Source organism: Gymnoscopelus braueri (genome assembly GCF_963280865.1).
Source record: "Gymnoscopelus braueri genome assembly, chromosome: 9".
NCBI classification, from domain to species: domain Eukaryota; kingdom Metazoa; phylum Chordata; class Actinopteri; order Myctophiformes; family Myctophidae; genus Gymnoscopelus; species Gymnoscopelus braueri.
This window is the reverse complement of record NC_137610.1, coordinates 33,288,503-33,360,591: the sequence shown is the minus strand read 5'-3', so window position 1 is coordinate 33,360,591 and position 72,089 is coordinate 33,288,503. Positions and strand designations below refer to the sequence as shown.

General features: G+C 40.7%; 1 protein-coding gene across 1 annotated transcript; it reads right to left on the bottom strand.

Moving 5' to 3' along the window:
• Positions 1-30,185: 30,185 nt before the first annotated feature.
• kitlga (kit ligand a) lies at positions 30,186-71,368 on the bottom strand. Its single transcript, XM_080437453.1, has 10 exons — positions 71,097-71,368; positions 38,283-38,393; positions 36,459-36,515; positions 35,989-36,141; positions 35,473-35,680; positions 33,832-33,906; positions 32,178-32,278; positions 31,428-31,537; positions 31,045-31,108; positions 30,186-30,930 (listed from the first exon to the last, which is right to left on the bottom strand). Exons 1-9 carry the CDS (start codon positions 71,109-71,111, stop codon positions 31,078-31,080), a joined length of 861 nt encoding a protein of 286 aa, XP_080293579.1. The 5' UTR covers positions 71,112-71,368; the 3' UTR covers positions 30,186-30,930; positions 31,045-31,077.
• Between the last annotated feature and the right edge of the window lie 721 nt (positions 71,369-72,089).

Here is a 72,089-nt window from a genome sequence, read left to right as displayed (position 1 = left end):
ATATCCCAAATATTTCACATTTTCTTCTAAGATTTTTTGAAAATAGCAGATCTACAATCCACAACACATTGTGAGCTTGTTGATTTGGCTATTTTCAAATACATATATTGTGTGTGCTCATGTGGCCTAGTCGCTTCTTTTGGGCTTGTTTTCATACGGTTGCTTGGCACCTACCTTCAGGACATGACCCATGATCCATGATCATTTAGATCAGCTAACACAGGAAGACTGTTCAAACCCACCAAATGCGGGGGGAGAACGGGGTAAGATGAACCACTTTTTACTTATGTTGACCTCTAGGCAAGGAAAAATTAGATGGAAGTAAAATCGAAACATCTACTAAAACTTCAAGATGTCTTCTATCAATTGAAATAATGAGTGTGCATCTATGACAAATGGTTGTAAAAATATGGGTTCTCAAAAAAAAGTGGTCATGTGGTTCAATTTGCCCCAGGTAAGGGGTAAGTTGATCCTAGTCAAGGGGTAAATTTACCCATATAATATTTTGCATTTTCAAGTTTAAACTTGAACAAATAATGTATTCATGTATCAACAATAATTTGATAACGCATTTCCCTTTTGCAAATAGTCTTATTTATTTTCTTAATGGTATTTAAACAATATAAAACCAATTAAATAATGTTTGTTATTCAGAACCTTTTAATATTTGCAATTGTTAATACAATATTGAAAACTTCTCTTAAATGAGTGTATTCATCCAAATGAAAGGTCATACAGCATAATTTGAGAAGAAAATACATAATAAAAAATATGAATGGTGATTAATATTAGGATTATTGGTTCAATTTACCCCAAGGCATTTGGTTCATCTTGCCCCATGGCCACCATTTTGACCTAACCTGGCTAGCTTAATGCTTCAGGCTAATCTTTAGCTAAATGATTCACATGGTTTTATACATTGGAATATCACCAACATGCATGATATATAAGTTTCAACCTGGGTACATTTGCTTTAAAATAAAAATCATTATACCATAAAAGTAAAAAATTAACTTTGACCAGCAAAAAACACTTTTTTTGTGTAGAAATATGCTTATCACTTTGCCCATGTGTCTCTCAACTTCACAGCCAGGTGGAAATGATGGGTGTGTCCTGATTTTAAGGTCACATGACAACTCATGTGTATAGTTTTAAAGATACAGGGGGTGGTTCAACTTACCCAGAGGTTCATCTTACCCCGTTCTCCCCTAAATGTAATCTTTGGTGTGTAAATGTGGAGACAGTCCGCCGCTCTGCCGGTAGAAAATATTTATGTCCTAATCTACTGTAGCTCTGCAATTCTGCTTGTCGTCATGCGAATTAATTGCCTCAGTCATCACACTGCATGATTTTTGATTAAAGTCATGATTCTGATCATAATTTCATTGTAAAACACTGTGTAATGTGAAAAGACATTGTTTTGAAATTAACCCATTAAGACCGGGAACGCCTATACGTTGTTGTACCTTTAAAACCGGGGAAACATCTGTGTCATTTTAGTGCTATGCAGAAACAGGAATTTAGTTAAATTTTCGAATAAAAAATTGAAGATTTTCTGAAAACTTTATTGATTTAGAAGGCGTTTTTAAAATGAGAGCTGCAAATGAGAGCTGCAAATGAGAGCTGCAGTTCATCGTTCTAAATGACCTCGAGTAGCGGCGCTGTCTCAAAAGTGGGCGTGAATTTGTAGGCCTTCCGCTTCCGGCCGTGTGTCTCTATGACCCAGAGGGACGATTGATCTGTGATTGGCTAGTTAGTTAATGTTAATTTTTAGACCAACCAAGGATATAATTCATCCCATAGCTTGTAGGGATGATTGCTCTATTATTGGCTTGTCTGTTTTTACTCTATGTCAGGGCAGACAAACATTTCATCAGTCAGTCAGTCAATCAATCACCATCATGTCCGTCCACTTGAGTTGGCCCAGCTGTTCCAGCCAAAAATGTTGTGGCAGCGCTGTTCCAAGCTACATTTTCTCTTTATATCTGACATAACATGCTGCGCTACTTGGACTTCTATGGTTTCTTCCAATCTGCTCTAATTTCTCTTTTACTGTTTGCTCTAATTTCTCTTTTACTGTTTGTGGTCTACAAGTGGCTCAGTCTAACCTTAGTGGGGGAACATAGGGATGACCCCGCTCAGTCTAGTACTGTATGTGTGTATTTAGCACTGTGTGTGGCGCTGCAGTAATATTATTTCCAAATTTTTACCTGGGTTAATGTTACATTTATGAAGCACATATGCACCAGATATAGCAATGTTTTTGTGTATTCTAGGGCTACTGGCTTGTTCCTCTTCTTCCCTTCATCACACACTGCACGCACGCACGCACACGCACGCACACAGCACCTCTATTGAAGTAGCATAAATAGGATACTATTAGAAAGCCCAGACCGATCACATTCCCATAGTTCCTCTGCTGAATGTGTTGGTTTCAAAGTGCTGTATATCCCTTTGAAGCGGACTGATTTCATTTCAGTTTTCAAGCCATGTGACTTCCTGTTACTGAAGCCCCATGGCATTAGAAAGATGTAATCTACATGACCCTAAGCTTCATTTGAGCCCATGAAAGCCCATGCAGGAGTACACAGAGCAGGAGATTTGGGGCGTTGGAAGAAAACAGTGTTCATATCTAAGGGCCTGTCCACACTAGCATGGATATTTTTCAAAATGCACAAAAATATCCATGCTAGTGTGGACACAGCGAACCCCCAGCCTCCGCCGGTGGTGCAGGCACTTTACCGCTGTGCCAGCTGAGCACAGTGGAAATATGTTTTAAAATTACTGATACTCCTGCTTTGAGGCGTAGCTTTATTTTTTAATTTTTTTGTTTCCTTCTTAGTGTATTTTCTCTGTTGTTTTTCATTCTTTTAATTTCACCCACTCATTGGAGTTATTGTGGTAGTCAGTCAGTGAGTTTTTTGGCTGTGATCTGCATTGTACTGTCCAAGCTGTGTAGTCTCTCTGCTTCTTGGCCCGTTCTTACTTGAAAAGGATACCTTTGGTCTCCATATAAATGTAATGGTTAAATAAAAGTTATTATATAGTGTATGGATGTTGAGTGGGTGAGTTAAGGCATATGCTAAATCCCTTTCTGTGATTTGAAGCAACAAAAAAAATCACTGTTTAAATGTTGTGCATTTAAAGACAACCCCATTCATCATAATTTAATCTTTATGTTCAACTATGCAAATTAAAATCAAGTAAATTTAAACAAATAATTGAAGAGATGGCGAGTTGAGATTGGAGAGTGGCAATTGAGATCTCTGGAGGACTACAGTATGTTGGCTGAATCTGTTTACCCTAAAATCTAATTAGAATCCATGCAGCTGTACAAATACATTTCTGCATCACCACTGTATATCTAACACCTCATACTGTACAAACCAAGACTTATTTCCCCCACACAAAGTTATTCCTAAAACATTCATCCAACAAGTTCAACGTTGTCCAATTTTGTAAGAGAATGGAGACAATGTTAAATTAATCCTTTGCTCTATTTTCTCAATGTTTCAGTTATTGATTGTCTCCGTATTTTAGTTGGACCTATTGAAGAATGATCTATTCATCTCCCTAAGGTGAAGAGAATAGAACAGAACATCCAAGTACCAAATTATTGTTTTATTCACTTAGAACTGAGGGCCAAACAGTCTGACTTCTCTGCTACCCAGAGATTTACAGTTTTTCTCATTCGCTTGGACGCATTTCTTGAAACTCTAACCTCATTCTCTTATGTAACAGTGCCTCAAAACCCCAGACCATTAAGGCAAATGGACAATGCACTTTTTCACTTCTCATTGTGTTCACACAGAATGCAAAACACTAATCAAATTTGTCATAGTGAGGAAATTCCCATTCCACTTTTTCATTCCAATCTTTTCTACCTCAATTGGCTATGAACATTTCCCTTTCACATCGACAGGATGCAAGTTTATGGCAACACGTACACGTTTCGAGTCATTTCAACTCTTCCTCAGGCAGCAAAGAGTGTCATTGCTGCCTGAGCAAGAGTTGTTGTGAACTTGTGACTCATAATGTGTTGCCAAGTAAGTAATCTGCATGTTAAGCCTTTTGCGTGTTTGTATGGCCGGAAAAATGCAGAAATACGGAAGGAAGCATATCTGAAGGTATTAAAATATATATTTTTTTGCATCATACAGTGGCCTTATTAACCCCAGCTAGACTTGTCTAAGTAGGCTAATTGCATATTAGGCACACAGCATTGTAGGCTAGCTAGACTATATATGACACTACATTGACTTCTATCAACAGGACTATAGCTCAACTTTTACCTTTTCTTTTTGTTAAATTAACCTGGATGAGTCGGGGACTTCAACCAGGGACCTTCTGATTGACAATTCAGAAGGTCCCTTTATGAAGCCATGCCCTCTACGATATTCATTGGCTCATGGAGGCTTCACGTACAAGGGTTCATGGGCTATGCCTGTTAAATGTTTGCATTTGTCAATTGAGTGCTAGCGTGCTACCCTTTGGCCAATGGTTGTGAGTGTCATTTCTCTGTATTTTTTCCTGACCCTCTACTGCCGAGTTTCATAAAAAACTACTCTGTAGATCAGGTGTCTTCAACGTTTTCAGGCCAAGGACCCCCTAGCTGAGAGAGAGTTGAAGCAGGGACCCCCTCTATATTGTATAAAATTGTATTTCAGATTAAACTTTTTTTGTTTACTTGGTCTGCTCTTTTTTCCCTCTACACCTATACTTCTTCGTCAAAGATAGCCGATCTACAAGCTCGCAACGCCTCGCAGCGCGAGGCGTTGTGAGCTTGTAGATCGGCTATTTTGGGCTAAAGTTCTCCTCAGAAAAGGGAAGCTAGCCTTTAAGTGGTTAAGGTAAAAAAAATCATATCACACAAGTATTTCAGGGACCCCCTGTAGTAACTCTGAGGACCCCCTAGGGGTCCCGGACCCCCTGTTGAAGACCCCTGCTGTAGATAGTGAGATAGCGGCGGAAGAAGAAGACTCAGGTAGGATTGTGGGTCAGCAATGTTCGGAATTCGCCAATCAGAATGGAATATGAAAAATCGGACGGACCCGTCTGGCCGTCTTGATCCCATGAATATAGAGATAATGTGTATCGATTTGTGTGATGTTTGGAATAAATTTGTAGGACTAATATCCTGGTGGTAAAAGGGTGCAGAAATGTGCTTGAAATTTGGATAAAATTGTCGGTTGGTTCCCAAGTCAACAACCTTGGGAACCAACCGGTCCCGAGCGATGAGGCCCATAGGTCATCAGCCTATCGCCAGTTTCTGTAGCATGAGGCACCTTGATGTACAAGTACACCCCCGGGACATGATGCTAGTATGTTGCAAGGACTTACCCCCAGTCCAACCCTTGATACTGAGTGCCAAGCAGGGAGGTATTGCCATTTTTATAGTTTACTTTGGTATGTCTCTGCTGGGGATTGAGCCCTTGACCTGCCAATCTCAGGGTACATTCTAACCACAAGGCCACTGAGCTGGTTCCTCCACAGGAGCAACTGATGAAAATGACTGACAGTATTTGGACTTAAGTCATGGTAGTTATGCAACGAAAGGTTCTACCAAAGTTCAACGTCACTTGAAATCAATGTTGGCCATGATCTCATTTATACTGGAGCAAGATTTTTAGCCCTCACAAACCAGACCACATCCTTACTTTTCAAACCATTTTTCATCAGAGCTGAAATCCATAATGGCAGATAGACATGGCTCTTACTGCAATGACTGATGGATTGTAAAAATATTAATTTGATTTAAACCACTGCAGTATTCCTCTTCAATGTCTCTTCCTTCTTTATGGACCTCTGTACATCGGTCAGTGCCCTTTTCAAGCGACCTAAACTCAATTATACTCTACTTGAGTGTATAGAGACAGGAGAGGAGGGAGAGGAGAGACATGCAAGATAAGACAGGCAGTTGGGTTCGAACTCAGGTCCTCACAGTTCACATAACATCTGCGCACTAACTTGGCTGAGGCACCAGGCCTCAAATAACCTCAAATCTTAACCACAAATGAGTGATTATTTTCCCCTGAAGGCTGATGTTTTCACCCTTATATAGCAGCTGACAGTGATGGATAATTGGACCGATGGGATGGAATCATATTGAGTATGATAAAAGTACGGGAGGAGAGATTATCTTATCTTATCACTTGGTTATGTGCCGGTGCGCGGTAGCACTCAGCATTAGTTGATAACCACCTGGAAACCTCTTCACCCCACTTTGATTGATTTTGTATCCCTGATCCACCTCCCATCTTGTCCACTCAAGTCTCAAATAATCACCTCCCTTCTGCTCCCAAAGTTTATCGCAATGAAGAAAAATCAGTTCTTGGTAAAACTGCACTGGCTCCCTGAAAACAAATATAGAAAATATGTTTAGTAGAAATAGCATATGAGAGAAATAATGCATGTGAAACCTCACACAAACTGCACACCGTGCAGTGGAGGGTGTCTGGTAACTGGATAGGTGTGCAGTTTGGGTGCGATTAATTATCTCAATGCTGAATAACTGTGGTTAAGTTGTTGTTAAAATACAACTGGCTTGGGGCCATAGGCAGCTCAGACAGTTAGTACAATTACCTTATAAAAACAGACATGGTAATTGCACACGCAACCAAAACTGTAGAGCATCTCCCTCCCTCTACCTAACAAGTTTCAACATTAAAAATTCATCCTTTTTTTGTTTTACCAAGAATTGTCAAGAACAGCAGTAACTAGAATTTTCGCAATTCTAGGAAATTGCAGTGTGTGGTTGCACCGACGCCGGTCGCGGGTCGCGGCCGCCGGGACTCGAGGAATACGCCAGGAGGAATACCGTCGGAGGCCGCGCAACGCACGATTCGAATTTGGTGGCGATCGCATCCCGCGTTCGTGATATGTGGCATTTAGATTTTTTAAGAAATAGGCCCCTCCCACTAAAGAAATAGGCCCCTCCCACAAATGTAACGGCACAATTAGTTTCAACATTCAAAATTCATCCTTTTTGTGTTTTACCAAGAATTGTCAAGAACAGCAGTAACTAGAATTTTCGCAATTCCGGGAAATTGCAAAGTGTGGTCGCGCCGACGCGGGTCGCGCCCGCCGGGATTCGAGGAATACGCCGGGAGGAATACCGTCGGAGGCCGCGTGACGCACGATTCGAATTCGGTGCCGATCACATCCCGCATTCGTGATACGTGGCGTTTCGTTTTTTTTAAATAGGCCCCTCCCACTAAATAAATAGGCCCCTCCCACAAATGTAACGGCACAATTATATAGTCATGTCACTCCTGAGATCACTTGTGTTTCATTTTGAGTGGATTGATCCCCCCCAAAATCATGTTTTTGCATCAAACGGTTACGTTTTGTGCATTTGTGGTGCCACCTATGGATCAAAGTGGAAATGCTTTTGGAGATTCGTTGAGTAAACCACCCTTGACATGTGATTAAAAAACAGGCCCCTCCCACTAACTTTGGAAGCCAATTACGGACGAACGGTATTGACTATGAAAATTCCGCTTGGATATGTTTATCACATGGGTCCAGAGATCATGTGTACCGATTTTTGTGAGATTTGGACAAAATCTGTAGGAAAAGGTGCAAAAAGTGTGTTTTGAAGAAAATTAAAAATGGCGGAAAATGTATTTAGACTCAAATGGGCGTGGCCTATATGGGGAGCTGCATCATGACCCAAGGAATCCAGGAGAAAAGATGTTTTGATTCTACGACCTACGGTTCAAGAGTTATAAGCCGAAACGTAAAGTGGGCTGTTATAGCGCCACCATGAGGCCGGCTGGTGTAATAATTTTTTATTAAATTTTGCACTGGACTATAAACCTCCCCTCTAAGTCTTGTAACTCTAGTCCTTACGGTTTCTGAGAAAAAAATACTTGAATTTGAGTTTTTTCATTTTGTCATTAAAGAGGATGGGGAAATTTAATGCACTAATAAATCAATATTAATTAAACTATGTAACCAATCTCTTAGCAAAGTACAAGCGCACGATTCCCGATGAAGCCGGTCAATTTGACATATGGCACGAGTAATTAGTGTGATTGCCCTATTCGGGCAACCACACTAATTACCAACACAGTTAACACACACACATAGGCCTACAAGTAACGACAGATCACCTACCTAGACACAGGTTAACACGTGATGCACGAGGCAACACCTGGGGATGCAATAACAGATGATGATTATGATTTTGTACATGTCAACAAATAAAACACTTGACTGTCTATATTATAGTGAAGTGTTTTATTTGATATGTATTTTTGTGTTATTTTTATGTTGATGAATTGAATACATAGGACCACATCTCTAATAATACAAACGCCTTAAAGGGGCGTGCAGAGTTTGGTATATTATCGTTTAGCAGACCACCTGTCCAATTCCTGACACATTTAGCCGAAAAATCAATCATACCTCTAGGCTTTGTATCGCGTACTTTTCATTGTTCAGTATACATTTGTATTCTGTTTGAGCCATATTTTGCCTCAGTAGCGCACCACTCATGTAGTTTCCGCCACAATGGATGCCTTACGGCACTTTGCTGACTCCCACAGGTCGGGAATATAACGCAAATCTAATATAATTATTAATTAATATTGGATAAACCGCTGGGTGAAATAATGCGGGAAATTAATTAATGACAACTATCTATCTATAATTAATGACTCCTGATGATGATATTGGGTATGACAAAAGTGCAGGAGGAGAGATTATCTTATCTTATGTATTGTATACAGTCACTACATCGGTGATCGCGACAGTGGTGTGAGTGACATTGTTTATACAAGTACGTATGTATCCATATAGAATCCCATATGCATCCCTGCGGTGTGGTCGGTGCGGATCTATACATTGGAACGATATAATTAATGCGGTTGGATGACAGATGGATAATGAACGTGTACTCGCGGATTAGGGACGAAAAAGCCCATCCGCGCATCTCTACTGTCTCTGTCTGCGATGTGCGGGCCTGGCTAGTAGAACCCCTAGTTGGAAACAAGTCCCCAGGATTTTTTTGTGTTCCTTTTAGCCTAAATGTCTGACTGTACCTCATGCTGTTTACATTTCTGACTAATAAAGTATTCAATCAATCAATCAATCAATCAATCAATCAATCAATCAATCAATCAATCAATCAATCAATCAATGATCTACACTGTAGGGACCTACAGTACATATAGACACATTCAGTTAACACGTGATGCACGAGGCAACCCCTGGGGATGTAACAATAGATCACCTATATAACCCCCCAGGATATCACAAATAACCTACATATTCTGTGTGTGCATGTGCGCGTACGCGTGTAATATAAAAACCTACATACTGTATACTCAGTATGTAGACACATCACCACATGCTTGCTCCTGCCTCTAACAGGATCATCATTATGTTTCCTTTTGCACCTGGACGTTAAAAGGGGGACACATATTTGGATGTCAGTAATTGACAGATCCTGCAGGGCACAGTCAGGTGTCCAGGGGAACCAACAAACCATGCTTAACACATAATGAAGCCCTCCTGTCCTGGCGAAGTTGCTAACATTAGCCACTGCCTGTAACTGAAGACAAGACAATTTGAAAAAATGAATGAGTAATTCAGCGGTCGAGTAACTTAAAAGCTTGTGATGAACCCCTATGAGTAAAAGTGACAAGCCATAGTAATAATAAAAAAGACAAGAAAAAGTACAAGATAAATCCCCTCAGGTCCCCTGACCAAACCACGTGAAACATGCTGACAAGTTCTTCCTGACCCCTCACTGCAAAACCCAGGATAGATCCAAGGGTCACATGCTTTATTATTTCACTCAATGTACAATACCTGCTTTTGACGGCATCCTATCAACACTCTCTCTCTCTGGCGCACGCACTCTCGCTCTCTAAACTTCTGTTCTTCACATTGGCAGCTCTCATCTGCTTGGCTGCCATTCTGAACCATCCTGTTCAGCAGAGACTCAAAGGGGCCCTCACAGATTCGGCAATGCTTTGACTAGAATTGAACGCCTACAGGCACCGACATATCGTAACTGTTGCTTATCCCCCCCCCCATTACACACACACACACACACACACACACACACACACACACACACACACACACACACACACACACACACACACACACACACACACACACACACACACACACACACACACACTATGGGAGGTTTGAAAGATTCTCTTTCTTCAGTTAGCTTCTCTGTCTCAAGAGCCGAGGGCAATTCATTAATGTCAAAGTCAGTCTGCTATTGAAAAAAAAAACATGCTAGCCTACTTTACAGCACTTTACAGTGTCTCTCTCTGCGTTGTGTGAAACTCTTGGTATGATGATTATAGCTGATGATCATACTGTACTTGACACAACAGGGATAATGTGAATGTAGTGAAACGCAAATATAGAGTATGTATAAGGCCTGATGAAGATCTGATTGATCGAAATGTTGACAGCAATAAATATACAGTGGAGCTCTTGCAGCATAATTTAACCCTGTTCTCCTACATGGAAAGCCAACATCTTATCCACTAGCCTAAAGGGGCATTCCCCCTTGGTTGGAGGAGATATTGGGCAACGTTTCCACTGGAGCTTCTTTTCTCGGCTGAAAACGCCGGGGCTCTTGCCTGGCAGTGCTTCCAGGCGCGCATGTTGAAAATATTTTAGCTCTCTGCAGGCAGAGGAAAGCGCCTCGTGTGCACGTGCGAGTGCAAGGTAAATGCCCAGCGCAATGCCTGGAGTTTCCAAAAACGCAGCGCTCCCATTATAAACAATGAAAAACATGCGCTGCACGCAGGAAAAATCATCTTGGTGGCCTTAGGCTTTTGATCATCAGGCAGAGGATCTGAGCCACTATCTGATTACAGACAGTGAGTGGCCCCAGCAAAGGGGGGATTTATCTTTTAGTCTAGTGGATAGGATGTTGGCTTGCTATGCGGGAGACCGGAGTTCAAATCGCAGGCGCTGCACATGTAAATTATATGCATGTTTGCATACACTTGTCAAACACAAGTGTATGCAAACATGCATATAATTTACATGTGTAGCGGTGTCTAGTGGTATAGGTCTGTGTAGCTGAATTAAATCTTCATCAAGCCATTAGCTGTGTTTACTTCTCAATGTGAAATCAAATGTATATCATTTATAAACTGAAAAAGCACTAATAGACAAGGTCATATGATGTACAGTACAGCACGACAAAAACTCAGCCCTGGCATTTAATGCCTTGACCGGCCCACTTCTGAACGTTATTTATATTGTTATTATATCGTAAATAAATTCATTAATTAACAGGTTAAAAGACTCTAATGCATACTTTAGCACACAGCCTCTCTCACAGCTAATTCAGTACAATGTTGTTGTCACAACTTGCCTACCAAATCAAGTAGATAGAAAGTAGCCTAAACCCAAATCTAGTGGCTTCAATGAATAAGGCTGAAATTGCTGGGCCCGGAATCAAGCCCAGCACCTTGTGGTCCAAAAGCAAGTGCTCTACTGACTGAGCTACCCGAACAACATTATTAGTTTTATTGTTGACTATGAAAATCAAACCGGTGGGCCGATCTCTTTTCACTCTGTGGGCCAGTCAGCCGAGGAAAGCAAAACAAAACATCAACACACTGACCATCTACCGGCCCACAGACAGACTGACCCACGGCGAATTATCCCGGTACTCCTGATGGTCTGCCTGATCACATAATCCCTCTTGACTTCTATGAGTTAAAACACACTCCACAACATTCCGCAACAATTATGTAAAAACATTTGCACACCGTTTTTTACAAGCCTATACAAAGTTCCAGATTGTAGCCTTAAAGAAACCCCTTCAAAATATGTTGCAATACAGTTTTGGTCCTTGATTGTTTAAAAGATTTGGGCCTTTGAGGTCAGAAACACTGCCTAAAACATGTTTGGTAATCACAAACAACATATTTGTACATCAAAGCATTTCCAAGTCTTTGATTAACAGTCAGCTGAATGTAGCAAGACATGCAACAAATGAACTTATTTGGCCTCACATTTTAGGCCCAAGGGATATTTAAATGATCATCGATTACAGTGATTTTCCATGGTGTTTCCAACATCTGATAAAACATACAACAAACAGCTCTGCCTGCCATACACTTTAAGGTGCTGTATATGAAAAGATGCATACTTCTTCAGCCATGGCGTTACTGGATACTGGTAGACATTTTTATTTACATTCACAATCTCACAATTTACAATCTGATGCCAGAGATTTGGGAAGGACTGGTGTTCATGTAACAAATTAAAATAAAAAAAAGAGACACTTTGCGTGCGTGCGTGCGTGCGTGCGTGCGTGCGTGCGTGCGTGCGTGCGTGCATGCGTGCATGCGTGTGCTTGCGGGGTTAATAGTGTTGACATTGCATTGCCTGATTTGGGAAGGACTGGTGTTCATGTAACAAATTAAAATAAAAAAAAGAGACACTTTGCGTGCGTGCGTGCGTGCGTGCGTGCGTGCGTGCGTGCGTGCGTGCGTGCGTGCGTGCATGCATGCGTCCGTGCATGCGTGCGTGCATGCGTGTGCTTACGGGGTTAATAGTGTTGACATTGCATTGCCTGTTCCGGTACCCAGCATTGGCCGGACTATTGTGTGGGTGAAATAGGCCCTTTTTCTCTCACTCTCCCTCTCTTAGGCACTGACATTGTTTCCTCACCCCATAGCACTCTTCTTTCCTTGTATCACTTATTTTGGTGGAATAGATGCTAGTTACAATGTTATCCAGAGATAATTGTTCAAATCTTACTTGTCCATATGCTAAGTCAATCATTTAGATAGTATGCGATGTAGACAGATTCTAGGTTTTATATCTACCTGCTATCCTAGTTACATTGTGGCACTCTTTTTACCCTGCTGTTGATTGACTAGGGTTCATGCCACTACTCTAATCTTGACTTTTGTAAGTCGCTCTTGAAAGGAGCGCCTGATAAATGCAAAAATTGTAAATTGACAAATGATCGTCATTTTGGGATGAAAGTGTCCTTATACGCTTCTCGTGTTTTCGACATTTTCACACAAAACCTGAACAAACCTTTTATGTAAAAGAACGCAAGTGGTTCAGCTGGGTGAAGCAAAGTTTACCCTAAACATGTTGTACTTCCTCTACCTTGCTTTCTCTCAAAGCAAAAGGTTGTCCAATTAACATATTCATGTGAATATTGCTTACTGAGACAATAATATGGTAATATATATTGAAACAGAATTTTTGTGTCAAAGTTTTTGTTGTCGCTTTTTAATAACAGCTGTCTTTTTAGGCTAAAGGCAAGTTAATATTCAATATCCATGAAGTATATACAGTAGCAGGTTGGTGTGACCAGAAAATATGTAAATTTAAATGAGTAAGTTACAGTAGTAAAGACAAGGCAAGCTTTTTTGTAGAGCACATTTAATACACAAAGCCTACAAAAGAGACTTGTAACTGGTCCTCACTATCTCCCTCGTGCAAACAAGCTTTTTGCCGCAGGGCAAGTGAAATCTATAACATTCATAAATGAGATCAGTCATGGAATGAGCAATGTCTTTACAATGTTGCAATGGTCTTTAGCGTGATGGTGAGTCATGCTTGAGAGCATCATGTGCCTTTATGAAAACGACAGTATAGAAGCAATACACCGTTGTGTAACATTTTAGCACTGGCAAATCACTATGCCACTATGTTGTGCTTTATCGCTGTACCGTATTCATTACCTATTTATTGTGTAGCATCTGAGAAAGAACAGGTGTCTTTCATGTCATTATAGTAAAAGATGGAGATAGCTTTTGTTGCCACGCTTTTGTCACCTGGCTTTCAGTCACAGTATTATCAAGTTTCCCCTTTGAAAATCACTCAAAGAGTAAATTGAATGGGGAAGCGGTGCTTTCTACAAGTTGAGATAATACAATATGACAACACCCATCCAACTCCTTTTGTGGATGTGTGTGTGTGGTTATTTCTTTTGTGTTTTTTTTTGTGTTTAAATAAAGCATCTCAAGGGAAACATTTGGTTTTTGCAGCACCATTAAATCTAAAGTTTGGCATGTATTCAAGAAGACATTTTGCTTGATTCTACGATTATTTGATGGTTCTTAAAACCCAGATCCAAGATTTCTGTCCGATCGAACTACAGCAAAGATGGTGGAGCATCTATCTTTTGTTTATTTGCACAAATACAAACAACAAATTTGTAACAACAACAGCATAAAATTGGGTTGTGCAGGTGAGATTTAGAAAACCCTGTGGGATTTATAAAGTTACTCTCACCTCATTTAACAAAAATAATACAAGTAATCATAACAATTAAAAACAAACATACATTATTTGGCAACATAAATAATACAACATACACAGTATGAATGAAAAAGAAAAAAGAAATATTAGTAGAAAAGAGTATGTGCGTGTGGGTGTAAGAGGTATGTGAATTGTTACATTTGATTCATCAAATGGGTTCTAAGCGTATATTTTTAAAATGAGTAGGTGAAGCAGACTTTGATGAGATATTGAAATGGTGCACATCACTGTTGAACTGGAAGAAGGCTTTACAGGGCAAAGAAAATGAAACTGGGTGAAGCAACACTGAAAATATAGTTGCAGGTTTGGTATTTATTTAAATTAATAATTGACAAAATATTATAAGTTGTTTGAAAAGAGGAGCAGAATGAGCAGACCAATCACTACATGTAGCAATCCTGCAGAATCATTTTAGCACCATATGAAGTTTGTGAAGATGTGTAGGATAAATAGCTCCCCAAATGACATTGCAATATACAGTATAAGATACGGTTAAATTAAACAATAATAAAGGGTTAGGAGACACTTAAGATGAACCAAACTACGGAATTTGCCAGTAATACCGATAGATTTTGATATATACTGCTAGCACTCCAGAAAAGGTGCAACTTGACAACCTGGTCAACAGTCAATATCAGAGTATGGTGAGTGTACAACCACGTGCCAATTTTATTGTTATCATTCTCCATTTGGATGGATAAATAACACATTTGATCATTAATTGAAAATTAATTGGAACCTTTTTGTCGAGATAGACGCTAACGTCCCCTACGCTGTGAATTGACCACGTCATCCATAGCAACCGGTTTTGGCATGGCGAGTTCCAGCAGGTCTCTCATATTGACAGACAGTTCAGCGCATGGTGACACTTTTGTTTGGTCAGCTGCCAATATAGATTTTTACTGTGTGTTGATTGAACAGCTACCGTATCAGCCCTATAGGCAGCTGACCAGGTTGTGAGCCTCAACGAGGGCAAAAACGCTGGGTATGCAATAGACTTTATGGAAGATTTGATCACACACCCATAACATATGTGCAATCCCTCCTGCATTTTATTTTTTATCCAGCTCCAATTCAAAATTATGCATTGCAATATACCCACACGAAGGTTGCGTTGGACCTAATGATGCCTTCTTGTGTGGGCGAAGCCTCTGACCAACGTTTCCTTTGGAGCGTTTAGGAAACAAAGTTGCGCGGAAGAAATTGGATCCTCTCCAGAAATAATAGGCTAAAGTTCAGTGATTCATCTCCAGGGGGAGACGTGAACGGGGCTTGAAAGCGTTATTCAGGAGCCACTGACTCACACAGTGCTCCGTCACAGAGGAGGGCTGACCTTGGATCAGATGACAGGGGCTGGAGTTGATGCGCACCCTCGCCATGCACCAAGGCGACACCGAACAAGAGCCCTCAAGGCCCTCCTTGTCTGACAGACTCATCCCAGCCCCTCCGACCCCCCCCCCCCTCCCCTGTCAATACAGACTGGGTCCCTCCAACACAGGTGATGCATCTTTGTCTCTCTCACACAGTCTCTGTCATTCTCCTCTCGCTGTCTGTCTCCATTTATCTCTGTGACTCTCTGCATCTCTCTCTCTGTCTTGCTGTATCTCTCCCATTGCCATATCTCTCTAATCTTTCTCTCTGGTGTGTCCCCCCTGTCTTTCTTTCTCTGTATCTGTATCTTTCTCATTCATTTGCTCCCTGTCTCCCAGCCCCTGCCGTGTTTGTCTTGTCTCTCTCTCCCTCCCCTTCCATTCCTCTGTCTCCATCACTGTCTCTCGTCTTCTCTCAATCCCTCGCCTATCCATCTCTCCTGTCCTGCTGTATCCAGCACCACCACCCCACCCCCACCCACACATACAAATAATCCTCCCACCACCCTGATGCTTCCGAGGGAGGGGAGTGGGAGTCAGGGTGGGAGGGCGTGTGTGTGTGTGTGTGTGTGTGTGTGTGTGTGTGTGTTGGGGGGGGGGGGGGGTAGCCTGTCCGTCTCAGTTTCAGCCCTCCTGCCCAGAAAAATCAATATTGGGAGGTGTCCTGGAAACCCTTTCACAGGAGTATTACAGCACAGCCCTGCGCTCTGATAAGCCTCCTGTTACGTCCTCCCGGGACAGGGCTGGCTTGGGGGGTGGGGGACGGGGGGGCGGCCTGTAGGGGGGTAGAGCCTCATAAAGGGCAAGACGTGGATCACAAGTCTATTGGTGTGGGCTATTAGTAACCTTAGAGCACCTGACCTGTAACTAGGGTCCAGTGCTGATTCCCACGCACGCACGCAAGCACACATGCACGCACACATGCACGTACACACGCACGTACACACGCATGCACGCATGCACACATGCACACACACATGCACACACACATGCACACACACACGCATGCACACACACACACATGCACGCACACACGCATGCACACACTCATGCACACATGCACGCACGCACACACGCACACACGCACTCACACATTCAGGCACACATGCACACACACACACACGCACACGCACACACACACACACACACACACACACACACACACACACACACACACACACACACACACACACACACACACACACACACAGACACTCGAATAGAAAGAGAGACAGAGAGGGAAGAAGTAGGGGACAAACTCACACACACACAAAACAGGACAGTCAGTGACGATAAAGAGCTTTGTCACGCATTCAAGAGAGCAGATAATGCCCCTTTTTTTGTTAATGTATGCGCTGTCATTGGAGAACGGGGAACGGAGCATTCAAGGCCGTGCATTCAGGACGCCCTTTCACTGTCTTTGGCTGTAATGATTATGCTGTTGCCCGCCCACACACGCACCGACACACACACCAAGCACACACACGTACGCATATACTCGAACACCTTAACACCCCCGCAAAACCCACGCCCACATACCTCTGTCGCTGGCTGTTGTGATTCATGGGGACAATGTTGTGGGAAAACAAGCTGCATGTGAACTCAGACCTGCTGGATTGGTACATCAGTGTCACACATGCATGCTACTGAAGTGATTGTGGCGACAATTAGCATGGCTCTTGGTTACATAATTATCACAATTATCATTTAGTTTGATTTGATGCATAAGATTGCATAATTTATTAGTTGTTTTGCCAACGTCAATAAAATGGGTGTTTGATTACAGCTCTTTTATATGTTTATCCTGCTCAATAATAGCTCACCTCTAATTCTTCTTAGGGCACACAGCTTACAAGGATTTTCAGCTTTCCATTTTCTAGTACAGTGAGTTATGACAGGTGGCAAAGGGAAGGTAACACAGTTATCTGATGCGGAGTCGAACCAGAAACATACTATAATATTAGAGAGTATTATGCGTACAACAATTATAAAACAGTATGGGGAAAATGAATTCTACTATGCTGCCATCAAAATGTGGAATGCCCTACCAAAACCCATTAAAGATCTCGTCTCCCTACCCAAAAAACAAAACTAACCTAAAAGAATGGCTGACCTTAAATTACAATTGAGCATAGTTTAACTCCTTGAACACCTTGGTAGTAGCATCCTCTACCCCCCGCCCCCACCCCTGATCCTTTCTCTGTAAACATACCTTTTGATTCTACTGAGTTTTCTACTGATATGTATTGTATTGTATTGTATTGTATTGTATTGTATGTATTATAAGTAGGCTATTACTGATTAATTGGCTACAACTGACCACAATGGAAACAAGCCCCCCAGGGCTTTTTGTGTTATCCTTTTAGCATAACCTTTGACTGTACTACCTATACTGTTAACAAACTTGTTAATAAAGTATTCAATCATCAATCAATCATCAATCAATCATCAATCAAGTGAAGTTTGACTATGGTATAGCCACTCATAGATGTGTTTGATCCTGTTATGTCTGTATAATGGGATAGAATCCTCCAAATCGCGTGACAAGTCATCATCTCAGTGTAAACAATCAACAAATCAGAAAAAGAAGAGCTGAGTCTCGAATACAGTCTGATCAAATGAAAAAAACATGAACTGATTTGATTCATGAGGCTAGAGGCCATGGACATTCATAACTCCATATTGAACTCGTAAGAAAGAGAGAATGTGACTAGGAGTAGGAGTTTCAAAAGGGCGCTCAAAATGTATACAAAGTATGTACATTCATACGGTAGTTAGGTTGAAAGATTATTTTGAGGAAAATGCATTTTTATAGAAAAAAATCCTTTCATAGAAAATGTATATTTGTATAAAAAAGATTTTAAGCAACCACAAGATTTTAAGCAATTATGAGATAGCCTAATGCTAGAGGGGAAGTGTAGTTGTGCTTGACGGTAAGCTTGACGGTAAGCTCTATACAATGTCTATACAATGTCAAAATAAGGGTTTTAAATCCTAATGGTATTGACATCCAGTGATCTTCTCCCTTCAACAGCAAACTAAATCCCACCCTCTTATAGGTGCAGGTATTTTCTCTAAGCCAACGTAAATAAGGGCAGAGGCTGGATAACCCGCCACAATGAGATGTGCTACAACAAGTAGTGTTTTGACATCTTATGGCGCTGCAATGTTCTGCAATGCGTGTCTTTAGGGCATGTTTACTTTTACCTACATAGTATTTGCCACATGGGAAATTGATAATGCATTTAACACCCTTTGTGGTACGAGATAATGGTCCCTTTGATGGGAATTGCTTTTCATGAATGGGAGTGTTTGAAGGCGGTACATTTAAAAGTGCAGTTGTTGTACTGCACTGTAATTACTGGAGGCAGATCAGAATGAACAAAAGTGAGCTCAAGTTTCTACCTCGTGAGAACACTACTCGAGGGAGGTCAATAAAAACATTGTGCAACTGGGGATCTGATTTTTAAATATGCCATAAAACCAGCTTAACCATTTCAGCACACCAAGAATACTTGTGAGATAAACATAGGAGCTTGTTTTTAGTTTTTACTTTTTTACTTTTTGGGATACCTTTGAAGAAATCAGTTCTGGATTCCTCATTCCCGTAGCAACAGTGTTTAGTGAAGTGAGCAGGGTCTTTACAAATATGTTTTAATCTGCAGAACTGACTGTCAGGTAGCCTGTTTTTAGCGGACGAGGGTGTCAACTGTCAGCTCTTAAAAGGCGGGTTTGGTGTACTCAGTACACCAAACTGTATAAAGTACTGTATAAAGTACTGTACTGTATAAAGTACGCAATGCTTTGTCTTTATGGATGATCCAGGTATGAAGGAAACTAATTAAAATCAAAGTTTACGTTGAACTTAAGGTGTTCAAAAGTTGAATTTGTGAACGTACAAAGTACTGTAGTATGTCAGTTAAACGGGTGAATGCCTCCCTCAAGGGAAACATTTGTATACAGTGCTTCTATGTTGAAAGTAGCTAATATGCAATATGTAGGAAGTGGATCTAGCAAATCCAAGATAGAAATCAGTTGTGTCTTTTACAAAAGAAGGAAGCTGTTCAGAAAAAGGTCTATAAAATAGTCAACAAAAGTGGTGGCTTAACGACTTTAACACAGCATCCTTATTTTGGGCAAGTCATTATAGGCGAACGTTTTCAAAATAATTTGAAAATAGGGCTTAAGGGATTAAGACCCAGCTGCCCTCAGGGCTGGGCAAGGTGTTTGTCCACAAAACTATCGTTTGAACTACACTTCGTGGAAGCTTGTATGGACAATAATGTCACCCATTTTTTAAATGCATGTAAACGAGAAAAAAAAGAGATGAAATAAATATGAACAATAAAAAGCACCATCAATAAAAAACAACAACAGTATACAACAGTTATACACCTAAAAATTTCTCATAAAGGTGGTAAAATGTGTCAAATGTGGGAGACATCAGTGGGAGAGGAGAAATTGTGTGTGTTGGAAAAACAGCGTGGTGTTGATGTTTGTAGTGTGAAGCTCTTTTTGTGCGTGCTACATCGTATACTGATCTTCAAAGCAATAGCACTGTGGAGTGACTTGTAGTGAATACAGACTATTAACCTGTTAAAGTAATGCTTGTGGACCAATTACCTTCAAATGAAAGTGTTTACCTTTTTTGTTTGGTGTAGCAACTGGTCCCTAAGGGGTATGTGAGCCTGGTGCCTAAATAGATAAGTGGGCAAAATTACAAGCCTTTTTTCCTGTAAACATGTCAGGGCAACTATTTGAGTCATTTGGCTTAACAACTTAAACATCTATACTTAGTAAACTTGACCAGGGTCGGCTAGGCACGTTCCCCCCCTCTACACCCCTCTTTTGCGACACGTTTTGAGCTTGTAGATCGGTTAGTTTCGGTGAATGTTCCCCCCTGAATAGGGATGCTAGGGGAGGCCCTTCTCAAAATAACTAAGCTTTGACCCTACTCTCTGCCAATCAGGGTCTTGCAGCATTAAACATGTTTGTTTTAATAATATTTGATGAAGTAGCTACATTATAATCAGGAAACATATTAGATCTGGAGGAGGGAAAAAAATCATGAATCATAAAAATAAACTTTTGAGAGTGCTCCCCAAGTTGCTTACACTCATACTTAAGGGACAGATCCATCAAACCACACGTGCGCGCTCACCACCACACACATATCAAGCGCACACACACAGCGCTCCTCACACAACCACCCAGACAGCATACACAGATCTTCACACTCCATTAAGAGGCTAACGCACAGCTTGGTCGGAGTTCATTTGGCTTGCGGTCAAAACACAGAAACAAAAGACGAAAGGGGTCCGGTCACTGAATGCCTTTCCTGCGGCGTGGAGAACAGCTGGGTCCTGTCTCTCTGGAGAGAACCACTCCTGGCTGTGAGGTGCGGTGAAGGGAGGACAGGCTAGCGATGCTGCCAGAGGGTTCTTCAGGCCAAGCTTGCGAAACAGAGAGCGAAGCTACTTCCTCTTAGGGGTGACTGACTACCGCCTGGACTGTCTGCACTGCTCATTTAGCTCTGAGCGTGTACACGTGTAACCAAATGGACTCGTTTGGTTACATTTGCACACTCTCAGAGTTCCAAATGGAGTGAGGATTTCACTGTGTGTGAGCCTCATTTATTGTTTCCTGTGCAAAAGTGACACACTCAACATTTTGGCTGGGGAACCCCTTCAAGGACCCCTGGGGATCCCCAGACCCCACTTTGAGAGTCATAAGATTTAAATGAAAACTCAGGATTTTGCTGTGATCTGCATATATTGCTGTGAGCTGCATATATTCCGGACGGCAGTGGCTCAGGTGGTAGAGCGTCCGTCTTGGAATCTGAAGGTTTGATCCCCGGCTCCTCCTGGCTCCTGACGTGTCGGAGCGTCCTTGAGCAAGACACTGAACCCCTAACTGCTCTCGACGAGCAGGTTGGTTACACACCATCGGTATGTGAATGTGCGTAATACAGATCCCCAGGTTCATGTGTGGTAGGACAACCCTCCATAAACTTTGCTTGCACAAACTTGATATTTTCTGAACATAAGTGTAATATGGTAACCTGTATTTACCCAGGGGAATGTCTTAGCAGTGCACACTCAGTCAGCAAGAATGTGAGTTCAGGGCGGGTGTTAATTGGAAATGCATGCAGTATGCAGCCAGCTTCCATGACAGTACACACGTCCATGTATCCAGCCAAGGCTTGCTGGCTGTTTTGGCACCACACACGTTCATTCAGAATGTACCCGTGAGCCCAGTTACTGCAGTCTTCTATGGGTGAGGACTGCAGTCTCATAATTCTCTCTTTCTTTCTCTCTCTCTCTATCTCTCTCTCTCTCTCTCTCTCTCTCTCTCTCTCTCTCTCTCTCTCTCTCTCTCTCTCTCTCTCTCTCTCTCTCTCTCTCACAGATGTAGCTCTGCATACAGCACAGGAAGCCATGCTGTTCCCATGTGGATTGCGAGATCCACATCATTTGATTTTAATGCTATCTTTTACTGTTTCCATTTCCATTGTTATTTTATTGCTATTTTGTGTGGCCATTATTGTTTAACATGTCTCTGAGCCATATACTTTTTTTGTGTGTGTAAATTCTGTCTTTCCCTCAAAGAAAATACAATATTTGCCAGATAAGGCCCTGTTGTTGCCTCCTCGCAGCACCACAGATCACTTGTGCCAGCAAATTATCAAGTGATTTCTGGAAAGTCCAGGAATCATGTATCTTTGCAGCCAAGGTTCGACTCCTGCAAATTGGCACATCCAAAGCAAAGGACTTTTGTTGAAGCCTTGCTTGATGAAGATAAGGAGTGGTCTCTGGTATGGTTCCTTGCACAGATTTGTTTTGATACTGTTTGATTTATGTAGGCTAACATAAATGTACAGTATGGCCCTGCATGAATCAAACCTAAGAAATCTCTGTTGAGGCTTCACTCGATATCCCATTCCCTACAGCGCTATGCAGCAAATCAAAGATAATTCTTTCCAATGGCTCAAGTTTCAACCGTAAAGTGAACTGCTTATTATACTATATATATATTAGACTCAAACCTTGAGACAGTTTGTCAAGTACAGTGAAAATCTGTGGGATGGATGAACAGCTGAACAGTAACCCTAACCCCAACCCCACTATAACTATGTCAGTTGATCTTCCTACTAGCCTATGTCTGGGCCCACATGTCATGTATCCTTGCAGCCAAGGTTTGACTCCTGCCAGAACAGCCTCTCATACACTTAACAGTCTCATCGTTTTTCTTCGTGTTCAAGGTTCAAGGGTTCAAGGTTCTTCTTTATGGTTACATCTTGTGTACAGGTACACAAGATAAAAAAAACAAAGAATGGTTTGGCTTCCTTCAGACATTTCAGCAGCATAGATAATAATAGTAATTAAAGAAAACAAGGGCAAAAGACAGTAGGCTAATACTAATAAGAGAATAAAATATATACAATGTATATGCACACCATATACTGTGTGTACACCAACATTTTCAGCAGCTGCCATGGTAACATATCTACACAATCGGTTTACGGTGCCAAAAAGTCACCGTAAAGTAATGTTAACTGCTTGTGGGTTAAGTAAGCCTCATTGACTGAAATACAATTTACAATTTAGGCATTTAGCAGATGCTCACACACACACACACACACACACACACACACACACACACACACACACACACACACACACACACACACACACACACACACACACTGCAGACTTTTACCATTATGCTTTATTACCGTTATTTTACCGTTATTTTATTTTCAAAATTAATAGCAAAGGATAGATTAATAAAACAATACAAAGGATTATTGAGACCTTAATTGATTATGAAAATTGTTAGTTGCAGTCCTACATTATGTGTTTGGTTTCGGTTTGATTTCATGTGTGCGTACAGCATGTAGCAGAGCTGTTTCTTACAAAGCGAGGGGCCCAAGCAGCTTTTATCACTGCCAGTATAAAGAAATATTAGCACTCCCAGTTAGATAAGGCTTGTTGTTGCCTCCTCACAGCACCGCAGATCACTTGTGCCTGCAAACGATCAAGAGATTTCTAGTAAGTCCAGCGCAGGGCCGCAGGCTTTGCGGTTTCCTCTAAATGTGAACCCAAACCTTGCTGGGGCTTGACTCCTGCCATTGGCACATCCAAAGCTAAGGACTTTTGAATGTTTCAGTTGATGGCTAGCTTGATTAAGATAAGGAGTGGTCTCTATCCTGGTTCTTGCATAGATTTGCTTTTCATTGAGGCTTCACGGCCATATCCCATTCCCCACTTAGCGCAATGCAATATAAAGATAATTAATTGTCTTACTGTAATGGCTCCTGTTTTGACCTTAAAGTGAAGTATTTAATACCGTATTTATTAAACTCAGACCTTGAGGCAATTTGTCAAGTGCAGTGACTTTATCAGTGTATCTATCAAAACTTGCACTGAGGGATGGATGAACGGTTGAGACCTGTGTCACCAGACCCATTATGGGCGACTGATGACCTAGGACCAATAACTTTCTCTGCTGGACAACCACTAAGCTGTCTTCCCTCCTCAGTTGATCTATCGACAGCATTTAAAGCATTACTGACACTTGAGGTCTGCGAACGTAAGCCTCCGAGATGGCCGGGTCTAATCTCGCAAACCGCTGGAACGATCAGCACCAAATCTCTTGTGCACGCTGCCAGTAGGCCAAGGAAGTACCTCCAAACACATTTTTGCACATACAGTACGTGTATTGTGTATATTTTTGGAAACAGACTCTACAGACCGTAAATGAAGCCTATTTTTCAGCTATTTCAAATCCGCCAACTTTCTATATTGTGTCATATCGCGTCATATCCTAAGCAACCGGAAATGAATGCTATTGGTTGGGACCAGAGCGGAGGTGGGGAATGAATGATATTGGTTGTGTAGCTTATCAATCAAAGCATCACAAGGTAGAAGGTAAAATAAATGGGACCATAATTTACCAAAACGCATATCATGGTGATTGGAAGAAGACTTTTTACTAGCGACTGGAAGCATATAGTATTTATGACAATGTTTATTAAGGTAATAAAATCAAGTCTAAAGTTCGGCAAAAATCCACCCACTTGCATCGAGAGTTATTTCTTCTGACACCAGCAGGGGTAAAACAGCAAAACTACAGGCCATTCATATGAACTGTCACTTCCTATAATAGACTAAATTTCAAAGGCGGATGCTGGGCCCTTGATTGTACTAGAGCTAGAGGTTCGGGCCGCTACGTGGCCCTCAAATCTATGTCGCACCGCCAATCCCCACACTGGACTGAACTTGGAATAGGTTCTAGGTGTATCAGGGGGCACCAGGGGCCACATCGATGTGCAAATCGGTGTTGTGTCTGACATCACTGCATGTTGAAAATCTCCATAAATGCATTTGAAATTATTTCTATTGTGACATCAGTGCATGTTGAAAATCTCCATATATGTGACTTTGACACGGTTTATGTTGTGTCTGACATCAGTGTGTGTTGAAAATCAAATATCTTTCTCTGGCTTTTTCGAGTTGTCCCTTAGAGGCTCATCCTGATCTACCACTAGATCAAAATCACATATGGACTCGCCGTCTGAGAAGGAATTGTCAAACAATAACAAAAGTCAGTATACATCCATCAGATACGTGTACTTTATTCATATCTCATAGTATGCTTGTTTACATTTATACAAAAATACAGAACACAGTGGAGTCTCACCCAGAATATCAACCGGGCAATAATTACATTACTTTTGGCACCCAAGACTTGTTTCCTGCCGAGAGCCTTTCGATTCTCCCACTGATGTGGGTCTATTTCGCTCACTTGTTAAAAGCCTAATAGCACTGGTTAACCACATTAAACCTGCCCCTATTTTGGCATTGTCATTATCGGCGAAAATTCACTAAAATTATGTTCAATTTCTACTCATCGTACAACATTGTCACACAGCAAAAATAGCAGATCTACAAGCTTTTAGATCGGCTATTTTTGCAGCGCAACGCCATCGGACAACTAAGTATAAATCAGGCTTAACCACGTAGGCTAAACCCTATACTTTATTGTACGTCAAACCGTAAAAATAGACAATCTACAAGCTCAAAACACATCCTAAAGTGACGTATTGTGAGCTTGTAGGTCTGCTATCTTCGCCGAATGTTCGCCTATTTTCACCGAATGTTTGGCGATTTTCCCCAAATGTTCGCCTATTATGACATGCCCAGAATAGGGACGCTAGGGTTCATGTGCTTAAGTGGTTAAGAATCACTTAAGAGTCACTTAACTCTGATAACATCATTCCGTGCATCAATTTAATGATATCTACATACTGAATGTTCATAGACTCTCAAACTGACAGGAAAATGGGAGACCTTTTTTTATTTTTATTTTTATTTTTATTCACAGCTTAGACCTGTTGCATCTCATGATATTAATATAGTATATATATGTAAAAAAAACAAAACAAAAAAACAAACAAATAAAAATGATTTTTGTCACGTGTAAACACGCAAAACAGTTTTTTGCTTTGTGACACATTAATGTTAGCCTTATTTTAGGGTATTTTAGTAGAGTTAGTAGAGTTTAGTGAAACCTGTGCATTAACCTCTTTAAAAGTATTGCATCTACACTGTAATACTGTGTAGGTACTTAGTAATGCATTAGGCCTATATGTAATAACAGTAACTAACTGATATTTGACATGAAAAGGATGAAACATTATGCCAGTACATAATGTCCAATATGTAACTTGTACATATTGTAAGTACCTATGTATTAGGTGGATTCTCATTACTATAAGTACTTACACAGTGTCATTGTGATTCCATACTGTAGCTTTAATATACAGGCTCATACACTACCATAAGGTCAATGTTAAGATAAGATACAATAAGATAAGATAAACCTTTATTGATCCCCGTTGGGAAATTCAGGTGGCATAGCAGCAACAGCAGTGAGAAGTTAAGTGTCAACATAAATGTTAAGCTAAAGTTGATGGAGGAGATAGGGTCTGGTCTAAGCATCAATATATACTGTAGCGTGTTCCAAATGTTGCTCAGAATCGCATATTTTAATGAATAAACATTCTCTTGCATGGTTTAACACTACAAACAACACTTAACCACATCAAGCATTTCAGCTATTCATGCTGAAATATACTGTTTCTCTGAACTATATGAACACCAATGTGGTATACATTTTGTTTTTAAACAGACTCAATTTGTTCCACAATAAATACTCTCCTAATAGAAAATTCCCAACAGCGTATTCCCAAAAACACATTAAACACACAGGTGTACTGTACCTGTAGAACTGTTTCCTATAAGGTTACAAAGTCTAAAGAACATAACATGCAGACAGAAATGTGACAGCCACTGCAGTTCATTCTGTCATCACTTGTGATGTTTCACTGCTTTTCTGGAAAACATACAACACGGAAAACCTTGTAATATGAAGACTGTGGGCAACAAAATAACCCAAAATAAAACCAAGTTCCTGTGCTGTCTAGCTACTGTGGATTGTTCTGGTTTACATGTGATCTTTTTATCTACAAAGAAAAATAAAAGAAAGAAAGAATAAAAAAAGGTCTGTGTTCAATCAGTGAGAGGGTCATGGTTGTGAGATCATCCTAATTATCCTGCCTTGTAAAATAACATTTATTTTCTCTCACACTTTTTTTTTCCAACCACAAAGACTAGTGACAGACAAGCTTTGACAGTTCAAACATCAGCAGTCAGTCACATCATTCAAACAAGGCACAAAACCAAGAGTGGAACATGGTACAATGTACAGCAAGACCATAAATAATAGTATACATTCTTGAAATTCTCTAGCAGTCAGTACCCCACCCAACTTAGTGAGATGGAGCATTTTGTCAATCTAGTTTAGGTTTACTGCCTGGCTTTTTGAAGCTGTGGCAGCCAACCCGATTCATATTCATCAAATATGTAGCCTTCTTTGTGTGACAGATCACAGATCTGATTGCACCTAGCTTCTCCCTGACAGGTGGAACATTCTTCTACTCTCCAAGCTTGTTAAATGTGAGATTGCCTATAGGAAGGGAGGTGGTGGGGTGTGGGGCTCATTGTCTTTGTACATCCGAGGGGGCTCGGATATACCGTGGTCGGTCGGATATACTGCTTGAGGAGTTCTTCCATTGCTGTATACTGTGACAGAATTTTAAACATGTAGCATTATTGTAGGAGTCCCCATTTACCTGTGGGAAACTGAATTCTGCTATTATTTTTATGGTTCCAGATCTGTTATGGAAAGTTAGGGGTCATGCAATGGTTGCACATTGCAAAATGTTTGTGAAGAACATTATGGCAATAATATTCGTTTGATTCATGAACAGAATTTCTTAAACAGAAATCATTGTTCTAATTTAGTATGTCCTTTATGATAGCCTGTTTAAAGTTTAAGGAATCCTCTCAAAGCACTTGAATAATCATTATCAAAGGACACCATTTTTAAATTTTTTATTTCAGGTTCCAATATGCCATTTTCTTGACCTGGTAGAATATCTTTGCTTCTGTTTCTACTTTTGACAAACACAGTATGAAAGTCATGTTGTGATCGCCATCCCAACTTTATTTGGTTAAAATAATTTAGAATTGTTAATTGCTGTTAATCATCTGAGAATGGTTTGATATAAAGATTAAAGACTTGCATGGCATTTCCACCTGGCAATGTACTGTACATGCGTGGATGTTTGACATGATTACGGTACCCCTTCCAGCAACTTACAAACTATTGGTCCTGTCCTTTAAGATCTGTTTAGTGTAGTACAGTTAATTCAACACTATCTGGAATATTGTGACGAGTGAACCGACCTTGTCATGAGTGCGTTTACATGCACACTAATACCACTGCAAATAATCAGATTATGGTAATAATTCAATTGAAGCATATACATGTGTAGCATTAGTGTGATTATAACAATAAGCTGGGTTTACATGTTTTACTCAAAAGTTGGGTTTAGCTTGTAAACACTTCTAAATATATTAGTTGAAGTTGTTACATTTTGTGTACCCATATTCAGACCCTAACAAACGCAAACAAAAGCAAACAAAGCATTTACAGTACATGCCCAAAACAATCAAAAGACTGGGTAAAAAACAAGGAGTCGTCTCGTATTAAGACTGTATCCTGATTTAGGAAATCAGATACCGGTGTATTGCCTTAATTAATCAGGGTAAGAATGACACAGTAGAGACGTATTAGCATACAGTACATGTAAACGCACTCGGACATATACGATTTTTTAATGCAGGGTTTTGGTTGTGTACAAGCACAACTGGATACCTGTTGAAGTCAAGCTGGGAAAGGAGAAATGGGTACCTCGCAAATGAACAGGTTTGAGATGAGGACAGATGTTATTGTTGTGGATGTAAAAGGAACATTTGATGGATCATTCAAGGATGTACAGTATATCCTTGATGTACTGTATATACTTGAGGAGCTTGGTGTGAATTTCCAAAAACATTATTTTGTATAGTTTATCTTAGCTTTTCCATTCCTTCAAAGCTTATACAGTAGCTCTCATCCTTCCTAGAACGGCATACTATACCAAATGAATGTTTTGTTTGTCTGGAACTCGCGAAAAAGACTTATGTGTAACACATTTTATTTATTTATGGTATTTTAAAGCTATAATATTATGGGAAATTCCCCTCTGTCTTACATTTGGCCCAAAAACAAAACAAAACATTTTGCTTAAAACTAAAATCCTGGAATTTTCTTCCCTGATATTCATTAGCACAAGGTGAATACAATGATTATTTAAGTTAATGTAAGTTAGTCAATGTACAGTATTTGTTTCTCTACTTTTCCATTCATAACACATTATGTCATATACCAGTAATAACAGCATTATACATTGTACAATGACATTTGTAGAGGAATGTGGTTTTGAGGATATTCCAAAGGTTATCTGCATTAGTATTCAGAGCGAAAAACTATTAACCACTTGAACCCTAGCGTCCTTATTCTGGGCATGTCATAATAGGTGAACATTTGGCGAAATTAGGTGAACATTAGGTGAAAATAGCCAATCTACTATTCCAACCGGCTATTTCAGGTGAAGAGATTTGATGTAGAGGGGGGGAAAGGGAAGGGGGCAGGGTTAAAACCCTGGGGAGCCCTGTCAAAGAAGTATATAGTTTAAGTGGTTAATGAATAAAATGTATGTCCTATGTAATGTACCCTTGAGGAACAACTCCTCCTTAGTGAAATCGTGCTTAGATCACTCCAAACAATTTGCTGTTCATCTCACCGACCGCAACAGCAGCTCAATGCTGTCACCAATAAATAAATATACATCATATAACCTCATCGGATAAAGTATGGATGAAGCAAAAACAATGCGTGCTATGGGAAACGCAGAGATATTAAAGTGTACAGGTAAAGAGTATGGTTAACATAGAGGCCGACTAGAGCAGTGGTTTTAAAACTTTTTGCGCCCAAGACACACCATGGGCAAGTCAAATTATCAAGGCACACCTGTATACATATATACATAGCTGATATACGAGCTGACAACGTGTTGTGATGCGATGTTTTGTAAGTTTGTCGATTAGCTATTTATTCTATTTAAGAAAATGTTTAAAAGCCTCTAATGGCGTACCCAATATAGGGATGTCAGGATGAAAGTGGTTAAAATTAATTTAGGGCAACGAATTTGCCTCTGTAATGGGAAATGAGTGCACACAAAGTAGTCATATAGTACATTAAAAAATAATTCATATGTCTTGAATTAGGCACACCTGGACTTGTCTCTCGGCACACCAGTGTGCCTTGGCACACCGTTTAGGAACCACTGGACTAGAGGTAGTAATTCATGCCTCAGTGCTGTACAAAAGATTGCCAATGTCTCTCTGCTTTTGCTGCTGAAAGAAGGGGGTATACAGCCAGACTCCAGCAATGTTCTGATTGGATTTGTATGCTGGAGAAAAAAGCTTTCCCAAAGAGTTCATCCAGTCAACAGGTTCTGTTCAGAAGCTGGGAGCTGCTATTGGGAAGGACAACATCAATCCTTTCCATTAAGTGTTTTCTGTGATCAGAGAGGATGACAGGGATGGGGGTGGAGGGCGGCCTGGATGGGTCAGCATAGTCTTAAAAGAAAGGCAAACGTATCCATACGGTAGTAGCAAGCATAATTCTAACCGGACGAATCTCGGTAATGGCAGTGCCAATTTGGAGAGCAGTCACTGGACAGGATGCGTCTCGGGTATCACTACGGAATTAAGCTTCGTGTTTAATTGGATCTCCTTTGGGACACAAACCGGAGGACAGGAGTGGAAGCCTGTGAAACAAACACAGAGAGAGTGGTTGTAGGAACAGGGTTTTTTACAAGTTTGCACAGAAAATCTTTGTAGCCTTTTCTCTCTCTCTCCTGTAATTTCTTGTCAAATCTCACCAATGATGCTGAGGGGAATTGAAGAGATGACAGTTACACTGTATCAATGATGTTCAACTTGTCTCTGAAATTCATTTTAGAAGAGAAAGCAGTTAATATCACAACAGGCCCAAAATGAAAAACCCATACACTTCAGGCCCCATTTTTAACCAGTAATAATAATAACTTAACACTTAGTTGTCTTTCCGCTCTGCACTAAATATCTTTGTTGACAATAGCAAGCTAAGAACACACTGCGACGCAACACGTGAGATTGTAGATCTGCTATTTTTAACCTAATTCGCCCCAGAATAGGGACGCTAGGCTGAATCAGCATTAGTCAGATGGCTGTATGCATACAGAGATGCATACAGAGACAATACAATAAAAACAACTTAGCTTACTTTTCAGTTATTTCAACAGTAATGGAAGGTGCAGTCGCTTCTGTCCCTGTGAACAGACCTCCTTCTCCAGAGTTCTGCTCAGGTTCTTCCCGGTTCCGCCTGGATCGGACCTGTGTGAGTAAAATAATACTTTACATCAAAGCCTTCCATTCAGTGTGTGTGTGTGTGTGTGTGTGTGTGTGTGTGTGTGTGTGTGTGTGTGTGTGTGTGTGTGTGTGTGTGTGTGTGTGTGTGTGTGTGTGTGTGTGTCAATTTTAATCAGTTTAAAAGTGTTCAGGGGGAGCCTGGAAATGTAACAACCACATGCTCCTTGTGAGTCATGAGGACCCGAGTTTGAATCCGTCTCCCGTCACGTGTCAAATCTCTCTCTCCCCTCTCTCTGCCTTCAGTTCCCCGTCTCTCTACACTCTCCTGTCTAAATAAACCAAAAACTGCCAAAGAAATGCCAAAAAGAGCACGTTCAGCCTGCACACTGCCGCTAAAATATAGTAAAGCACAATATTAGCAATGGAAATGGAATTTATTTTTATGTATTAAATGATGCATGAACATCTGTTGCTTATTCCTAATCTAAACACATAATAATCCAAGCCAGTGTTTGCTGGACACCATATGAGAACATAAAAGTTCAAACAAGGGAATTAGTGAGACCAACGGAAAGCATCTAGTAGCCATGTCTGAAATCTATATACCTCAAAGGAGACAAGAGGAGAGGTTATGCGGAAGGCTTCAGGCAAAAGTTCAACTCACCTTCCACACGAGCAGGAATACAACGGCTGCCACCGGAATGAACAGTAATAACAGAAGACTTCGCTCTACTGCCTCAGGGAGGAACCTCTGTTGCTCATTCCCTGTGAGAAAATGCCAAATTAAATACAACAAGGTCACTTATATGATCAAACAAAATACAATACTTTGTGATCCAGTAGTCATTTTACGTGGCTTTTACAGACTTGAAAGATAATCTACCTATTGTAGATGTTTATGCCTATACAATTTGTGTTAACATTATTTTTCTTCTTTACACCTAGTACTCCGGGGACGTACTGTAAAGAGTATTAGTTACACATGTTGTCTATATACTGTGACCCATGCTCTCCTCACTGTTGGTCTCTTGTTATTTTGGTCGTCTAGTAATTTTGTCTTACTCTACTGTTGCACTCATTGAAGTCTCTCTGAAAGAGGACGCCATGTCTACTATCTACTGAGTTCAATACAGAGCTATGAAGCCAATATTGTACTTGGTACGGCTCAAGAATGAACATGTGCAATGAGACAGAGCTTCATTGCTTAGACCAGTACTGCGGCATATTTGAACGTGTAACTTTTTATATTGGAACGTCAACTGACAAAGATGAAAAATACCTCAAAAGCAATCCTTAATTAATTGACATGCAGCCTTCAGCTGTTGATTTAATCGTTTTAAATACAGTTGAGATGCCACAATTTCAATAACATTAGATGCCAACTGAGCCTTTGGTGCTACTAATTTGCAACAAGCCTGTAATCCATCAACAATGACAACTACAAGCAATGGATTCCAGCACTAATAGAAAGACAAAATTAAGACATCCATTATATATCATGGCTCGTTAGTGTCTTTTAAGGGATACTGTATTTCGGAAATTATAGTTTGTATGTTAAGCCTCTAAGGGTTCCTTTCACAGGAAAACGGTGGGAGAATTATTATGTCGTTCCTACCCATCTACAAAGTGCTGAATGCACTCCTTCTCGATTTTTTGGTCTGGCGGACTTTTCAACTTGTGTAGGAATGTAAGAAATGGAGAGAACCAAATTACAGAATGTTGTGTACAATTTTGAACATCCTGGATTTTGTAGCAGTAGAATTCCTCCCGATATTTAAGTAAACAGAAATGATGATTTTAATAAAATCATAATCTTAAAAGTGTCAATTGTCTTCCCATGCTTTCAAATACCATGGCAGTATTGGCACCATTTCCTTTCTAACCACTTACACCCTATACTTAGTTGAACGCATTCCAAGGTGGAATCTTCCAATAGGCCCCCTCCTCTTGTACACTAAATATCTTCGCCAAAAATAGGCCGATCTAGATCTAATATTTCAGCAGAATGTTAGCTCCGGAATAGGGATGCTTGGGTTCAAGTGGTTAGCAGGTCGCTGTGTGACATGACAAGGAAAATGTTTGAGCCAAACGAGACAAGACATGAATGTCACGAGTTAAAGCTAGATCTAATGGAGGGTTTACCCTGCGGTGTGTCATTAATCAAGTGACAATAGCTTCAGGGAGATCCACTAATACGCTCGAGAATGCGGCAAGAAATACTGTAGCAGGCAAAAGTTTACTGTTCAACACACCAGCTGGGCTGGTTCAACAACACCTTCCTTAACTCAAGGGGAAGGCATTCCTTTCTATAAACTTACATGATTTGCAGTCTGTTGATGCAGAATCACAGTCTGCTGCTGTACCGGAGGGCAGCGGTGATTCTGCAGAAGAGTCTAAAAAGTAAACGGACAACATATAGTGATGATTTGGTTGAGTTTAAGGGAGATAAAGGACAGAAAAAGATGGAGCAAAAAGTAGAAGAGGGTGGAGTGTTAATGGCCAACGATGAAAACGGCTCATTGTCAGGTGCTAAAAAGTCACCTCACTGCCGCCTTTTCTTCCCTCCCCAGACAAAAGGTCTGATCTGGCCGCTCAAGCAAAGAAAAGCCAAAGCGCTTGGGAAGATTGGAAGATTGCTCTGTAATCAACACTTTTACAATTGAGGTTTCGGTCCTTTTCTTCCTTTCACATGGTCTACCTGGGGACATCTTCCCTTGGTTCCGTGACTCACAAACCACAGCAAAGTTACAATGGGACGTCCGAGCACAGGGGCCATTTTAGATTTTTTTTTATCTCACAACATTCTTCTGAAAAAAAAAGACGTGCCTTGCTGGACAAAAAAGAAGAAGAAGAAAAAAAACTAAAGCAACTGTCACAAGAGATCTGGCCTAAAAAAAGAGGCTATTCACAAAGCAGATGGCACGGTAGTGGTGGACAAAGTACCCAACACCAGTACTTGAGTCAAAGAGTAGATACTCATGGTCATGTTACTCAACTACAAGTGAAAGTTGCTCTGTCAAATTTGTTCTTCAGTTAAAGTACTGGAGTACTTGCTTTTAGAAATACTTAAAAGTATTCAAAAGTGCAAATTAGAACGTGCATTTTCTTTTTAATAACAATGCATTGCTTTAGTACAATTTAGAAATTTCCAAAAAATGTACGAAAAAGATAATAAAGTAATAATCAAATAGAAAATAGTGAAAAAATCTTTTGTCCGCTCGCATTGCCATTGAAATGCATTGTATATATGATGACCAAACGTCCCGCTGTGGCCGGGTTTGGCAAGAACAGTCGCGTGCAAACCTGCACTCTTGCTCTTCCTTACCACAGCAATGACTGTAAGCTACCCTCAAGCTAGGCATTTAATTGCTCACTTCTCCTGTAGGCAACTCTGTGTACCAGGTAAAACATCAACTGTTAGGGCCGTGAATCGTCTGCTATCTCACGATTCGATTCAATTCTGATTCTTGAGGTCACGATTCCGATTTTCCCCGATTTTTTCAAAACAAACGATTCTCGATTCAAAAAAGTTTTTTCCCGATTCAAAATCGTTTTTCCCCCCCAATTCAGCCCAGAAATTGACACTTCTCAAAAATGTCATTATACAAAAATACTGAGTCGTCCAACATGAGAATCGTGATTCGTATTTGAATCGATTTTTTCCCACACCCCTATCAGTGTATTGATGTGTCTATTGTGGGTGATTAAATTATGAAATATCAAAGGGGTAAGGTAATAAATAAGCTCTTAATCAAGCATGAACCCTAGCGTCCCTATTCTGGGCATGTCATAATGCGAACATCCTGCAACAATAGGCTGTCAGTGAGAATAGGAATATTTGGCTGAAATAGCATATTGACAAGCTCACAGCACGTTACATTGCACCACATTGTGAGCTTGTAAATCTTCGGTATTTGACGTACAACGAATATATGGGGTTTAAGTGTTTAAACATTCACCTGGTAGATACTGTTTTGTTGTTGTTGTTTTTGTTGTTGTTGTTGATGATGTGTATGTTGTTGTAGTGGGACATGGAGGGGGATCACATTCATCTGAATCTTCTCTGTACTGTGCAGCTATGAGGAAGTCTTCCACAAAGTCAAAGTACCGTGCTGTCGGCCACCGCTCTTTTCTGTAGTGGCATTCAAAATCGTACATTATGGGTTCCTGTGAATACAAAAACAATACAACAAAATCATTTTTCAAGCTTAATATTTATTTTGTCATATGCAAGAGGTGTCCAACTTAAGAAACAAAGAATGTGAAGATGGGATGTTTATTCAGTCACAACATACAGTAGATGCAGATAAAATCTGTATCTAAAGCATATTCGTTCAACATTGTTCATTCAACTTGTTCAATCTTTGAGCATGCATGCTATTTTTACATCAACAATGTGCATATACTGTAGTCTACTGAAGGCCTACAGCACATCAGTGCAACTAAAAGACAATCCATATTAAAAGTCAACATACCACAGACCCCATGTAGAGACGCATTTCTTGCAACATTTGGATGAAAATGCTAATATCTTTTCTGTTAGATGAAATGTTCCCAAACTTATGCGCTAAATCTTTTAAACTTTCCTCCAAGTAGAAAACATTTAACTTGACCCAACACATTCCACCCTGCAAGGGAAAGAGATAAAAATCAAACGAGGAAAATTATACTCATTTTACACTGTGAAGTAGGACAGAAACGATACCTTTAAATTAATTAATCAATTTAATGATGTAGGCCTACAGTATATGAAAACGTGTGTGTTTGAATGCTGGATAAACATATTAAACTGTTTCAGCTGTTAGTTTGGTTTCAGAAACATATGATGAGCATTTACCGTTATTTTATACTTTATTTTACCATCATTTTATTGTTTAGATAATTGATTAATGGATTAATTCACTAATAATTAAATCATTAACATAATCTAATGTAACCAACTCACCTCTTCTTTAGGAACGTAATGCACAGGAATCTTATAATCTTTAGGAATGTTTTGTCTCTGTAAAATAAAAAAGAATATACAATTAATTTAAGATTCATTGGAAAGGCAAGGCAAGGCATGTTTTATTTGTATAGCACATTTCAACAACCGGGCAATTCTAAATACTTTACACAGAACATTAAAGCAGCACTATGTAGTTTGGGGTATCATTGGCCACTTTGGAGACAAATAACATGGCAGTCAACGTCTTTGACTTCATTACCCAAGAGTCTCTACAAGCATGTCTGGTGCGGACGCGCTGTGATTGGCCAGTCTTTGCGTTGACTGGCAGTTCTGCCTTGGTGCCTTGGCAAATGTCTATACATAGTAATATACAGTCAAGCCCCTAGCAGGGACCCCCCTGAGTCTATACATTTATGGAATAATGATTGTTATTGCTTAAACATGTAACTTTATCATTTTGTGGGACATAATATGTTTTTTAAAAGTTACATAGTGCTGCTTTAAGAGCATTAAGAAAAAGTGCTAAAGAAACACATTATAAAAGAACATTTGAATACAATTGAGTATTAAAGAGTTAAGAGAACAGAAAACAAGAATAAGTTCAAATAAAAACATTACATAATTATACAAATATGAGAATAAAGCTACAGTGCAGGACAAGAACTGTGTCAAAAACGTAAATAAAATTCAGCTGCAAATAGAAAAGTCTTCAGGTTTGATTTAAACAAACTGTAGCAGACCTGTAGTTTTGGGTCCGTAATTTGTTCCAGGTATGTGGAGCATAACAATTCATCTCTGCTTCTACTAGTTTAGTTTTTAGTTTTTCTCTGGGGACAGAAAGCAGATCTGTCCTACAGTAGACGATCTGGGAGGTCTGGATGGTTTGTAAAATACATCAGAAGTTCAGAAATGTATAATTTCTGTAGTGGATTAGTGTGTCATTTGATAATGAAGATGGGTGGTGGCAGTTTTTCTTTTCAAAGAGTAGCAATTACAACACTGCGTTATGGTTGCCATTTTATGCATCGTAACTTGTTAATCTTTACGGTTATTGAATTCAGTCACAATGAAATGGCCATCATTGACCTGGTTCACACTGGATAAGGACAACAGCTAAAAAAGACATGGCTACTATCTACATTTTTGGGGGTCTTTAGGTCAGTAGGTCAAGTTTAAGACAGTGACTGGTCTCTTGAGGTTGCAAACAGCAGCTCAAAGACTTCCCGTGAATGTCAAAAAACAAGACTTTACAGCCTTTCTCCGAAGGATAACCAAGGGGTCTCAATGGAAAATACTGTTTGTTACCCAATGGGGAAACACTAACACTAAACAGTGTTTATGGGGTTCAGGTAGTGCCTCTCAACGGGGGCGTCACTAGCGTGATGCAGACAACGCAGTTGCGTTGGGGCCCAGAGTCATTTGGGGTCATTTAGGTTGGTAAAATAAAACTAGAAACAAAATGTCTAAGAAAAGTGTGCCTGCAGCTGGCTGTAGTTTCACTACAAAGTACCACCAATCCACTCCAAATGGCCTGAAACATGCTAACTGAGGGGGGGGGGGGGGGTTGAGGGCCCACTGTGAACACCCGCGTCGGTTTCACGCCGCTGCCTCTCAACAAGCTTAGAGGAAAACAATAGATGGATAGACATACAGAAACATAGATAGATGGATAGATTGACAGGTGGATGATGAAACAAACAAAAATAATACATGTTCTGATAGAAACTGACAGTATGCATGATAGTATGTCATACCAGAGATAAGAAATCGTCTTAAATTAGTTCAACTCAAACCTACAGTGGTTTGTAGTATAAGGCTTACCAAAACCGAGAGTCTTGAGATGTCATCTGTCACAGGGTTGACGACAAATTCACTGGAATGGACTCCAAGCGTGATGAACAGCAGCAAATGGACACAGACGCGTATCCAAATCTGGAAATTAGAGGGACACCAGATGTTCAGATAAATACAATATAGTGAAAATCTCAACTGTGCACGTTTCTGGGAGGGGGAATACGGTACATCTCCATCTAGGGGGGTAGGGTATAGCCTTACGGATGAGGGTTAAGGGGCAGATTTTAAAGGTGATATTTGAAAAGACCAAAGGGGCGTATACTGTACTGTACACCTCAAAAACAAAGAGAAACGAGAGCATGTGACATATTACTCCTGGCTACATTGACCTTTGAATTTCATAATGAGCCAGTGTGCAACCTGACATCCTCAAATTAAGCTTGTCTGGCTGTTCTAAAATCTAGACTCAAAGTGGCCGTGACATTGCCATCAGGGCCGCCAGGCTTTAAAAATGACCCTTCATCATCAGGGCAGCAGAGGCAGGGTCATCTTTGAGGTCAGTCCTGAAAACTATTACTACTATTCTGATACAAATGTTTTCACTCTAATTGTGTTTTATCTCACTTTCAATCTTTCTGATTTTATTATGTAAGCATTTAGTATTTGGTATTCCTTTCCTTGACAAGACACATGCTTTTCATTTTCCAATGATTACACGCAATAAAATCCGGAGTGTTAGTTTAAACGCAAGATATTTATCCTATCCCTGTGTGTCCCGAGCGCGTGCACTTTGACGCAAAAGCTCTGGACACTGTGGAAAAGCTTTGAGAAGTGTTATGTCAGATTCTCAAATGTCCCCCAATAGGGCAATATGATTCATGTTAAAACTGACATTCTGGATGTTGCTGTGCAGACTGACACTAAAACTGCTTTTATTGATAGTCCACTGCTCAAAGTGGCATCAAAAGCCCTGAGAATCCTCAACCACATGAACCCTAAAGGTCCTTACACACCGGCGAATATGCGAATATACGCAAAATTCGGACTCGTTCCGAATAATTAAAAGACGCTTTTTCGCGAAACTGATGTGGACGCTTGCATTGACTTTATAAGGTTTTAAAAAAAAACGTATTTATTCGCATGAAGAATTCGCCCCGGTGTGTAAGGACCTTAAGGGTCGTTACAGACGGGGAACGGTGGACACGGGCGTTACCGCTCGGATCAGCGGGGGCCGCGATCAGTGCTGTTTTGTCCTCCTGCGCGTAGCGGGGGGAAAAAAAGCCCACCGCAATCCAGCTCTTGCCGCCCGTGCGTGTGTGCACAAACGAGCACGAGCACCAGAATTTCACGGGACCACGCTCGCTCACCTCACCGCCCCTCAACTTCTCCGCGAGTCCCAAATAATCGCCTGCCTCTCATTGAAAATTAATTACATAGGCGCGTCGGACACTCCCCGTCTGAAATGACCCTAATAGATGAACCACATGAACCATAATATGCGAACATTAGAAATATTAGGTGAATATTTGGCGAAAATACGCAAACAGTCAGTGAAAATAGCCGATATACAAGCTCACAATGCGACATGGTGTTGTGAGCTTGTAGATTGGTTATTTCCGCTATGTGGCGTAAAACTAAGTATATAGGGTTCAAGTGGCTGCGGTCTTCTAATTTCAGCCAGTGTGTATACGTGTCTGTTGCAATCGAGTTGGTTGCCCTTCTCTCCAGTAGGCAGCCGTACCCCTGTCTGTTGTATTCAAGTCTGAGCATGTTATGCAACTGCGCCTCCTCTCAGTGGAGGATTAGCGGCATCCTAGATCCCCACTCAAACACAACATAACAATACTGAGAGTAAACCGCCAACGTAATGAACTGAAGAACAGCTCAAGAGTGGATTAAGGGTGGCAGGGAGAAAAACACTGTAGACAAGGCTGTCTGGAAGAGCTGGCAACCCAGTGCAGTTATCAGACTATATTCAGAAGGGGTTTGCTGGACAGTGGACACACAGGATCAATGTGTTGTTTCTTAGTCATGCAATAAGCACAACATCACATACAGTATACTTGGGTTACTGCCACAGACAACTACACAGCCCTACCCTACTGTTCGCCATAGAACAGCTTCACAGAAACAGTTGCAGGGTTAATTGCCTTGCTCAAGGGCATAACCCTGGGGGTCATGGGGAAGAGAGTTACATGTTCACTCCGTGCACCTAGGTCTACCCAAGTTTTGAGGCTTCAACTTGGCAACCTTCCAGTCACCATAATGTCTCTTAACACCTAGTCTAGACCATAAGACCTAATTTAATAATACAATATTCTATCAAAGTTGTTCTTTGTCCGCAATCGTGTTGGGACATCCACCCACTCGCCATCCCGACTCACCAGTTTACAGACACTGCTCGAGGCATTTACATGTTTCAGTGCAACACATCATTCATTCCTGGTATCACTTTCACCACAGGAAGAGAAGAGGACAATAATAATAATATCAGAAGCAGGATACTGCGTCGATCAAAGTAAAACCGGAGGGCATAATTCAATTATGTGTCCCTTCTTCAGCTTATGAAAACAAATCAAACGTTCAACCACTTGAACCCTAGAATCCCATTAATAATAGATACTGCGTCGATCAAAGTAAAACCGGAGGGCATAATTCAATTATGTGTCCCTTCTTCAGCTTATGAAAACAAATCAAACGTTCAACCACTTGAACCCTAGAATCCCATTAATAATAGGTGAAAATAAACATAAACATTTCCCAAAATAGACAAACATTTGGCCAAAATTGGTGAACATTCAGGGGAAAATTGCCGATCTACAAGCTCACAACACATCCCAAAGCGATGCGTTGTAAGCTTGTAGATTAGCAAAGTTTGTTATTGACGTACACCGAAGTATTCAGGGTTTAAGTGGTTAATTGATAATAAGACATAATAAGACCCATTGAAATGAATAGGAAGGGAACATATGTCACTATGGAAGTATTAATAGAATTTTAGGAAAATGTTACTTCACTCAGCTACTGTATACTGTAGATGCGATTCCACATTTAAAAACTATTAATTCATGGTCTAATTTAAATGAGCTTCCATGATGAGTTTAATGTTTGTGTCAGCAGCCTTTTTATCACAATACTAATCGCTTCATTATGTCAGTGTCTGGCACTGTATCCAAATAGTGGTCTGTTGATACACATTGCTGGATATTGCATGAGCATGGCTGTGCTGCCATGTTCTGACCTGTCCACTTCGGTTCACTACTCCACTGGAAGTATGAAAAGTTAACTGGAATTGTATTATGGATGGACATGGGGTTGGTTGTAACATAGGCCATAGGCTATGTGTGTTCCCTCAACCCTGTGGAATTTGACAACTTTTAAATAACTATCTTTGCTTACCTCAATTGCGATGTCATTTGTTTTTCATTTGAACTTGCATCTAGGCTCTAGCAGTATATGCCCCCAGTTTTCTCTGGGGTGTATTCGAGGTAGTCCACTGTCCACCAAGTAATGTTTATGACCATGTTCACTTCTCATTTTCCCTGACTAAGGTTACAGTAACAACAACTATAGTGACCCAGTGACCTTTGGCATGTTGCTCAGGAAAACAGCAAGGCTCCTGGGGGATTGAGGCAGGCACACTTAAACAATCAAATTAATCTTGGTGTCAAGCTATTTAGTATATTTGCAGTTTCCCCGCTTGAAAGGGATGGTACAGTCCATAGGAGGTTTTAACCGGGTTTCACTCGTACAATGACCACAATTTGTTTTCTTTTTAGTTCTTCTTTACTTTAGTTTTTGTTGTTGCAGTACAGCTTATGTAGGTAGTAAGGTATAGTTGCAAGGTGAAAAACCGTAAATGAAAAATTATAAATAATTACTGTAAATACAATGCACATGAAATAATAAATGCAAAAATACATGCTTTACATATATTTTTGAACATTGTTTTTACTTTCTTAGTGTCTTTTTATGAATTAGGTTTTTAACATGCAGTCTCATATGAAATGCAAATATAATAGACTGAATTTTAGCAGCATTCCAACTGTTTTTATCAATCTGTATATCTCAATAAACAAATCACATTAGTTTCTAAATCAACAATCATGTTGCTTTAGCTTGAGGACATCAAACAAACAAATGACAATGAGCTAGAACGCACGTTCTACCGTGCGCCACAAATGGCAAGTTTTATGACTCTTAAACAAACAAACAGTTGTCTCTCACCGGCTGCCTCCAGCTTTTTATGGCTGCACCAGTGTAGCCCTGAAACATGACTGTCATACCATGACAGTCATGGACCCACTTGTTCCTGGTTTTAGATTTTTTCACATTTACAACTCTCACATGTACATAAACGTTCAGATTTCAAATATAAAGTGCTTATCCCCGAGCAACGGATGTAACAAGTTGAGCAGGACCGCGATAAGTACCTGTATCTCCCTTATTGTTCAATAAAAAGCATTTTAATCCGATCGGCGGCCATTTTTTTTAGATTTGAATTAAAAATGTGCTTTAAAATATATATATATATATATTAAAAAATGTGCACACATTTTCACGATTAAAATAAAATAGCAGATCTACAATGTATATCTGCTATATTTGAATAGCCAAAGCTAAATGGTTAAAATGATTGTGACGCTATGTTAACTAATTTAGCTGGGGACCCCCTTGTACCCCCCCAAGGACCACTGGTGGTCCCCGGACCACTGGTTTTGAACCATTTACAGGCTTCTTTCAGGTGCGGTGCTTTAACGTGCAGCGACGCTGATTAGTCACAGGGAATCATTTCAGACATCTGCCACTCTGTCAATCAGCCGACTTTTTAACCCTCTGATCTCCTGTGAGGATTTTCAAAGTTGACTTCACACTTTATTGTGCGGTTGCTGCTCACGTACAATATCCAGTTCAAAGTACACCGTTTAATGTATAGTATTTAGGAGACAGGATGAAAGGCAGCCTCATTCCTAACTTGGTCTGTCTCTGGGGACAAGATTTTACTATCTGCTTCCCACAAAGTTCTAACTAGTAACCTTGTTATGTGAAACTCTGCTTTCCTGTTTTTTTTAGTTTACAACTCTAGAAAGGGGTTTTATTTAAGTTTCACTTAACACAAGCTCCAGAACCAATGAACTCTTGGGTAAAAGGATGACCTAGAATCATGCCATGAAATTATAAAACAATGGACCTTGCAGAGGGAGTAGGATGTTGCTATGTTGAAAAAAATACGCAAATGCTTTTAATGTCATTGGAGATTAGAGTGCCAACCCTCGCAGACTGTCTGGGAAAATCCAAGGCATCCCATGTCTCATTAGCCACATGACGTTTTTGGCCAAATTAGATAAATGAAATAAATATCTATTTGGACTGAGCAAAATCTATTTTAGTGTGTCTCCAGTTAACTTGAAACATCGTCTCGTCATCGTCTCGTCAGTCACTGGCTGGTGTTGTTGATACCACTGTTTCTAGACACAAACACTATGCGTTCATGAAACTTTAATTATGAAGCACATCATCTGTGCACAGTTTTCCTGGTTGATATTTGTAAGTAAGACTCAGGGAAAAGATGTGATGTGAAAAAATTGTACACTTATACTGTACGCTGATACAGTACAGTCATAATTATTGCACACTCTTAAAGGGCAAGACCACTTTGGTAGAGGTTTGGGTTGTGTGGTTACCTTGCCAATGATGTAAATCCAAAGGTGGACAAGAAATAAAAAATAATTGGTCCATTGGTTAGAAATTGATCATTAAAAATATGCTCCTCATTGACTTACAAGTCTTACATTGTACGGTAAAACAGCTCTCTAAAGTCACTCTTTTAGCACATAAACGAACGCAAGCAAAGCTGATTCAGACACAAATAGATTAGAACATCACCATACCCAGTACTGTTTTTTTTTTTAATAACATTTCCTGCTGATTTCACTGTTTGAAGATCCGGATCCACGGATCCAGTCCGGGTTTTCTTCTTAATAAAAATGGCAAAATGAACAGGAAGTTAACATTCTTATAAAATAAAATAAACAGTACTGGGTTTTGTGATGTTCCGTATTGTCTGAATCAACTTTGCTTGCGTTCGTTTATGTGCTTAAGTGACTTTGAGAGCTGTTTCAGCGTACAATGTAAGTCAATGAGGAGCATATTTTGAATTAACAATTTCTAATCAATGGAGCAATTATTTTTGATTTCTTGTTCACCTTTGGAGTTACACCATGGCAAGGTAACTACACAACCCAAACCTCTACCAAAGTGGTCTTGCCCTTTAAGGCCAGTCCACAGACTCCACACCAATTCAACTCCTTGCAACTACTTGCAACCATTATCTCCAAATGGCAGCGCTCTGCAACTGGTCAGTCCACACCGCTGCAACGGTCTCTAAAACGGTTTTGTTGCAAGGAGTTGCGTTGGTGTGGACTGGCCTTTACTGCACTCTCATATAGTATGCAGGGGCAGCAGTGGCTCAGGGGTAGAGTGGCCGGATGGGTTCACAGTTCGATCCCGGGGTCCCCCAGAGTTAGTGTCGAAGTGTCCTTGAGCAAGACGCTGAACCCCTAATTGCTCCCGATGAGCAGGTTGGTGCATTGCATGGTTTCCTCCGCCATCGGTTTGGAATGTGTGTGTGAATGGGTGAATGTAATGCACAATCTATGTGAAGCGCTTTGGATAAAAGCGCTATATAAAAATGCACCATTTAGTATGCTCACACTGCAAACTCATACTGTATCACGATATGTATCACATTATTTGCACATACATACGAAAGGACCGCAATGGAAATAATCCGCTGGCTTTTTTGTGTCTATCCTTTTGATAATGGTGTGACAATGTATGTCATTTTACATATGTTTTATTATCAATAAAGATGCCAAAGTGTGTCAAAGTCAAAGTACTCATACTGTATATTTATACTCCATACCAGGGGTCTTCAACAGGGGTCCGGGATCCCTAGGGGGTCCTCAGAGAGTTACTTCAGGCAGGCCGCCAAATCTTTGTGTGATAGGATCTTTTTTTTTTTTTACATTAACCACTTGAACCCTAGCATCCCTATTCTGAGGAGAACTTTAGCCACAAACAGCAGATATACAAGCTCACAACAGTGTTGTGAGCTTGTAGATCTGCTATTTTCGGCAAAGAGGTTTGGTGTAGAGGGGGGAAAAGAGCAGACCAAGTACAGAGTGAAAGGTTTACTAAGTATTCACGGTTTAAGTGGTTAAATCATGAAAATACACCTCAACATGAATCCAACACAACATGATGAAATCTATGAAAAAGTTTAATCTGCAACACAATATATACCTACACCTGTATAGTGGGGGTCCCTGCTTCCTCTCTCTCTCAGCTAGGGGGTGCTTGGGTTGAAAAACGTTGAAGACCCCTGCTCTATACTCACAATGTACACTCATACTGTACTCATAATGTACACTCATACTGTACACATACTGTATGCTCATACTGTACTCATACTGTCTGCCTACTGTATTCATACTGTATGCTCATACGGTATGCTTATACACCAGCCAGCAAGGTTATACCTGTGTGCCTCCAGTATGCACATTTATGCAGCATGTCTGCCATGCAGCCACGCAAGAATCCACTGTAATAGGAAAATGACTTAACTACCCTTTTGATGTCTGTGGACGCTTCATGCTGAGCGCAGAGCTGCTACATCACTTACTACACAAAATTAAGTGTTTCCATAATGTAAAATACTGATATCTGTCATCATTATATTGATATGGTGTTGAGTGCTACTCTCTCTCTCCTCGTAATTCATGGTCTTCCACGTGACATAGATTGTGACACAAACGGGGTCAAGTGATATCCTCAGCAGGATGCGATGTCGGAGTGATAAACGCCATATGCACTGCTGTTCTTCCCGGGGTCTTTATGAGACAGGTTCACTGCCCCCAGGGGCGCCGTAAGGCGCGCGGGGGGAGACCCTGAATGATTCAGAGGGCCGTGACCTAGACAGGGGCCCTGGAACGCGCCACAGATACCAGGCTAAGATACTTGGCATCGGTTAAGTTCGCCGATGGCAAGAAACCCTTTCTTTCTTGAACGCGTGCCTTCATCCAGTTCCTTGTGCCCATTCTGCCAAACATGTTGGCAATTTTTGAGTATTTTAGTGCACTGTGTAGCATTTCTCTGCTTGTCGGCAGTAAAAACAACTTGCAAAGATTATCGTTCCCATAACCTGAAGTGACGGGTGCATGTTTCTAAAGCCTAGTTTATACTGTAAGAACATCTATGGTACATGGCTCATGGGTCATAACTCTGGGTGATTTATACTCCATACATCGGCTCACTGACAAAGTGTCCATGGTAACGATGTGAGCCACTAGAAATGTCAGGACGTAGCCTACTGTGTGAGCCAAGTGGCTCACAGCCTGTGAGACGTTCCAAATTATATAAATGAACCCAAAAGAAATCTGGCTCACTGGGTCGCCTGACTTACACGGTATAAACTAGAATGGGGCGCTCTGTGGAGCACACACTGTATCTTCGCCAGGTCAGGGGCCTACCCATGGGCTGTGTAAGTCATGGGTCGCAGCCGTCGGGACCAGAGGTTACAGTATGGAGGGGATTTGTGGTGCCACCTACTGTGAGATGCCACCTACTCTGAGAAGACCATGTGATTCCAATTTAGGGTTGATTGGATGTTGTGTTCAGTGGTTATGCTGTTCTTTGCTAAAAATAAGCCCCTCACACACATTTTGAAAGCTAATTAGAAATTACAGGCAAACAGTAGGCCTACATGGAATATCAAAAAGCTGTTTAACGCTCATTTTCACATGACTCCCGAGATCATGTGTATAATTTGGTGAAGATTGATAAAAAGAAATGTTTCTGCAACAAACACTGACATTTGGGGTCAATCGGGCAATGTATTCATGTGTTTTAGCATTTTGTTGTGTATCTCCCTCACACTTTAGAAGACAAGTATAGGCAATAGAATATCAACCCTGTAAGATTCATGTTTATCACCTAATACACACATGCACGCACGCACGCACGCACGCACGCACGCACGCACGCGCACACGCACACGCACACACACACACACACACACACACACACACACACACACACACAACCAGGAGAGACGTGACACTGATCCCATAACCCAGAGGGACAGGCACATAGTAAAAGGCTGTTTGGCTGTTAAACAACTGCGAGGCCATTAGTCGGCTTAATGATTGAGTAGTATAACTTTAGGCTATGTTTATGGTACTTCAAACGCTCAAATCCTGCTCAGTAGACATACAAGTATTTAAGTTAAAATGGTATAAATAAATAAAAATATTATTGAAAATGAGAAAATGCTTGTACTCGGTACTCGGACTACTTAAAAATAAATGACTGGTAGTTGGTCAAGAAAACGTGGTATCGGTGCGCCCCTAACATTTCTTATGTTTCAAATGTTTTTATGATATCCTCAGGGGGGCTGGACCTGGGAGACCAGGTGTCAGGGAGCCGGCCCTGTAACAGGCCAGCAGCAAGAGATTCGCTCCCAGCTAAAAACTAAAATGTCTGGTCAAGCGACAGGAAGGCTGGGGGTCATATCTTCTACCCTGTCTTTGTCAAATCACCCATCGCACTAATGTAGGACAGATGCACGATAGATGTATGAAGTGGGATTTCAATCTTGACTATTGCTGAAACCCTGGATGGTTAATAGCAGACAGTCATAATTTGATTCACTCAGTCATGGATGCTAGGTGGACGGTATGTGATAATTGAAAGTAAACAAATCAAACATGATATATATAATAATATATATAAATAATGCTGCATTTCTTCAACATGAAAATGCTTTAAATTGTGGACCCCTGGAGGATTAGTCAATTGCTATTGTATCAGCTAATGGAGATCCTTATATAAAACTTAATTAATGAACAGAATATATCACTGTTCAACAAGAACGCAATTAAGTGCTGAGCTAATAGAGCTTGAGAATTTTTTTTTAGGTCAAAACAAAAGGACAACATTTGGGTCAAACCAGAAACAGGATCTAAATGTCTCAATAGATGAGCAGGGAGACCAAACATAACCACCCCAATTGTATAAGTTGTATCAACATACTCTACCTTACAGATTGGACAAGATAACATTTTATTTTCTAAAAAAGTTACATAGCTTTAATGCAACTCATCAAAATGCAACATATTACAGCTACACACTTGTACTGTATCTCACTATACAAAGGATCTTGGGAAATGTGCACATTTCACAGTCACAGAATTCATTACAAGTTAATAGTCTTAATCTTGTTTCACCAACGTTCTTAAATTATGCTCTCACACAACTGTGTCGTGCACTGAAAATAGCCGATCTACGTCCATGATGCTTTTTGAGCTTGTAGATCGGCTATTTTCGAGCAGGCGTGGTGTGCAGTGGTGGGGGGCGTATAGTTTGTAATTTTGTATAAGTTGAACATTCAGGAAATAATTTAAGCAGATCTAAAAAATGCAACTTCATTCAAAAATGAAAATGCAAGTGGCTGGCCTAGCTGTCTTCTGCTTCCCCCCAGCAATCATTAATGTTGAACCCCGATTTAAGGAATCAAGGCAGACAACAGAACAGTTTTGCAATGCATTCTATTTTTAGAGGCTTAGCAGTCCAAAGAGGGACACAGCTGTTTCTGTTTAACTAAAGCTCCATTGACCAAATAGAAGACAATGCTGTGTCCATGCATGTCACATCTGCATGGCCACATTCTTCTCATGACCAACTTCAAACCTGTTACACGTATTTAAATATTCATTTCACCATTCAACACTCACACGCACACGCACACGCACACGCACACGCACACACACACACACACACACACACACACACACACACACACACACACACACACGCCATGGGTTTGCACAGGGTTTGTGCAATCTCAGACATTGTAAAACTCACTGTGTAAAACAATTAGTTTCATTGCATGTCCTTTTGCATGTTTTCCTTTGCATTCTTTTGAGTATCAGGTTCAAGAGAGGGAGGGGGGGGGGGGGTGAGTGGGAGGGAGAGAGAGAGGGAGAGTGAAAGTGTGGGGAGGGAGAGAGAGAGAGGGGGAGGGAGTCAGAGGGAGAGAGGAAAGAGAGCACCTATTTCAACCACGCAATAACCCGGCCAATGCTGGGTACAGGAAACTTGGAACACACTGATCCTGTCAGCACAATAACCCCAGCAACATCGTGCAAGCTGATGACATAAGCAGAACACGAGCAGAAAATGTGGCACTTTCGTGACACATTTTCTGCTTGTGTTCTCTATTAAAGAATCAACCATAGTTTAACATAGCATATTCCATTTGAGCACCTTACATTACTATGACTGTATACTACATAGTCAAATCCTCAGTGTTAATTTAGCCCTGACAGTGTACAAATAAGGGTCCATTTGGTTCCATTTTGTACACTCAGAGTTAGATTTGTGTGTATCTGTTCTAGCATGGGTGACCCAGGTGGGAAGAAAACCCCCTCAAACCTGAGCAAAGCTTTACCCAATGAGGTACATAGGGTCAAAATTTATGTTTTTTACTGTAGAGGTAGGCTACTTGCCCAAAACTGGAAAGACACTTTCTCTTACAAAAACCCACTTGTCCATCAGCAAGGTCTCTTGTGCTTGAGCACAACACTGAACTCCCAACTGCTCTCTCATTGGAGGAGGGCATTGGGTACAGTAAATACATCAAATGTTTAGGCTAATAATCTATAGCCTACGTGCATGTCCCTAGACTACTTATGGCACTGGAAATAGGCCTAGGTGGCCTGTCTTTATGAAACCTGGGCTGGGATTTCGTCCCAGCAGTGGCAGAAAGAAGCCTACCTCACGCCTCACTGCTCAGCATCAAAGCAATGGCCTGTCCTTATGGTGTTGCTACTGTACAGGTCATTGGGGTTTAATCTCATGAGGAGTCCTGGAGAGCCACTGACACATGCATGACTGACGTCGTGTTTAGTGTCCTGGACTGAACCCTGCTTTACTGCGTAATGAGGCTCTGTGCACGCACACCAGGCATTAATGGCAATCTGTCATGTTGGTAGGTACCTCTGCAATGATTATATACAGTAGACTACACTACTTTTGTATTTAGTCAAATTTGACACTCTAATACAGGGTTCCCCAATAGGCGGCCCGCGGGCCATTTGCGGCCCACAAGAGGCAAATGTCCGGCCCGCGACGACTCCAGTCACCTTTTTTTTTTTTTTTATAAAATAAATCTGTATTACTGTTCAAGCAGACTAACAAACACATCTGTAATTAAATAGTTGATTCTGGACTTATTTTGATTTTCAGTATGTACAACTGGCTGCTGTTAATCTGTATTACTTTTCAAGCAGACTGTAACAACCAAATATTTTAAGTAAATGGTTGATTCTCAACTTATTTTGTTTCCAGAGTGCATTTTTTTCCTTGTCTGACCCTCAACACAGGATTGAAGAATCCCAGGCCTAAAATAACACAGTGTCAAATTAGCTCGATTAGAGAAAAAAAACGAATAAAAAACAAAAAATTGCCCCTGGCCCTCGGCTTGGTACCCGAGACATAATTTGGCCCATGGGGAAAATGAATTGGGGAACCCTGCTCTAATATAACCGGCTACGGTACAAGCTAATTACTGGGAGTGTTCTTTAATTTCTTTTTTTCTTTGCTGTTGTGTCATGCTATCCAAGACAATGAAAATTACAGCTTAGAAAGAGCTTAAGTTTACCTCTTTCACTGTTAAGGAAAACACAAATCATCCAATCTCTCTTGCACTCCTTAATGAAATATTTGTGACAGGTGCATTGGTGTAGTAGGCACTAGGCACATGCACATCTATACATTCACACACTGACAGCCAAGGAAACCATACAAGGCACCAACCTGCTCATCACGAGCAGTTAGGGTTATCAGTTAAGCAGTGTCTTGCTCAATCAAGGACACTTAGACACTAACCCAGGGGGAGCTGGGGATCGAAACGGGAACCTTCTGATTCCCAAGTGGCTGCTCTACAAATTATATTCATTGATTCATTATTCAGCATGTCAAGACGGTGTGCAAATGTTTTTGATTCCAAGGAAAAAACTGAAGTGAAACCACAACAACCCAATGCAAGATTAACTACCTTTTTTAATATTAATAAATTATTACTATTATGTATTTACTGTATTCTACAGTATATTACTATAAATGTATTAATATTAATTGTACAAGATTATTATATTCACATTTTATGGTCAGAGCCACTACCTCCCATTCTTCAGCACAGAAATGCAGTAATTTCAATGCAAATACAGGTTTTTCAACATGTGTTGGGCAAATGATGGTTATGGGTGTATGTTATACAGTAGCTTAAGATTAGCTTGAGATTCCCTCATAAATAACCGTGGGAGATAATGGCTTATTAAAAGCCACAAGGTTCAAACTTCTCATCCTTTTCTATTCCCACTTAATTGTTGTGCTCTCAGGCTGGAGCTGGTGTAGATGTGACACAGCGCTACTGTAGCAAGCAACTTCCCTTTATACTCTACAGATTAACTTGCGATGAGATGATAATGGGGCTTGCGGTAGCCCAACTCCCTCACAGAACAACTGCCATGATGCCCTAAAGCAATATTGTGGTTGTAGATTGTCTTCCAAGCACCTAGGCGGGACGTTAACTGAACATAATGTCAGGGAGGCTATTTCAGTTAAAAGAGCCTGTGTGCTCAGCAAACCGACTTGGGATAAATACTAGTAGAGTCCAGGATGTAGACAGCTGAAGCATTGTGTAGCGTAGACAGTTTTGGTGTGTAATGCCTTGTCTCGTGCATGATTCAGTTTACCATCCTGTAACGTCTGTAATTCATGTTATTCAAATATTCATATATTCCAATCAACCATGGACTGGTGCCTCTGACCAGTAAGAGGACTGGTTTGTACCAGGTAACTGCACTGAGTGTACAGTATACAATATATCATGACATTATTAATAATGACTTCGGAGACCATTTTCCTATGCAATATATATATATACCTGTGCCAACAATAAGATCCAAAGCACAGGATGTGGATTTTGCCTCTTTATATATCTTCTTCTGGTAGGCTACTTTTGTCATGAGTTTAGCTTGCTTGATGGGTGGCCTTCTCAAGCATTCCTAAAATGAATACTGTGTGCTCTCTTACATACTTTTGTTTTTCATGACTTTAGGTTATGTAATGCTATCAACACATTTTCAAATCAAATTATGGAACACTTTAGAAATGTAGTAAATACAATAATTATAAAACCAGATAGAAAAACATCTTATATAAATGAGGAAGGTGGGAAAATAAACTCGAACGTGTTTCCCACAGAAAGGGGCCAATACATTCATGTTTATTGAATGGAATGCATGACGAGAACCAAACATATCAACAAATAAAGTGAGGACACAGACAGCAACATAAGTTCAGTCAGATGAATGTGGCCAACCTCTCTTCACTGCACTGGATTCTTTCCCTTGTTATTGTCGTCTTTCAACGTATAGTGCAATAGCATGTTGTTATCAGTGATCAATGGGGGTTGAACTTTAAAAGTATTCAAACAAAACAACAATTCTACGCTCAAACAGGTTTTGCGTTGTCTGGCACAAACATGAACCACAACCACAACTGGCAATTCCCTGTAAACACAGGCATACAACCTTGTTTAAAGGGAGCGCCAACTGTAAGTGGAAGTGCAAGTGACTGAGATGACGGTGACACCATGAACCAAAGACGGCAGTAGAGGGAGAAGGTAGCGACCACTTGGTAATTGGAAGGTTCCAGGTTCAATCCCCGGCTCCCCCTTGAGTAAGTGCCAAAGTGTCTGACTTTACTGGTCTGTAACTCTGAGAGTAGATGGAACCAAATGGTTTGTTTGGTTCCTTTTGTACACTCTCAACAACTTAAATTAACACTAAGAATTGTATAGTGTGGGTTGGGGTCCCAAAGATAAAAAAATATTCCATGTGTACACTCTCAGTGTTACAGACCCTTAAGGGTACATTTGGACTCCTGGTGGGCCCCTGACCAGACGTTGAGAAACAGTGTTTTAGCAGGTCACTAAATCCCTAAAGGGATTGTTCACCCCCAAAATGACTTTTTTTCTATCGATTATTCACCCCATGGAGACTTGAATTCATGGATTTTTTAAAATAATTTGATGACCGGCAGCGGTTCCGGTAGGAGACACAAAGAGTCTCCTTTGTGTCTCCTACCCGAACCACTGCCTACCGGTCCGCTGGTCATCAAATTATTGGCTTAGAAATTTGACAAAAAAATATATACATGAATTCAAGGCTCTATGGTGTGACTAATCGATATAATTTTTTATTTATTTTTTGTGTGTGAACTATACCTTAACTGCTCCCAATGCAGGTTGTTGCCTTGCATGGTTTCCTCCACTATCGGTGTGTGAATGGGAGAATATAATGCATATTGTAGTGCTTTGATTAAATGTGCTATAAATGCACCATTTACCATTTTATTAGCCAGATCTGGCATTATACATAGAGATGGCCTATCAAGTCCGTAACTGTAACCTTTATTTTTCCACCAGTAGAAGCACGGAATACAGTAATGGTAGGAAATCCTGTCAGTCCAGACCTGTGTTAACATTTTTCATGTCTTAATTTTGTGCTCTAATTGTTTTGCACATTTACCAGGCATGTGGTGCAAGCACTGCATGCATGAGTTTTGCCCCATTAATTTGCGGATTCTATGAACGTTATCAAACCAAATCAAAATCATGTCATCATCCTGAGCTAACGAGAACACATCTACACTATAATCACATCCTCCACACATTGCGGATTTAACAGGATTCTGGACCAACAAAACCTGCGCAACGCATCATGTGTGCTCTCCAGGGTGGAAAACTTAAAAGCCCTCTCATCCGTCACAGAGGATACATTATGGCTCTCAAATGTCTGCAGAGCCTGCTCTCTGTCACGATGTTGACAATGATTACTCCTGTCTCATTTTGTTTGAGCCGGGGCCACCATTAGTCTAACAGGCCCTCCAGATGCCCAGCCTTGTCGGCCCTCTAGAACCACATAATCTTGTAAAAGAGCAACAGGAGACATTGCACAACATTTGTAGATCACACAGTACCCATTTGTCAGAAGGGACAAAAGTACTCTTCTTTTCTCCCTTAATCTCTTGAGTTTAAAGGATAATACTGGTGTCAGTGGTGGACCGTACTTGAGTACTGTAGGCTACTTAAGTACATTTTTGGAGTATTTGTTTTTTGCAAGCTGATGACTTCCGCTCCGCTACATTTCAAATAGAAATATTGTACTTTTGACTTTTGACTACTTTTGACACTACATTTCTAGGAAAATATATTTCCTCCTATCACAATTTGTATCTTTGAATTCTTGAGTATTTACTACTGTATACTTTGTCCACCACTGCCGGTGGTCTGGCATGTGAACCTTATTGACTACGACTCGACCATTTCCCAAGCATACTTTGGTTTGTTTGGTCTTTGAGGAAGCCAATGTTTTCCATTCAGTTCAGTACGCTATAAAAATCAAATTACAGGGACTTGATACTTGCTTGAGACAGGTAGTCCAACACAGCATATTAACATGGGAGTATTATTCAGTATATGACAGTGTTTTAATTACTTTTGACTTTTGAAAATGTAAACAAACGTAAAACAATTGCAACCTCTAAAAAATAAGCAATTATACAGTATTGAATATTGCAGAACCTATGAGACGAGAGTGGTGTGTTTATACCAGTAGGCCCATGGTCCTTTTAAATAGTTGTTTTGACTGTCCCAAGAAACGTTTCCAGTGTGGCTTTCAGTCACACACCACACATTCTCAGGCCAGGTTAAGACATAGCGGATGCTAGTGCTTGTAGATTGGGCCCAGGCAAAGTTTAGTGCCTTTTTGATATTTGGATGACAAAGGCTGATCTGTATCGAGTGTTCCATAAGCACCTGCAGAATGTTACTTCTGTTACTATCAGGCAAAGTTATCTTGCACGTACTGTAACAATCATGGTTGTTATGTATAGATATGTAATGTTTTTTATTTATTTAAGATATGCATTTTTTATTTTATTAGATAGTATAGTGGAGAATGACAGGAAACAGGGAGAGATAGATGGGAAGTGACAAGCAGCAAAGGTTGTTGGGCTTGGGAATCAAACCCATGACTCACTGTGAGGCCATTAGAGCCGACAGACCGCTCCTGAGAACACAGACCGCTCCTGAGAACACAGACCGCTCGTGAGAACACAGACCGCTCCTGAGCAGAGCAACTGTGGCGGTCGCCTGGCTCCCGAGACCATACCCCCACCCTGAGTCTCGCCCCACCTCGGGCTCCCCAGCAATACACATACATCTCACTTTGTTCAATAAATGCTGTTTAACTTGAGCAGAAGGTGTGGTCTCTTACTACTGAACAACGAGGTATTAGCCTATAGCGTTTAAGGAAGTGGTTAGCATTTCCGTCTTCATCTTGGTGGTGTCTCTGTTCATCATTCCTGGAGTAGAGATTCTGCTTCCAAGGAACAACACAAATTCCTCTTCAACAGATCTACAGTGCCTCTCCCAATTCACAATACACGTAATATCCCTGTGTGTGTGTGTGTGTGTGCGTGTGTGCGTGTGTGTGTGTGTGTGTGTGAGTGAGTGCGCGCGTGTGTGCCTTTCAGTAAACAAAGCAGTAAACACTGCCTCTGAATGTTAATTATGCGTTATACACATAGGATGCATAGCAAGTGCTGCCATTATTTTCTATATAAACAGTATATATATTTTTTCATTTTAAAGGGGGGAAAGAAACGGTAATGTGGCAATCCAAAACAGGAAGTGGGATAGATTTTTACAGCTTAGAAAGCGACCAGTGCCCACTTTATACATATAAAATGTATAAATCAAATTAGCATCTGAAAACATTCTGTCTGCCGCCTTCTGCTCAGGTACACTTATAGAGGGCTTGGGTTTAACAGAATAAAAAGATGTGTAATAGGGCAGGAATTGGAGGAGCCAGACCATTACTCAGTCACCCAAAATAAAACCGAATAGAGGATTGAGAAGCACTTGCAAGTCTTTTAAATCTGAGCTTGGTCTAATCCCAAATGGCCTAGATTTGATTTGTTTGATTTCTCCCGATAGACGAGGTGCATGCAAAGCACAGTGGAAGCATTGAAGCAATACTAAAATAATGTATTTCAAGCAACAGCAACTTGATAAGCTACTGTGTCACTCAATCTTAACAGGGATCCGCATGGACACTGAGAATACAGTAAATGTACACCGTGGAAAGAGCTAATAAGGAAGTTGTGTAAATATATACACAGCAGAGGCCCAGGGTCAATAAACTACCACAACTTGTCAGATTATTTACTTGTTTCATAGATTCTTAAAATAATCACGGGTGAATGTGTCTTTAAACAGTACATAAAAATAAAAGTAAACTACAGGAAAAACCCAATGTGAGGCATTGACAAGTGCAACTCTATAGTTAAGACTCTTGGCTATGATTTTCATCGAATGCGACAAAAGTGTTTGGTGCTCTACTCTACTGTGTCTACATGCTGATTCAAGATTCAAGAGACATATTAGTCACATGAATATACAAAGCACATGAATGAACAGTGAAATGTTGGTGTGGCAGACTCCACCAGACTGTGCAACAAGTAATGTCCAAAATAAAATAGTATAAGATAAAGTTATAATACAAGGTACTACTTGTAGTATTAAGTAATACACAAAGTAATAAAGTGTAAAAACCTAAGTGTGCAAAGACACCATCATACACATCTCAACGGGGTTGTGAGGGGGGCTAGCAAGATTGTGGGGGTACAATTCAGCTGTCTGAGTCATCTATATGACCAGCAGGTGCTTAAGAAAGCATCATCTATTAGAGCGGACAGCTCTCACCCCCTAAATCCTGAATATGAATTCTTGCCTTCCGGCCAAAGGTTAAAGACCCCTGCAGCTAAAAACAATAGGGACAAATTCTCATTTGTACCTACTTCCATTCGTGCCATCAATAATGGAAGCAGGTGGAGGTAGCTATTAGTAGCTATTATTATCTGGATCTTGTGATCATGTCTATGTCTATGTTATGTCTTGTGTATGTATGTTTACTGTGTCTTGGAGTTTCCAATCATCTGCTGTAACATAAATTGCCCAGTTTGGGACAAAATAAACTTGAACTTGAGTGTGTGTGTGTGTGTGTGTGTGTGTGTGTGTGTGTGTGTGTGTGTGTGTGTGTCTGAAGCATAATTGTCAAGCGCATTCAGCGGTTGGAAGATTAGAGGGGGAAAAACACTACATGAACACAATCCATTTAACATTTACTTACACCAATGTTTTAGGTCATGGTGGTTAAAGAACAGTTCAGAGTTGTTCTAAATTGTTAGCTCCATCTCACAAGGAGATAAAGCCTGGAAAATAACTACTGCTGAAAATGTCTAACCGGAAGTAGAGGAAGTGCAAGCAAGCATGCTACAACATGTTGTCCAGACTACTGGAAATTCCTGCATAAGGATAATTCCTTTTAACAGGTCGTTCATGAAAGTCCTTGCGGTCTTGTTTCCAATGAGAACCTGTGAGCAATTAGGGGTTAAGAGTCTTGCTCAGGGACAAATTTCATTTCATCGACACATATGCTGGCCTGGCCTGGAATCGAACCTGGGGCAACCAGGGCCTCTGGCTCCCTAGGCGGGCTCACTAACCACTCAGCTATGGCCGCCCCTGCAGTCATACTTCCTGTACTTCTAGTTTGACACGTTCGGCATGTGCTTATAAGGGACATAGGCAACTGTATATTGAGACACCACCTGTAGGTCACTGCAGTGAGGATGAAGATAAAATACATCCCTAAGGAAGTACGTTGTAAGTCCCCCTTAATGGCCCTTTAAAATAGCTGCATGTTAAATACTATATTTTTTATAGGCAAGGGATGGAGAGCCCAGGGAAGGGGGTGAGCTGAGTAATGCAGCTTTAACAATTCAGGGGTCATATAGGGATTTCTGAGCTGTAACCAATAATCCATAGTATTTATTTTGTGCCCATAAATGCACCCTGTAAAATTTTCACCCACCAAAAGTCGTTCAGTGCTGCCATTTGTCAAGGCCCAAATTTATATTGCAACCAAATATAGTCATTGTTGTATTTTGTCCTGCTATGCTGAGATAGCCTACTCTTAAAAGATTTGGATAACGGTAGGCCTACTGGAAGTAAGTAAAATGATACAGGATACTTTGGTCATACAGTATAATCTGGGAGAAACAACAGATTACAACTGAGGAGTCCTGTATGAACGCTTTACATAAAAAGAGAAATTCAAAGGAAGGACAGATGGTTCAGAAAACAGTCAGTAGTATCGATCAAATCCCCAGACATCAAGATCAGTTTTAAAAGACTCCTCACCACAAGAAACATGTTTTATAGCCTATGCATTGAACTTGGAAAGAAAATGAAAACTTGCTAGGTATCGTATTTAATAAAAGCCCCTCCCCAGGGCTTCAAAAGTTATTTGATAACCTCCCCCATTTTTTTTTAAAAGATCTTTTTTTCTCTGCTTTTGTGCCTTTTTTATATGACAACTAGACTGACAGGAAACGGGGAGAGAGATGGGGAGTGACAAGCAGCAAAGGTAGTCGGGATCGGGACTTGAACCCGCGACACGATGTCAGGCTGGCATTGCAGCCTAGTGTGCCTGGACCGCCACGCTGCGGCTCAGGCCTACCTCCCCCAATTTGAGCCACACACACATAAACACGCACGCACGAGTGCACACACACGCACACGCGCGCACACACACACACACACACACACACACACACACACACACACACACACACACACACACACACACACACACAATAAATTATGATTAGTCCCCTGCATGTCACAGAACATAAAATGCGTTATATTAACATTAATATTAATATTAATATAAATTATTTAGTGATTTACTGAAAATGAAAAGTTGTCCACTGTTTACTCTGACATCACCTCAGGGAGACTCAATCCTCATTAGGAAACAGCCATGGGGTACACCAAACCATCCCATAGGCTGTGTATCTAGTAACTGCATACCTTAATCAATCAATCTTTTGCTGGGCTGTACTGGCATTCTCCCTTACTGTGCTCAACCTGAACCTACGGTATATATTATTTAGGTCAAGTCTCTGATCTTCTGTGTTTTTGCTGGGCTGTAGTACTTAGTCATTGAACACTTGAAAAACATTAAATAAACAGCAACGTTGATTTAACACCCATGTTCAACTTAAGTTTTTATTGTTATAGCCACACGCTCCCCTATCAGTATTTTCACTTGACCCTCCCCTATTATTTGAGAAAACGTTCAACACCCTCTTGCTGGGTTAAGTGGGTGTAAAAGGTCTTCCTCACACATTACTGTGACTAATGGGTCTAATGGCTTGGTTATTCAGCTAGTAGAAGCACATTTTTCATCATTATGATATTTAACACTAATCTCTCAATCGCACATCACAAGCATTATTATCAATGAACACCCATTTCAACTAAATACAAATAAACAAGACAGGGAATAATAACAGCGTGGCTTCCTTGTGGATTTCTGGCATGTTGATTACGTAAGTCCTACTCAACATGAAGGGATGGGGACATATTCACTCCAAAACTTATTTACAATATGTTAAAACATATTATTCACTTGTTACACACACACACACACACACACACACACACACACACACACACACACACACACACACACACACACACACACACACACACACACACACACACACACACACACACACACACACACACACACACACACACACACACACACACACACACACACGCTCTTGTAGATGGGCTCACCCCCTAGGAGCCACATTGTAAAAACTGTGCTGTGTTATGTGTTAAATATTCCATCCTCGTTGCAGTTGTGCACCCGCTTTACACCTACAAATAGTTCCACTTGACTAATACATCTGCTTGACTTATTAGTCAAGTCATCATCTACTGTATAGTACTTGACTGACTAATACATCATCTACTTGAAAGCCGTTAAACGATTTTCTGGTTGTATAGGGACATACCATTAAACTTTCCCAAGGATGGTGAAATATACTGTACAGTAAAACTTGTTGGAGTTTATCCAGGTGCAAAGGAACCAAAATACAAAGTGGAAAACGGTAACCATGGGCCAGATTTGATTATCTCCACCAGGCTGAAGGCCGGGGACAGGGATGTTTTCACCTGTTTTTCGTCCAAAGCTAATCTCGCAAACTGCTGGACTGATCAGCGTCAAACATTTTGTGCACGCTGCCGGTGGGAAGTAAGGAAGTCACTCCACCCCAAATCTTTTCCAATATATGGTATAGCGCCTCATGGTGGCGCTATAACAACCTGCTTTATGTTTCGCCTTATAACTCTTGAACTGTAGGCCGTACAATATGAATTCCCCTTTCCCTGGATTCCTTGGATCATGACGCATCTCCATAGGCTATACTGTAGGTCATACCCCTTTTCACCTAACCAAATGTTCCTACATTTTGCATTTTCTTCAACACACTTGTGTCAAACAGCTTTTTAATATTACATTATGTTTGCCTGTAATTGGCTTCCAAAATTAGAGGGAGAGACATGGCTCTGCAGGAGTCTAGCTGTCTATAAGAGTTTATTTGTATTTTTATGCCAGATAATCATGAACGTAACATCCATCTGGAATCACAGAGGCCTCTATAGAGCACTGCTACCCAGATAAGGCACCACCACATGCCACTGAACCGCATGTTACACATGCTATTTACAATTCCCCATATTAACATCTAAAACATAAATAAACACTGAAAAGTCTTCAAATGCAATGTGCTGAACAATTAGCTAACCACAATGCCTTTCATTTAGTCAACAGGCCTACAAACAAACAAACACAATTCAAATCCACTGTTCAGTGCAGCAAGCAATATCTTAATCTCAACTGCATTATCATGTATTGGCAACAATGATAGTCCTAATGACAGCAGCACAGTGAAAACTGCAATGGTAATATAGCTACCTATTTGAAATATTTTTCATCTCCTTGTGGTGTGAGACTCTTTCAGGGCAGCCTCCATACAGTTTTAAGCTGCAATCGATAACAATTATTGTCAATAAAACTTTATTTTAACCGATCTAAATTATATGATAATTCAAGGAGAGATCAACATGCACACTCTCAACAGCTTGTGTGGTGCTGGGAGTAGATCACTAAATACAATAAAAACGTTCACACAAAACTACATACGGTACTCCCACACACACTTGTCTCTGCTTTATTAATCAACATTTAAGACACATAGGATAGGGACTTTCAGTTTAGGACTGATGAAGGTCCTTTGTGACTGAAACGTTGATTAATACAGCATAAAGTATGTGTGGGAGTATGCATTTTTGTGTGAGCACAGTGTGTTACAACATAACTACTAGCACAACTACGATGGTTGGAGGTGGTCTCTTCTATTTAATCATTTAGATCCTGTGGTTGGCTAGGACAGTTACTTGTTGACATGAGGTATTGCATGAAAGTCAAATGGAAATAACTTGCATTCCCAAATGTGTACTCTGTTATAGCTCAACAGTAAACACTTCAGCGCTCGTGCAGGGGAACAGGTTTCGAATCCTGGTGACATGAAAGTTGCATATTGCAGCTTTAAAATCAATTTAAGTACATCCATTTATGTGTCATTTTATGACTTTGCTGACATGACCTCACAACAAAAAAGTTAAACTGTAGTGTAGATGAAGAAAGCATTGTAAAAAGAAAGGTGTCCTGGTATACACCAGTGTGTACAGGCAGTGTAATGTTCTCAGCCAACTCCATCCTCACACTCAGGAAATCCAAGCAGGACAACCATTCCCATTCACTGGAACGGTTCCTCATTCACAGTTAAAGTGTTGATTGAAGGTTCGCGCTCCAAAGATGTCTAAGGAAGCCAAAAATCTTAAGTTTTGTGACCGACTGACAAAAGTATTAAACATTTCAGCCTGTGGCCATCATCAGTGTACTCATACTGTCTTTCTTGAGTGCAAAAGCTTTAAGTTTACGAATTCTGTTTTCTCATCTTTGGAAATGATAGGCTATAATGGAGGCTATACTGGACTTATGTGATGACGAATTATCACCCAGTATTCATCATTGGCCCTCGTAATCCATGATCGAGCATAGCTGCATCAGGCCAAGATAGTATGCCTGCCCCTGGTTGGAAAACGTGAGTGCCTGAGATAGTCTGAGATAATCTGCACGCACACGCACACACACACACACACACACACACACACACACACACACACACACACACACACACACACACACACATGCATAGGAGGATTATAAAACCGTGGGCCCCCACTTACTGGTGCACTGACTTGCAGCAAACAGCACAATAACTACATTTACCTGTGCACATTCAGTACACACAATTAACTGCAAAAGCAAATTTATGCTCTGTCAGGTGTTGAAAATAGCTGATCTACAAGCTCACAATGCGTCATGCATGCAACACATTGTGAGCTTGTAGATAAGCAGTTTTTCATGCACAGTGACACCATCGCCATCCTATGACATAGTCAATCAGGCTTAAGAGTAAAAGACACACTAAACATTCACTTAAATATTATCATGCTGGTTCGTTTCTTGTGACATATTCAAACTAGAAAAAGTGCTCATCAGAGCAAAGGTCTCCGCCAGGTCAGGTAGGTTATTGTGGGGCAGCAATGTTCGGAATTCACCAATCAGGATGGAATATGAAAAATCGGACGGATCCGTCTTGATCACTTGACTATAGAGATAATGTGTACCGATTTGTGTTATGTTTGGACACAATTTGCAGTAATTTATTAAAAAAATATTGTTTTGCAAAAATCGGCCTCCTGGTGGCGCTATAATAGGGCAATGTTACTAGGGTGGCATTTGTTCCTCAACGTAGTGCGAATGTGCAATGTTTGGGGCTCTATTATTGACATGTTGACATGCATGACTAATGAACCACGACAATTCACATTTCACACCTTCTGTTGTACATTCTATCCAGCTATCCAGCCTGCCAAAGAGTTTTACCCTTTATCTTTATCGTCTTTATTTACCTGTAGTCCTGTACTAGTCTCAGCTTTATTTTATCTTACTTCTATTACATCCATTATTATTTAATTATTATTATTAACTCATTGTTGTATTGAAATGGTCCTTGTTAGCACAGTCTGCAGAGCATAACATTTTGCTGCTTGTACCAGTATGAGTATCTTGAGTATCTTATTGAATCTTGTAGTCTCCCTCTTGTGACCAAACTCAGCTTATTGACCTAGTTCAGTGGTTCTCAACCTTTTCAGGCCGCAACCCCCCAAAATAATTGAACTGGGGACCCCCACCCTTACAAGCAATTGGAATTGTAGGCATTACATTTAGTTGGACTCGGTTCCACAGATAATTATTGTGAAAATAGCCGATCTACAAGCTCACAACGCCTCTTGTAGGGCTTGTAGATCGGCTATTTTCAAAATGTTTGCCTCTTATATTATTTGACAATTTGGCCAATTAAATGTTTGACCAGTTTTTATAGTATAATTTGTTGATTACTTTTGATGCTGTAATGGTCTTCTTTTCCTTTTTTTTTGTATTAAATGTCACTTCACTGTCATCTGGGGACCCCCCAAAATCATGTGGGGACCCCTCTAGGGGTTCAGACCCCCAGGTTGAGAACCACTGGTCTAGTTCATCCTTTCCTTTCCCCACCCACATAGTCAAAACAGCAGAACAAGCAGCGCTCAAAAAAAGGTTCTACCAGTGTAACGGCGACAAAAGTCAATTCAATATTACCTAATTGAAATACGCTATTAGAAATACAGGCAATCACTTCACAATAAGACAATAATTTTAATGTTTGCATCACAAGCTTGTGTAGGAAAAGTCCATAACTATGCATCACTACAGGCTACTCAACACGCACATAGAACACACACTCTGTAGAGGTAGATTTGAGGCTAGCACTATTGCCTCACAGCAAGAGGGTCCTGGATTCAAACACCGGCAGGGGGCCTTTCTATGTGGAGTTTGCATGTTCTCCCCGTGTTTGCGTGGGTTAGTCAAGTTTTCTCCCACAGCAAAGAGATATGCATGCAATGTACACCTGCCATGGCCCTTGGTACTGGGCTCACATTCAGGACACATTTCCCCAAGGGGATAATAATAAGGTATAACCAGGGATCCATTTGCTGGGAGGGATGGGGGGGTCCATGCCTCTGCTTTTGATATCCCTTCTGGTCATTGATTGTTATCGCCAGTGTGGATATTGTCCCTGCTTCTGAATCAACTGAATTAAATACATGCATTTCCTATTGGGAAATGTAGACTGTCTGATATGTTTGATAATAATAACACAATTTGACAATTTGTAAAATGTGTTAACAAAAAAAAAAATAGGCAAACATTTTCAGTTTTAAAATGCTTAAGTGGTAAGAAAATGACATCCATTAAGAAAATGACATCCATTAAGAAAATGACATCCATTAAGAAAATCAACGTCCCCAATGTGTCCTCTGCATTTGACCCATCCTAACTATTGGGAGCAGTGGGCAGATGTAATACAGCTTCCAGGGAGCAGGTAGGGGTTAAGTGTCTTGCTCAAGTACACTTCCACACATAGACCAGGGCCGGGACGCAAACCGGGAACCTTCTGTTTCCCAGGTGGCATCTCTACCCATTCAACTATGGCCTCCCCAGTACATCAGTACTTCTCATGTCTGTTTGGTCTGTGTTTGTGTTGGTCTTCAGTATAATGTAGGCTTAATGGTTCTTAATGATCTCTTGTCAAATAATGTGACAAGAGATCAACAAACCAAGCCAGGAACGGCATGTTCTCTGTCAGTGATCTATTACACTATTTTATCAGCCAGAACCCAAATTTAATCAACTTTACCACTATTTCTAAGTTAAAGCACCAAGCTGTCTAGATCCTGTTGATACAAATTGATATTCATTATATTATATTCAAGACAGCATTACCACTCCTGTTACCATATAGGGATGAAATATCCTCACTGACCCTGGGACTATCATTATTACTCATGTTAATCCATGCGCACGCGTGTACACGCACACGCACACGCAAACGCACTCTCTCTCTCTCTCTCTCTCTCTCTCTCTCTCTCTCTCTCTCTCTCTCACGGCACTGATGTCCATATTCCTCGTATGTGCAACTGTACTTAGTAAAATAAAGGATTCTGATTAATCCAGACCAGATTCAACACCTCTTTCCAAATTCCATGAAAGGCAGCAAATGGTCCGAAACAATTCCCTTCAGTGTTTATAAATGCACTGCTGGCGAATCTGCACAGTTCTGTGAATGAATCACTTCTGCTCACATAAACTGTTGACTGGACTTGGATTAAGACAGCAATGGCCCTGGCTCTTAATAATAATGATAAAACTGAATTGAACAAACTTTTTTGAATGAATAAAAGGATATTTTAACCCATCCGTATGGTAGACAACTACTACAGTGGTTGGAGGTGGTCTGTCTCCCTACTCCTCCATTGAGAAATGTAGACTCTAGTGTCATGTAGGACACCTACTGGTTGACAAGTAATACTGCCTGAAGCTAAACAAACCAGAAAAGAAAAACACAATTATAATACATAAAGTCACAAGAACACTTGAGTGGCAGGAGGGGCCCTGTTTTGGCTTGGCCCAGAACTGTGGAAATAACCACAGAGATGCCACATTTAGCCCATGGACAAAATTATGCCATTTATCCCTCCTGCCAACCGACTGGGCCAAGTCCAGCTTGCGTGCGTACAAAATAGGTTTATTGAATCACTCATTCTCTATTAGCGTGCGTACAAAATAGGTTTATTGAATCACTCATTCTCTATTAGATTTGGGTTTCTTTTGATGTGATTGTTTACTCCTTTTTATTATTTATGAGTGAGACAGCTCCATCAGAGGACAAATTTCCTATTTGCCTCTTTGATCGACAATGAAGTTTTCGGAACTGTATTGAAATGAAAATTTTCAAATAAAAACATTTAGATGTATATGGTGTAAATAAATATTGTAAAAATCAATCATACCAGACAGTCTACATTTCCCAATGCATGCACTTAATTCAGTCTGACCAGAAGCAGGGATAAAATGGACATAACATACACAAAAATGAATGACCAGAGGGGATATCAAAAGCTGAGGCATGGATCCCCTCCTACCTCCCATCCCCCCCAGCAAATCGAACCCTGCTTCCAATCCTTGGAACTGCAAGGAATGACACAGGCTTAACCTTTCTACAGTAGGGAATCACTGTCTACATCCTCCGTTGTGAAACTGTTCTCTCACTCCAGATTTTTAGCAATACATAGAAATGCAACAGTCACAAACAGTGTGTGAACTAGTAAACAAACAATTCCCTAATATGCAGTGGTAAATGCATGCTTCACAAGGAAAAAGACAGTCAGACACATCACATCCATGTACTGTAACACCAACTTGCAGCAGGGCAAATACAGTACAACTGACACAGTCTAACATGACAGTGATGGATGTCCTCATTTGCAAACCAAATGAATGAGTCCCAGTGGGATGTTATACAATGATGTCGGTTGTGACTAATGACTAATGACTAATGAGTCACACAGATACTAAGATGCTGCAGATTGATCACCAACAAATGTGCATACCTCATGAATACGCTGGAAATGTCTGCACACTGCAAACTGATCCCTTAGTCATGCCTGATTTATTACAAGTGTTGTGATGTTTTGAACAACCTTGATCAGACATGAATGACCAAGACACGGAACCTTTATTTGAGCCGTACAGACAGGTCACCAGACAGGTCATATGACTGTGTGGACTGGATATTGGACTAACCAATACACATATATTACCCAAATACAAACTTTGTTACACCAATTTACATACTGTACCGTATAAACCATACACACTGTGTACAATATATAGAACACTTGCAGTGTATGCACTTTTTTTAGATTTACTGTATGTGTTGTATTATACATAAATGTGAAATAAATAAATAGACAGACAGACAGGACATACACCTAGACTCAAAGAATGTACTGCCTTTTACTCTTGGCATCCTGTGAGATTTAGTGGGTTTGGAATTGGATTTAGTGGGGCTGTCATAAATCTGCTGTAAATCTCTGAATGTCAGTTCAGGTTCACAGGTTCAATCATAATGAGGTGGAAATCATTAACATGTCATAGTGTTGTTGATGAGATCAAACCTTGTCTGTCTCGTTCCTCCAGTCCATTTCAATGAAAAGTAATCGAAAGAACCTTGATTAGAGGAACTTTGGTAAAACCATGGCTGGCCATTATGAGTGAGTCCAAATATTGTTGATCATCCTTATCTGTGTCTGTGATTTAGGAACTAAAAACAGTTCCATTCACTCTGTATGGTGAATGGAATTCCAATCCATTCATGGAATCGCTATTCCATTCACCATACATGGAATAGTATGGTGAATCAGGTGTAAAATTCACATTTTAAACTCATAAACAAATGCCAAGTGGATTCTGCCAATATATACAAATAAGTGCAAAAGAAGTTTCATAATGCATAATATAATATAAATACAATATTGTCAGAATCTGCCTGTCGCTAAAACAGTTTCATTATTCAATGAGAGAGAGAGGGCAATAGAAAAATATAATGGAAGAGATTTAGACTTTGTAGCCGTAGTGTGTGTGTGTGTGTGTGTGTGTGTGTGTGTGTGTGTGTGTGTGTGTGTGTGTGTGTGTGTGTGTGTGTGTGTGTGTGTGTGTGTGTGTGTGTGTGTGTGTGTGTGTGTGTGTGTGTGTGTGTGTGTGTGTGTGTGTGCGCGCGGGCGGGTGTGGGTGGTGTGGGTGGGTGTGTGAGAGACAGTGAAACCAAATCATCAGCTGGTTTCAACATAATCACCTTTGCACTGGCTGAACGGCTGTGAAAGAATGTGAACCCCCTTCATGCTACTGTAGGGAGAATCTGTGGATTCACGTATTTCATGACTTCTTCTCTGGTCTTTCATTATCCTATCCATACATTCCAGACAGAGGCTATAGGCCAGTGGTTCTTAAAGTGGGGTCGGGGACCCCCAGGGGTCCCTGAGGGGGTTCCAGTGGGTCCCCAGCAAATTTAGAAAATATAGCAATCAAATCAGTTTAACCACTTTAACCCTACATCAGCTATTTGAAAATAGCAAATCTACACGGCATGCTCACAACGCGTCGCAGGTTGTAAATCTTCTATAAAAATAAACATTTTTGAAAAAAACATTTTTGAATAATGAATTATTTTAACAACACAAATCTTATATGGTGGTCCCTGGCACAAAATATTTTCAGATAGGGTCTGTGGCCAAATAGATATTAATTGCAGAGGACGGGGACGGGGGGACGGGGGGTCCTTTACATGAAAACGTTTGAGAACCACTGACATAGTCAATGCAGGACTGGGGGTTGTCAGTGCATGACCTCACTGTACCCTGAAAGACTTCCGTAAGTTCAAGGGGCTGTGCAGGCCCCCTGCCTCTGACCAGCGCTTAACGCAGGCTTAAGCATCAGAAAGCTATAGCGCTGACTATAAGCCAAAATATCATTATGGGTTAAGATCAGTGTTCCCAAATTTTTTTCCTTGGAGCCCCCTTCTTACATCTGACACGAGCTGAGCCTCCCCACACATGCATGTATGCACAAACACACGCACAAACACACACACCCCTGCACGCAAGCACACCCCTATCTTATTAGCTATGATTTTGTGCATCATGTTTAACATTTTGGACTACCTCCAGTCCAAACAGACATGGCCACACACACCCCTCTGTGATATTTGTTGCCCCTTCAGAGTCAAACCCCAGGTTGGGCACCATTAGGTTAGATGCTCCCCCTAGTACCAAACACATACGGTGCACATACATGCACGGCTTCACGGGAACCACTCACAAACTCACAGAGCGGCTAGATAGCTTTCACCTGTGTGTCATTACTAGGTTTGTGTGATGCATTCACATCATGTATGTGCTGGCTGAGTTGAACTACTGTCCATCCTGTCAACGGTTGTTCGCGTATGGTCATTCACCATACTGTAGGCACGTATATTATCACATAACAAATGTCTGTCTCATCTTATTATCTTATTAGTTAGGCCTACTATCTAATTCTGTATTTCTTATGAAATACGTACATTACAAAGAGATGTGTGAGCATTGCCAAATTGCTTCAAGGAAGCAGAACTCTTATCATATTTTATGAGGCAGCTCTTACCTCAGTCTGATAAGAAGAATTATCCTGAAGCATGCTTCCTGGAAGCAGTCTGGCAATGTTGACACTTTTTTTTTTTTAAATATGCATTTGAATAAATACAGATTAGATAGCCTATAGCCTACAGTAGCACATGTGATAGATGTATTCTAACCTGATTGCGAATCAAGGGAGCAGGAAATCAGAAATCGAAAAATAAATAAAATACCGAACCATACATAAGGAGCATTTGCAGTAAATCCAATTATAATAGCTGTGGCACAGAAACGGCCACCGTTCCCTCTGAAGATCAAAGGCTTATCGCCTATTCTTCTAAACACGCGCGCGCGCGCGCATGCAGTCATCCACAAACGACAGAGTTCCCTCCCTCAGCCCCACCAACGAAAAAGTAAAACCAAACAAATAAACAAATCATGTTTTTTTTGTTTATTAGGCTATACTAATATGAATATTATTAATATTGAATGTACTGTTTTTAATAAACAAGATTGCATGTAGGCTACACTTGGCAACAGATAACCTATGCAAAGTGATAAGCTTAAGTTAAGCAAAAAAATAGGATGGATGCACCAATATATAAAAAGTAGGCTGATGTACAGTATTTATTCATTTATTTTATTTGACTGATCAAATATATAGCCTAACGTAGATAAAGAGCCACATCGTCACGACAATCTGACATAAACTGTTAACCAAATTGCACTAAACACGTCGAAAGCTGGACTCCCAAATCTCGCAGAGTAGGCGATGGCGATCAGTGACATTATCTCACCAAAACTTTGTCCCAAAGCAACCTGCATAACATGTATAGCCTAGGCTGGGCGGACATCATTAACATCATTAACATGCTTTCTAAAGAAGGCAATTACGTGCAACAATTATCTAAAGTGAACGAATAATAGGTCTAGGCTACTGGCTGCCAGACTGGCGCCGTTGATGAGCGTATCGATTAGTGCAGTGGGTTCTCTAACTTTTTCATGTCAAGGACCCCCAAAATGATATGTATTTGGCTGCGGACCCCCATATCAAAAATATTTTGTGCCAGGGATTTTTCAAAAATAGCAGATCTACAAGCTCATAGCACGGCACGAAGTGACGCACTATGAGTATCTGCTATTTTTGAGTATCCAAACTATAAAATATATATATTATTATATATTAACTAATTTTGCTGGGGATTTGCCGGACCCCACTTCGAGAACCAATGGATTAGTGAGCCGAGTGCACGACATGCTGTGGACGTGGATGGATCATGGATGCTTAAATGTAATACAGATATAATTTGTTAAATGACAGAAGAAGCAGATCTTGTGACAAGAGTGACTGCTGTGATTTTCCTCTAGTAGGTCAGGCTAATAAGACCAAATTAAGCGCTTCTTCTAATTTGCAGGCTATAACCTACTTTATTTAGGCGAAAGTAAAAGAGTAGAAGCTGGATCACTCTCCCTGACATGCAGGTTTAGTTTTCTGACTGCATATAGTTGGATAATATCTCGATCGCCAGTGCAAAACTGTACCGAGAGTTTAAAAGAAAAAGAAACAATAACTATAACAAACAAACAAACAAACAAACAAACGTGCCACTTACTTTTGACTTCTTCATATGGAACGAGAGGAGTAATCCAAAATGTACGCGAAAGCCTATTTTATCTTACTTCTACGGTGAGGAAAGGGGTTCTCATCATCCAACGTGCACATATCCGATGCCTAAGTTCACGGTATCCAAGCAGGGAAAACAAATTAAACCATAATGACCCTCTTACAACTGTGGGCTACTACTGCTGCTGTTGTCCACAACGTAGATCCAGACACAAGCACGCTGACAGACAGACCATGCCGAGCGGAGCAGAGCGCACTGAGCCTTCTGTCAGGGTGGAGACTGAGAGAGAGAGAGAGAGAGGCAGAGCGAGAGAGAGAGAGAGAGAGAGAGAGAGAGAGAGAGAGAGAGAGAGAGAGAGAGAGAGAGAGAGAGAGAGAGAGAGAGAGAGAGAGAGAGAGAGAGAGAGAGAGAGAGAGAGAGAGAGAGAGAGAGAGAGAGAGAGAGAGAGAGAGAGAGAGAGCGCGCTGCGGGGGAAAGTCGGAAAGAGAGAGAGAGAGAGAGAGAGAGAGAGAGAGAGATAGAGATAGAGATAGAGAGAGAGAGAGAGAGAGAGAGAGAGAGAGAGAGAGAGAGAGAGAGAGAGAGAGCTGCGGGGGAAAGTCGGAATCCTCTAAGCACCAGGACCAACCTTTATAACGCCTAGAAGTGCCGCCCTCAGAAGTGCACCGAGTGAATGTCTGTCTGCCTGCTGTCTGCAGCACGGACAGCGTGGGTTGACAGTTGGCTTGTCTGCAATACTAAAAACAATTGATAAACGAAGGCACGACTCAAACTTTGGCCAAGTAAAGTATAAAAAGTGCACGAATTGCATCGTTGTGTCGTGCGTCCAGCTGTTTTGCAGCGTTGATATTATATGCCACTTTTGACGTGATTCATTCCGTAGATCCTCCAGAATAATGCGGGCAAAATTCCTTAATTATGCAGGCTAAAATCCTTGATTATGTGGGCTAAAATCCTTGATTTTGTGGCCTAAAATCCTCG

What these genes read in the sequence shown, in the direction of transcription:
- kitlga (XM_080437453.1), bottom strand. An exon ending in GTCTCTACATGGGGTCTGTG is followed by an intron (nt 35,681 to 35,988) that starts GTATGTTGACTT and finishes TTGTATTCACAG; the next exon opens with GAACCCATAATGTACGATTT. An exon ending in TATTCCTGCTCGTGTGGAAG is followed by an intron (nt 31,538 to 32,177) that starts GTGAGTTGAACT and finishes TTACTCACACAG; the next exon opens with GTCCGATCCAGGCGGAACCG.